Source organism: Mixophyes fleayi, chromosome 3 (assembly GCF_038048845.1).
Source record: "Mixophyes fleayi isolate aMixFle1 chromosome 3, aMixFle1.hap1, whole genome shotgun sequence".
NCBI classification, from domain to species: Eukaryota; Metazoa; Chordata; class Amphibia; order Anura; family Limnodynastidae; genus Mixophyes; species Mixophyes fleayi.
This window is the reverse complement of record NC_134404.1, coordinates 149661260-149733348: the sequence shown is the minus strand read 5'-3', so window position 1 is coordinate 149733348 and position 72089 is coordinate 149661260. Positions and strand designations below refer to the sequence as shown.

The following is a 72089-nucleotide window of genomic DNA, read 5'->3' as shown; positions in this document are numbered from 1 at the left end:
CTAAAATTAGAATGGATCCAAAGGTGGAGGGGACCATTATTGAAGGACAAAAAACAGCGCTGGAAATATATATAGGTATAGCCAATAGAGGAGATACAAGGACCAAGGCAGGATTAAATAGTCAACAATTTAATACAACCATATAATCACATTCAATGTAAAACAAGGAGATATGACTCCTAAAACCAAATAAAAATAGTAATACTGTTGATAGATAACATATTCAGATAGAAGGCATAACTTGTCACATTGACTCTTAGCAATAAATGTCCATAGTCACAAATGTCACTGGGAGTGAGTATGGAGGTGATAAAAATGATGGTATCCGGGTATACAAGCCTGTTGTACAATCCAGCATAAGGTATAAGAAGTTTAGACCGGCATTACTCACGGTCCTCTTCTATGCGGTGTTTGATACGGCTCTCCGGGACAGAATCTCCTACAGCTCACAGCTGCTGATAATGGAAATATCCTGCACGTAAGTCCTCCTAGCGGTGTTTCACCGCCGTTCTCCCGTGATTTGATAGTTGCCAACATGTGACATAGAACTGTGTATGCAGATAGCCTGCCCGGGCAGGAATAAAGAGCAGTGAGAAGTAATTCCTCGCCAATAGATCTGTACTATCTGATCGGTATATAGTCAGATCATATGGTTTAAAAACAGATGAATAAGTAACCAGGCGACGCGTTTCGTCTCAGACATGAGACTTTTTCAAGCCAAAGGTAGGTATGGATGTTATATCTCGATTCCTTCTTATATGGACAATTATTGAGTCTTATCAGCATAAAATTTGTTTGTTTGCTGATGACGTTCTCTTGTTTGTCTCTAATCCTGAGTCTACTTTACCTGAGATATTTCGCATATTGCAAGAATACTCAGAGGTATCATATTAAAAGCTCAATTCTACCAAGTCAGAAGCTCTGGGAGTGGTCCTCACACATGACACTGTGGAACTCCTTAAGTCTCTATATCAATTCCAATGGTGTTCCCTCTATATGACATATATGACGTATATGCAAACCCTCAGACCCTAACCTGATTATCCAGCATAACTATCAACCACTGATAGGTCAATTTGATAAGCTCACAAAAGCCTGGACAAACTTTGAGATTTCTTGGATGGGAAGAGTTGCAGCTATAAAGATGATGCTCCTTCCGAAGATCCTGTATCTGTTTCGATGTATCCCCTATTTAGTGCCCATGTCTCTACTCAAAAAGTTTTATACTATAGTGTTTAAATTCATTTGGAACAATAGGCAACCTAAACTATCAAGAGAAAAGATGTTTAGATCTAAAATGAAAGGTGGAATAGCTACTCCAAAATTAGAAACATACCAACATGCGGCTATTTTACATCAACTCAGAGATTGGCATGCCCCTCTCCCGTTAAGAAAGCCCTGGGTGGACATTGAGCAGTTTAGTCTCTTATTTCCATTAACAGACCTCTTATGGTTGTACAAACCCAGCAGACCGCAGCCTGCCCTGACACTTAGAAATGTTAGAGATTCTCTCTTTACCTGGGACAAAATGTTACCATCTTTACCGGATTATCACCTTCCCTCCTCTAGCCTCTCCATTATTGCACTAGCACAATTGCTCCCGGATCTCCGTCTTGATTTTTGGAATGCCCAGGAAACTGGGTGGATACAGGATCTTATGGTGGGAGGATCACTCTCCTCTTTATCCCAGAATCAGGACAAGTATGATATTCCAGCACGTGATTTTTATAAGTATCTCCAAATCAGACACTGGATACAATCCTGGCCCGCATACCCACCGGTTCTGAGACTGGCTCCACCCGGTATTATGCTATATCTTTCCCCTACTTCTCATGCAGGAGGTATCTTCACCTGGTATAAGCTCTTGTTAACCCCTGTTGATAATTGGGACCTCCCGATCCAGGCTGTCTGGGAAAAGGACCTTGACATTACTATTTCAATTGAGATGTGGGAGAAAGTTTATCGAAATATATACAGGATGTCAAAATGTATTAACAATTCAGAAATGTTGATTAAAATGGTCCATAGGGTGTATCTTACTCCAGAAAAGCTTCATAAAATCTGGCCCTCAGAGACCAAATATTCCTGGAGGAATTGTGGGGAGATTGGAACACTTACACATATCTTTTGGAACTGTCCTAAACTTCAGCCATTATGGACTGAAATATTTCAGTTAATTACTCAGGTTACCAAGGTTAACTTACCTCCATCCTCGGCTATTGCACAGTTACATCTCTACCCTCCTCAACTTCAGAGTCACAAGCACTATGTTACTGGGAACATACTCATCGCAGCTAGAGCTGCAATAGCTCAGAATTAGGAATTCCCTATGATCCCGCCCCTTACTAAAATTCTTAACAAAATTCAACACAGTTACAAGCTGGAAACTATTGGTTTTAATTATGATACAGCGGCCTCTTCACCATTGATTAAATGGTTCATATGGTACAAGTACTTTACAGAATATAGTTCTGGGTCTTGTAGGGCGTTAGCTTGTTGTTCATAAAATCATCTTACTGGTACTTTTGTTTATTGACTGGTTTCTCTCCGACACTTCCCCCCTTGTTTGTCTCCCCCCGGATGTCTACATCTTAAATATATTCCAATGTTAAGTATGTTTTTTTTTATCTTTTTTGATTGTTTGTTTGTTTGCAGTATTGAGAGAGCATTCAATTCTACACTATGCACTGTATTTGGTAATTACTGCTTTGTCTGTTACGTGTTTTCCTATTAAAACTCAATAGAAACTTTTAAGTTAAAAAAAAAAAAGAAAAAACGCCACCAGCCCATCAAGTTCAACCTATTTTGGATCTCCTGCGATCCCTCGCTTATATTTGAATTTAATCCAAATTAAGTAACCGCCAATCTGTTTCTATCAGGAAAAATCCCTCCAGACCTAACATTGCAGTCCTATTTTTCCCTGTATCCACTACTATCCTTAATTTTAATTAATAGTCGTATCCCTGGATTTACTTTTCCGCTAAAAGTCCTTGTTCTGATACCCATGCACCAGAACATCCTCCAGGCGGCCTGGACTGGACCATACATAGTATCAAAACGCCTGAGTGACATCACTTACGTGGTGTTATTTAATAGCGACGGTAGGTGACAGTGGACCTACCACGTAAATATGTTGAAGGCATTCCATGAGAGTGGAGGTAGTAGCAACAGTTTGCTGCTTACTGGCTGAAGAACCAGGAAGTGACCCACTACCTGACCTCACGGATGCCAGAGGTGAATTTGGTGTAGAGGAAGAGGGCTGGGATGAGTAGTTACATAGTTGATGAGGTTGAAAAAAGACACCAGTCCATCAAGTTCAACCTATTTTGGATCTCCTGCGATCCTGCACTTATATTTGAAATTAATCCAGAGTAAGCAACCGCCAATCTGTTTCAATTGTAAAAATCCCCCCAGACTCAATATTGCAGTCCTATTTTTACCCTATATCCACTACTAGCCTTCATTTTAAATTAACGGTCGTATCCCTGGATACACCTTTCCGCTAAAACTTTGTCTAACCTTTTTCTTAAACATATCTATTGAATCTGCCATCACATCCTTCCCTGGCAGTGAATTCCATATCTTGACTACCCTTACTGTAAAGAACACCATCCTATGCTGGTTGTAAAACTTACTCTCCTCTAACCTTAGGGGCTGACCGCATGTCCTGTGTATAATACTTGGGGTAAAAAGTTCCGATAAAAGTTCTCTGTATTGACCCTTAATATATTTGTACATAGCACTCATATCTCCTCTTAGACACCACTTTTCTAAAGTAAACATGCCTAAACTGGCTAACCTTTTCTCATAGCTTAAGGACTCTATACGCTTTATCTATTTTGTCACCCTTCTCTGAATCCTTTCTAGTTCCAAATATATTTTTTATTGTGTGGTGCCCAGAACTGTTCTCCATATTCAAGATGAGGTCTTACCAACAGTTTATACAGTGGCAAAATTACACTGTCTTCCCTTGCATCTATGCCCCTTTTTATGCATGCCAATACTTTATTTGCCCTTGTAGCTGCTGCTTGACATTGAGAACTATTGCTAAGTCTACTGTCTACGAGCACTCCCAAATCCTTTTCCTTTATAGATTCCCCTAAATTAATCCCGTTTAATATATAGATAGCGTGCTTGTTTTTGATCCCTAAATGTATAACCTTACATTTATCTATGTTAAACCTCATATTCCATTTGGCCACCCAGTCCTCCAGTTTATTTAAGTCCCTCTGTAGAGAAGCTACATCCTGCTCTGACTTTATTACCTTACAGAGTTTAGTGTAATCTGCATAAATAGAAACTTTACTCTCTAAACCATTGCCAAGGTTATTAATATACTCAAAAGGAGTGGCCCCAGCACGGAACCTTGAGGTACTCAAGGTACTTAAAACTTTTGACCAATTAGAACATGTTCCATTTATCACAACTCTCTCTTCTATTCTCTAACCAGTTTTTGATCCAAGTACAAATGTTGTTTCCTAGACCCAGTTCCCTTATTTTGTAAGCCAACATCTTGTGTGGCACTGTATTAAAGGCCTTTGCAAAATCTAAGTAGACCTCATCTACTGTGCAGCCCTCGTCTAAGTTCCCACTAACTTCCTCATAAAAACTAATTAGATTAGTTTGACATGACCTATCCCTCACAAATCCATGTTGATTTCCACTAATAAGTTTATTGCGCACCAAGTAATCCTGAATATTATCCCTTAAAATACCTTCCAGTAGTTTCCCCAATATTGATGTCAGACTTACCGGTCTATAAGTCCCTGGATGTGATCTCGTCCCCTTTTTAAACAACAGCATTAGATCTGCTATTCGCCAATCCCTTGGTACTGAGCCTGATGAGATTGAATCTCTGATTTATTTATCTTAATATTCAGTCACCTTTGGACTTCTTCCTTTGTGAACCAAGTATTAATGGTATGGTTTCATTTGTTTTAATGTATTATTCCTACCATTTGTTCCTCTCGAGTAAATACTGAGGAAAAGAAAGTGTTTAATACCTCTGCTTAGTATCATTTATCAACTCACCCATCTTACTTCTTAGGGGTCCTATATTATCTATTTTAATCATTTTGCCATTCATATACTTAAAAAACTTTTGGGGGTTTGCCTTGCTTTCTTTTGTAACTTGTTTTTCTTTTTCTAATTTAGCCAGTCTAATTTCCTTTTTGCATGTTTTATTACATTCCTTGTACCTATGGAAAGACTCCTCAGACCCTTCAGACTTAAACAATTTAAATGCACACTTCTTCCTTTGCATTTCTTCCCTTAACGTTTTATTTAGCCACATTGGTTTAGACTTAATTCTTTTACATTTATTTCCCATAGGAATTAACTTATACGTGCATGTTTCCAACAACATTTTAAAGACAACCCACTTTCTTCCGTATTTTTCCTTCACCAATTTTGTCCCAGTCTATGCACTTTATAGACTCCTTTAGCATATTAAAATTTGCCTTTCTAAAGTTTGAAGTCCTAGTTGATTCCCTATACCGTTGCTTCTGGAAACGATTTTCAAATGAGACCATATTATGATCAGTTTCCCAAGTGCTCCCTTACTTGAATATTTGATATTATGTCTACCTTATTTGTTATTACTAGGTCCAGTATAGTCCGGTTCCTAGTTGGTTTCTCTACTAATTAGGACATGTAATGTCTTTTAGCGTGTTCAGAAACCTGTTTCCCCTAGCTGTACTGCAAGTCTCAGTACTCCAATTAATGTCCAGATAATGAAAATCCCCCATAATTAAGACTTGACCAAGTTGCTGTAGAAGGTGTACTAATATCTGGTGCTTTATAGTTTATCCCTATCAGAAAATTCTCTGAACTTTTATCTCCACTGGATATCTCCCCCCACAATGCCTCTATATCACCACCAATATTCTTGTAAATAACTTCCTGAATACTAGGGTTTAAACTCTGGTTTAATATAAAGACATACTCCTCCTCCCCTTTTATTTACCATATCCCTCCTGAAGAATATAGCCTTCCACGTTGACTGCCCAGTCATGTGTATCATCCCACCAGGTCTCCGTAATACCTATATCATCATACTGCTCATCCACTGCTACTAGTTTCTAACTCCTCCAATGACTTAAACTCGAACAGGCCAAATGGGATGATGAATAACAACTGTTCCTGAGCCTCAGAGGTCAGCGGTATCTGCCAATAGCCCTTGCTTAAGTAAAGGAAGGAAATATACTTTGCCCCATCTAACTCGTCTAACAGGAGCGTCATTTTGGGGTAGGGCATTAGACACAGTCATCTTGTTCAACCGGCGGCAGTCTACGCAAAACCGCGTTGTCTTGTCCTTCTTTGAAACCAATAAAATGGATGCCCATGGACAATGTGATGGCTGGAAATGTTGTTTATTTAAGGCTTGCAACCTAACATAACCAACACACGATGTTGCACCCAAAATTAAAATAACAAATATTATGGGAAATGTCCTATAAAGTCCAGCATAAGTCCATAATAAATAACAGGATAAAATCATAACATAAAATCAGAAGGCTGCTCACACCAAATAAACCAAAACAGAACAAATACATTATTTCACACCACGTCAAAAACCACCCAAAGAAACACTTCAAACCACCCCCAACCACCGAAAATCACAACAAACCATCAAAATATTCTTAAGCAAAGAAGAAATAAACTTTAACGTTTAGATGTATGTAGCCATATATAAAAATACCGGTAATTATAAGAGAAAGATTCCACCTCCTCCAGCTCTCCACTTTCTGAGAAGCTTCATCCAGTTTTATCTACCAGTTTTGTTTGGCATAATCATCAGGTCCAAATTGATTTCCTAAAATTTTGATGTTACTACTGGCCCAGGGAAGGCTGTCCGGAAGGTCGAACTGACCACCTTCCTTCCCCATCCAGAAAACTTCACTCTCTTCCAGGTTTACTTTTGAGCCACTGACCTCGGCGTACCTGCAGACCATAGTTATTAATTCCATTGCTTCCGCAGGACTCGACAAGACGGCAGTGACATCGTCGGCGTAGGCCACCACCTTCAAAGGACACTCCGGACCCAACAGCACCCCTCCTATCGGGCCGCTTTCAATCCTTCGAATGAAAGGATCTATTGCAAACACATACAAGAGGGGGATCAGGGGGCAACCCTGCCTTACTCCAGAGTTGACTACAAAGGATGGACCTACCCAACCATTCACAAGGGGAAGCTCTCACCTGTTTGTAAATACTACAAAGCCAATTCACCACCCACACTGGAAGCCCATACCTGAGAAGTAGAGCCCACAGGTACTCGTGATTCACCCTGGTGAAGGCATTCGACTGATCCAGAGCTAAAAGACACTTTCAGCCCGACACCGCTCAATAGCCTCCCGGACCCCCAGGACATCACTTCAGCCTTTCACAGTGCAATGCTGTGAGGGGGAAAGCATTTGACCGGAGATCTGCATCAGTCTATTAAAAAGTACCTTTGCCAAAATCTTTCTGTTGGTATTGAGAAGGGCTATTGGGTGTCAGTTCTCAATACGTGACTGATCCTTCCTTTTGAACAGCAAAATAAGTGCGAAAAACCTTCATGGAGGGAGGCAATAAGCCTCTCTGCAGGCTCTCGTTAAAAAACCTCCTTCGAGACGTGGAGCAGAATGTCCACAAAGCTCTTAAAGAACTCAGAGGTTAAGCCATCCAGGCCTGGAGATTTCTTTTTAGACAACTCATCTATGGCCATTCTGACTTCATTCACAGTTATCTCGCTGCCCAAAGACTCAAGCAAACTGCTCAGATCCTCCAGACCAGGTGTCTCCCTCAGAAAATGGTCCATCTTTTCTGTCTAGTGATTTCGCAGACAAGAGGTCAGAGTAGAAAAACTGCACAACACCAAGGATTCCCTCCTTATACTCCCTGAGAACACCCACCACATCGTACAGGCCCCTCACCTCTTTCATATCTACCGATCTCCTGCAGTTAAGGTAAGGGTCAGGCGAGTGGTACTTCCCGTAATCCCTCTCCAGAACAAAGGAGGCAAACCGGTCATATTGCAACTCTCTCATCTGAGCCTTCACTCGGGAGATTTCCCCACCATCTCCCTGTTCTGATCAGTAATCCAAGTTTCCATCTCAATGCTGAATAGGTATTTTCTCTTAGCAAGTTGTTTCTAGCTACCAGGTCACGGAACAAACCCCGGGTCCTCTTTTTAAATACCTCCCACCACTCTGACCTACTCCAACCTGCCTCCAAAAGTGTCTGTTGGGATTCAAAGAAGTCCCTAAAGGACTGTCTTATCACCTCTTCCTCTAGGAGCTTAAAAAAAGGCCCCTACCTTTCTGAAGAGTCCCTGAAGCATTCAAGGATACACTAAGGTAAACGTGATCATGAGAACTCTACCAGCTTTAGCTCTGGAGCCAAAGTTTTCGAGCTCTCCTTAACGAAAAACCTATCTATCCTAGACCTCCAGCTACCTCTATAAGAAGTGAAACCCGTGAGGTCTGGGGAATGGCGAACATGCACATTCAACAGACCCGCCTGCCTCGTCATCCTAACTAGAAAAATGGAATCATAGCCCAGAGAAGCGCTTGAACCTTCCCTGTCTTTGGTCCTAATAAGTGTTAAAGTCACCACGAAAGACTGTCGGGCCGAAAAAAAGATATGGCTTTATCTTTCTGAAAAGACACTTCCTTTCCCATTTGGTTTGAGGACCTTAGATGTTGATCAACCTCGGGTCATGTCCTCTCAGGTTGACATCCAAAATCATACATCTACCTACTTGGAGCTCTAACTCGTTGGACAGTTATGTCAGTAAAAAAGGACCGCCACCCCACCGTACGGCTCGGCCGCAAGAGACCAGTATGAAGGCCCCACGCCCCCACTCTCTCTGACCTTTATGTAGGTCAGCAAACTAACCTATTCTGGTCTCTTGCAAAAAAAAATAAAAAAATCAGCATCAACCATGCTGAAAAAAAAAATCAAAGTAACAAGCTCGTTCGGACAGAATGGATGCCACATTAATGGTGGCAAACATTATGGGCTGGGAAGCCATCCTTCTGAGTTACACAAGTAGGACCCAGATTGCTTCTTCTTTGCCCGTTTGGTGGTGTCCTCTTCTGATGAACACCATCTCTTTACACTTACACCTGAAGGGACATTCTCACTGTCAGAGAGGGAAATTTGTACATCCTCTCCAGCAAACCCAAAAACATAAGACAACTTACCCCTTGTTATTTTACATATTACCGACTCAGACTTAGATGCCTTTTCCACATCCACAGAAGATATTGCCCTGTTTACCCCTAAATCACCTAAGGGGATAGGGACTAGAGGATCCGAAGGACCTGGATCTATACAGACAGAAGGGGGGTTGGCCAACGGGAAAGGAGTTAGGGCCGGGAATTCAATTTTCTCAGGGAGAGAGGTAGTAACTGGGGCCACCAAAGAAGGAAATACCTGAGAAAGGGGGGGGGGGGGGGGAGGGAGAGAGAAGATTGAGGAGCTAACTCACCAGAAAATCCACTTTTTTATTTTTACTTTTGTTCTTTGTTTTTTTTATATACGATATTTGGTTCACATTGGGTTGCTAACTTGGACTTGCTTTTCCTTCTCATTACCTTAGGTCTAAGTACCATACTCCCATCCACCTGCCTCACCACATGCCCTTCCGCTTCATCACTTGAAAGAACAAGGAATTTATTTTCTACAATTATTCCCCTTTTTCTAAGCTCCCTCCACCCCCTTTCTTACCCTTCTTCTTTGGGACTATAAATGGCTCTTCTACTGCTTTCTCCACCAGTCACGGATCATACCCTCCTCGGTGCAGGAACAAGTTTCATCGCAGCAGAATCAGGTGCCAATTGAACAGAAGTTGCCTCTGCCTTCACTAATTCTGCAACCCGAGCCAGTTCATCGCCCGGAATTTCACCCTCATTGCCTCGTCTCATACCCCAGGCCTGCACAATGCCTACACTTAGTCACCGGACAGTTCATGCTAAGGTGGTGGAAGTCACCACAGCGGTGGCACATCCTCGGCTGGCCAGGATAGAATACTTGTATACGATCACGGCCGATAAAAGCAGCCAATGGAACATGGACAAGGCCAGCCTCCGTGTATCAAAGTCTAACTGTGATAGACTCCACCCCAAACATGCTGGCTCGGGTCCGGAACTTTCACCAAAGGAGGTATAAGGTCTACATACCTTTTTAGCCAAAAAGTTGTCAGCTGCTGGCAGGGACTCATTACGTACCAAAACTAAGTTTAACTCTCCTGCCTTATGATGGCATATGCCCTGAAATTCACCCATCTGAACAAAAAGGCCTGGAGGCCATGGTAAGTCATAAAACTGATGTCAAAGTCAGGAGACCCCGTGGGATGAATACAGGCAAAGAGGTCTGGAGCAGAGAAACCAAAAGCTGAAAATAATGCACTCAAAAATTCCAGCCTACTAGGTTGAGGTACCTCCTTATTAATAGATTTTAATTGAACTACATTACAGCCTTTAAGAGGCTGTCCAACACCAGCATCCTGCCTGAAGGGATCCGTACTACTCCTACTGACCAGACAATATGGCAGCGTACGATGTCCTGCCTAATGTTTGGCCTGAGGCTTTTGGTGCCCCCTCTCTTACCCCTAATGCAGCAGATGACAGACTGATCAGACTACACCAGCATGTGATATGACAGGTGTTTTATCAGTGGCTGCTGACGTTCCCTTTTCTACCCGATGCAGTAGATGACACAGACTAGCCAGCCACTCTATCAGTATATGATGCTGCACTGGGACTAATTGCTGCTGCCACCTCCCCTGATCCCAGTGTTGCAGGGGACATACCTATATCTTGCACATTCATTTTGGGCACACTAGAAGTACTTTTGTTCATTCCCTGCCATACTCACAACTACTGGGGTTAATATGCCAGGATTTTTAACCACTGTTTCAATGACAATCAGCACTGCCCTAGAACCCTCAGGAACAGCAAGTTAACAGCCCATAAATAGATTCCACAATTTGCATTTGGACAAAAGTATCCCTATTCAGCAATTTAACTTTTCCACGCTCACCAGACAGTTTCGGCAAAGAATCACACACACTGTTGTCCCTAGCAACCGGAAGTGGTTGCCTGGCAATCGGTCGCAACTTCCCGGTCCACTGAATTATTGCACAATACCAGAGTACTCTGACCTCCTACAGTGTCCACTACTGCCGGATTATTACTTGGCCTTGCCCCATCCGCCTGAGCCATGACCCCTGCCATCAGGGTGCTACAGTCCAGATAGCCCAAAATATTAAGGGCTGGGGAAGAGGGCGCCGATCCGACAGCATCACCTGCCATTGAACCCGCACCCCTGACTTCTTACCAGACTCTAGAGGCTCCTTCGTCAGCTGGTCATTTTCCAAGGGCTGAATACAGTCAAATAGGGGATCTGTTGCAGTGTCCCTAAAGGCATCAGCAGGCAGTTTTGCTGGTAGTTGCACAAACAATTCTTCTTTATCACTTGAAGTCAGCTTTCTGCAACTTCTCCTGTAACGCAGTCAGGCAATCAAGTTTCATTTTTAACTATCTCCAACGTTTTTATTTCTTTTATGAAAGGTAAACAAACAGTCTACTGTATGCACTGTTCCCTTTTGCTATAACCAGTTTTTTCAACTTTGCAATTTCACAGTCGAGACATTGAACTTGTTCACTGATATTTCCACCTTCTATTTCACGCTCCTCTGATTCGGACGAAGCATTAACCCTTTGCTGTATAGGATAACTTTCTCCTACACAATGAGGAGTTGCTTTTTCTTGTCCCAGAGGGAATTATGCGATTTCCAAACCACTGTCTATATCATACTGCTTCCGGGGATCACAAACCCCAACATCCTCAATCAATTTGTCCTTTCCACGATTTTCTTGCCTTCTGCTGTCACCATCCAGCAATTCACCTCATATTATCCTCAGGGAAACCGGTTCCAAATCCTCAGAATGCACTAGATCTTGGCCTTTGTTAACTTTGTAACTGGCTGGAGAGGCCTTTTGTTTTTTCAGACTGGGTAACATCCATCTGCTTAATTCCCAATGCCAATATTGTAACGCAGGCAGGCTGATCTAGAACTGGGCCAGGAATAGGCCCCAGAGGACTCCCCTCCTCTTCTTCCCCAGGATCCTGCATCTTTCGCTGGGCGTGATCTGAGGTCACTGGAGCACAGAGCTTGCTCTGACAAACTGTCAGAATGAGGCTGGATCACCCCTAGCTCAAGCATTTCCTGTACTTCCTTGTATATAGTTTGAATGGCCTCTATGGAGACCCAATAAGCGGGTTGCCTAACTGGCCTATGCTCACCAGTGTCCACATGGTGCACCACCAAAGAAGTCCGACCGGGCTTCCTACTGAATGCAAAGGGCCACAGCACTGCTTCAAGCTGCTCCCTTTTGCGGGCACTCAACGAGGAAGTTAATGGGAACTTAGACCAGGACAGTAGATGTGGTCTACTTAGATTTTGCAAAGGCCTTTGATACAGTACCACACAAGAGGTTGGTTTACAAAATAAGGGAACTGGGTCTAGGAATCAAAATGTGTACTTGGATCGAAAACTGGTTAGAGAATAGGGAACAGAGAGTTGTGATAAATGGAACATTCTAATTGGTCAAAAGTCTTAAGTGGAGTACCTCAAGGTTCCGTGCTGGGACCACTTTTTTTAATATATTTATTAATGACCTTGGTGATGGTTTAGAGAGTAAAGTTTCTATTTTTGCAGATGACACTAAACTCTGTAAAGTAATAAAATCAGAGCAAGATCTAGCTTCTCTACAGAGGGACTTAAATAAACTGGAGGATTGGGCGGCCAAATGGAATACGAGGTTTAACACAGATAAATGTAAGGTTATGCATTCAGGGATCAAAAACAAGAATGCAATCTATAAATTAAATGGAATTAATTTAGGAGAATCTATATTGGAAAAGGATTTGGGAGTGCTCGTAGACAGTAGACTTCGCAATAGTTCTCAATGTCAAGCAGCAGCTACAAGGGCAAATAAAGTATTGGTATGCATAAAAAGGGGCATAGATGCAAGGGAAGACAGTGTAATTTTGCCACTGTATAAACTGTTGGTAAGACCTCATCTTGAATATGCAGTACAGTTCTGGGCACCACTCTACAAAAAAGATAATTTGGAACTAGAAAGGGTTCAGAGAAGGGCGACAAAATTGATAAAGGGTATGGAGTCATTAAGTTATGAGGAAAGGTTAGCCAGTTTAGGCATGTTTACTTTAGAAAAGAGGCGTCTAAGGGGAGATATGATTACTATGTACAAATACATTAGGGGTAAATACAGAGAGCTTTCATGGGAACTTTTTACCCCAAGGACCATACACAGGACACATGGTCATCCCCTAAGGTTAGAGGAGAGGAAATTTCACAACCAGCAAAGGAAGGGGTTCTTTACAGTAAGGGCAGTAAAGATATGGAATTCATTGCCAGGGAAGGTTGTGATGGCAGATTCAATAGATATGTTTAAGAAAGGGTTAGACAAAGTTTTAGCGGAAAGGTGTATCCAGGGATACGACAGTTAATTTAAAATGAAGGCTAGTAGTGGATATAGGGTACAAATAGGACTGCAATATTGAGTCTGGGGGGATTTTTACAATTGAAACAGATTGGCGGTTGCTTACTCTGGATTAATTTCAAATATAAGTGCAGGATCGCAGGAGATCCAAAATAGGTTGAACTTGATGGACTGGTGTCTTTTTTCAACCTCATCAACTATGTAACTACTCATCCCAGCCCTCTTCCTCTACACCAAATTCACCTCTGGCATCCGTGAGGTCAGGTAGTGGGTCACTTCCTGGTTCTTCAGCCAGTAAGCAGCAAACTGTTGCTACTACCTCCACTCTCATGGAATGCCTTCAACATATTTACGTGGTAGGTCCACTGTCACCTACCGTCGCTATTAAATAACACCACGTAAGTGATGTCACTCAGGCGTTTTGATACTATGTATGGTCCAGTCCAGGCCGCCTGGAGGATGTTCTGGTGCATGGGTATCAGAACAAGGACTTTCTGCCCTACCTCAAACACTCTTGCACATGCCCCCCGAACATAAGTTTCCCGTTTCTTCTGTGCTTTCACTAGGTTAGCCTGTGCGAGCCCCTTGAGATTCTCTAACCAATCTCTGAGCTTCAACACATACTCTACTACGGAGACATCTTGGGTGGGTTACTCCCCTTCACAAGACTCCTGGAACGGATCATGAGGTCCATGTACCCTGGCCATATGGTAGTTCAAAGGGGGAGAAACCGATAGGAGGTGCAACAGGTAGTATTTCCAAAACTGTTGCATCTCAATCTCCTTTCTATACAATCCAATCTTGCACACCTCATCACGATTTTTATAAACAGTTAAGTCAAGGTAATTAACAGTAGTTGTACTAAAAGTCAAAGTAAAACATTTGTGCTTTAAACCAATATTTCTCAAATCCAGGATCCCCCAACAGTGCATGTTTTCCAGGTGACAAGGGAAATTATACCTGTGGATCTGTGTCAGTCAGTAATGACTACACCTGTGCTAAAGTAAGCAGATCTGCAAAATCTGTGCTGTTGGGGATGGGGGGGGGGGGGGGGGGGGGGTCAAGGGGGTCCCGACGACTGGGCTTAAGGAACACGGCTTAAAAAAAATTACTGTAATTTAACCTTAGGTACATGTGGAACACGTTAATAGTTCTCATGCAAAAGGTTTATAATGAGCATGATACTCAAACTGTGAACTATGGCAATCAGAGTTGTTAATAGAATTTCTCTCAGCCTCCATTCTCTGTTCATGTAGAATACTAGTATACAAGCTCCAACCATCTAGAATAGCAAAAATACAATCTGGTAATGGACAGACTGTAGTCTGTGTTAAAACTATCCAAACGACAGACCAAAGGCTGCAGATGAAAAATCAATGAACTGGGATAAATATTGACTAAGAACACTGTTATGGTCATGTATGTACACACATTTACATTGTTTCTATAAAGAGAGGAGGAAATAAATGGTAGCTAGAAGGACCCAAGCCACATTCACATTTGATTTCTGACAATTATGCCATGCATATTAATGTTTTCTGTGAAAATAGTCTTCGGTTACAGCCATCTAGAAGCATGCTAGTTATGTGGCAATTTTAAGATTTTTTTTTTTTTAACACATTTAAGTTACAATTAAAGCACTCTACACAATGACAGACCATTTAATTTCTTTTATTTAGAGGTTTATGCTTTCATACTACATTTTACAAGCTGGTGAACACTGGTAACTTATTCTCCCACAGTACTAACACCACACATTCCCAAGACAGTATAAATATATGGTTGAGCCAACATTAATACAGATCACTTTTTTTTATCAATTACATAAAACAAGTTGTCAAGTATCCAAATATTAAGTTACACAGCTCAAAAGGCATACAAAAAAGGATAGAGCTCTGCCTTTGCAAAAGCAGAATCTCATGAAGGGAATTAAAGTAAATCACAAAGCAATTATTGGAAAAATGTCCAAATGAACAGTAAGGACCATTCAGAAACTTTAAGAATCCAGCTACATTAAAGCATTGACAGTTTAAAAATTATGGAAGAAAATGACATATTCTACACTTCCTGCACAAGACAAAAGGCAACATTTTACTAGAAATAAAATTAAAAAAAAGGTACACTATAAGGTCCTCCATATCAAGGTGCACCACATGGTGCAGACACAAGTTCAAACAGTAAGGCTTTGTCTGAAGACTTTTACAATGTGGTGTGCTTCTATAGAACAAAGGTTGATAATGTGTTACCAAGATTTATGGCATGAAGTCTACATAATGTCTGCGTTATTGGCAATGTATGAAAGAATATAAAAAAACAAAAACAAAAAAAACACCCCTTACACAAATATGTGCAAGACCTGATTTTACAGAAATTGTGGGAGAAGATGTAAACATACAGTGAGCAGCCAGCATATATTCAGCCAACATTCATTTGTTGAACCATTTCTAAAAGTCAGTTTATACTGCTGACTGGAATTGCACTGCAAAATAAAGAGTGCAGTGCATTTTGGCATTGTGTACTGTGCACTGATACAGGTCTTCGGAAATTGAGGTGACAAATTTCATTACTGTGTGATTAGACTGAATCAGGGGCATGGAGGGACAAAAAAAAAAAAAAAAAAACAAATACGCAAATAATTCAAGCTCCATTACATGATTGTTAATCTACAGTGACAGCAAATTCATAGCTGACAGGGGGTGACCTACACATGTTCCAAAGCATCACTTGACCTATAACACATTAACTAGGTTCTGAAACTGGATCCTGCTCAGGTTTTAATTTCTCATCTTGCTTTTACTGTATGCAACAGTTGTTCCGATGACCATTGGAATCTTTAAAACGTAACCGCATCTTCGGACGATACTTCTCCAGGTAGAGCAGCTGCTTGCTATTAAAAGCTCCACGACGTTTCCTGTTAAACAGCACATCAAAAAAAGCACAAAGTAGCAATATTATGCATTGTCTTTATATTTTATAGTTCATAGTCATGCTCAGATAAGCAGAGTGCTGAAAATTTGAAGGAAGGGAGCATAAGGGATCAATGATATTTTGTACAAACTAAGCAAAATAAAGTGTGTGGGGATGGGGAGTCATTAATACTTTAAATTGAGACAAGTTAGTTTCAGATGCAGTGACTAATTCTGTCCATGAAACATTTTAGCCAAGCAGCATACTTACTGTCTTATAAACTGAACTGCATCTTCATATTTCATCCCACATTCAATGAGAGCAAGAGCAACAAGTACTGGAGCTCTGAAAGGGAACAGACATTAGAATAGTAGTAAAAAAAAAAAATGGATCTGCAATTAGGATTTGAAAATGTATAATTCTGAAGCTGTTAAGTGCTTCCCTAATACTATCAGTATGTTTTCTTGTCATTCAAAATAAAAAAATCTGCTCTCAAAATTATATAGTGATATACATAAGAAAACAGGGTGATCAAAAAAGCACCAATGGTGTTGCTACACCTGCTTGTGTTTAATGCCTTGTTTATTACTACAATTTTGCATCAATTTTAGTTATTTAATTCATTGTTAAAGAATCTACACAAAAAATGTTTACAGAAAAAGCAATCTATACATGCAAAATCAATACAGACACTAATAGAATGCCTCATGGGTTAAGTATGTTTATGGATGTTACGAGTCTCATGAATAGAGAGAAATTTGTATAAATAGATATTGGTAGTAGGTTTAGTGTCTAAAAACCATAAAGTTATACCTCAATGTGATTTCAGTGGTGTGAAAAACATGACTTACCTCCCAAGCCCAGCAACGCAATGAACAGCAATACAGCAGCCAGGTTCTTCACGGAATTTAGATTTCAGAAGGTTTAACCAATCATCTACAATCTGGCTAGATGGTGGGGCACCATCATCAAAAGGCCAGTCCTTTACAGGAAAAGAAAAAGCTGATTACTATATCTACACAGTAAATAATGACTATATTGAGCAAGTTCAGTACAAGATTTTTATTTTAAAATTGTAAATTTATACTTACCAAAACCTGAATGCCTTCTTTTTCCACTAGAGCAGTGTCATAAGTGGCTTCACACACCCGCACAACAGTAGTAACGCCATACTTTTTAAGCTCCTGTAGGAGAAATGATATTGACAAAGGTATAAAAAAAAAAAAAAAAAAAAAAAAATTAAACTAACCCCAAAACTAACAGTAAAAGAGGCCATTGTAAGGCTATTTCCTAACTCCACCTTCCACACTATTCTATAAACATATCATACAATCTAACATTTTGAACAATTGCACATTAACCATTTCTGTATTCCAATTACAAAGTTAGGTTTTAAATAATACATGCAAACCATTGTTGCTACTGTCACTGTACTCCTATCCATTTTTTACTTGTGCACTGGCATTTGTAGAGATTCATGTCCTACATCTTTTGCACTTGGAGCATATATACATTGGTGAGCTTCAGACATATGTGAAAAGCCACAAACTCTCCCCAACAGTGAGTGGGTATAGTATCATTGGCACCATATTCATTTACATAAGTCACACTTTAACACAGGCTAGAAAAGCATGATTCTGGATGACAGTGCCTAAAGAGACTTATGATTTCACCAAGTCACATTCTGAATTCATAACCTTAGGGACCCATCGCCGGCTATTTCGGTAAACAACTATTTTTTCTACACATTTTTATGGGATGCGAAGAAAAACAAAGTTTCCATAAAAATCTCTGAAGTGATGCATCTCCAGAATAGTCTGGAGGCACCTCATGCCAAACTGATTCTGCGCCCCCTAGAATCTGCTATTGTTATGCCAGTGTATTTAAACTTCTTATAGCCATGAGAAATAATGGGAAAACTAAAAAGGTGACTTGTATTGTGATGAATTTTGATTTGTAGGACCACAAACATGTAAGTGTAATTTCATTAGTTGAACATTGAGTGCAGCCCATTTAGGAACCCCAAGAACATGCATGGCCGAAAGTAATCCTTAAAGTAATCCTGAAAAGATCTTAAATTGGTTATACAAAAGCAACTGAACTAAACACTAGATTGTGGAGTCTTGTTTTTTAAATGAGCACCAAATCCACTCAAATGGAAAGGAGCTTATCTAAAGTGAAATAAAACATGAAGTCCACCTGGATAAATCATTGCTACTTACCTCTATGAATTTATTTAAGGTGGCATTGGTTGGATTGTGGGTGATAAGAAATCTCATGTTCTTGTATTTTATCTCCACTGGAGCAGGGCGGTTCATTCGGGCCATTTTTAATTAAAAAAAACAAAAACGTGCAAGATTTGAAAAACAAAACGTAGCAAATAAAAATTAAAAAAAAAAAGTTAATCAGAAAGGAAAAATGTGTTTATAAAACTGAAGTTGGCTTCACTCTACTCCACAAATTTCTCAGTGCTCGTTTGGATGGAAGCAATGAATGTAAAACGAGCCTCCTTACAAGTAGGAAATCTTCGATCCAGTAATACGGAGGCAAAACACATGCAGTGCACTGAGGTTTACCCCATTCAGATTTCAGCGCCTAACACAAAGTGTGCTGCCAAATTTAATCCAACACTTCTTGTCCAGGTTGACTGCTCTTAGGGGGGTTTCTTGGTGGAGTAGTAATGAATTTCTTCTACAGTTCACTTGTCTGCATAGAGGTCATGCTGTGCCTGGCAATAGTCTCCACTACCTTTCAGAAACTCCATAAATGTGTGACCAAGAACACCACAGAACTGCTGTTGAAAAAAAAAAAAGACAGACATGCACACATTAAAGCGCTGCAATCTCACATGTAAATTATAGCCAGTGTTCTCCCCAGCACCTATTTCCTGGGTGCTCCATCCGACTGTCACCCAGCTCTTGGAGCACTAGAGTCCTATTATAATAGAATAAACGATTGTTTCTCCTATTAGAACAGGCTCTATGTGAGCAGTACAGTCAGCAGTGTGAGACCACCAGCCTGACCAGTCCTGGCAGGTGTGGGTAAAAACCAATATTTTTCATTATTGCAGAGTTTTACACTGCCATCACCAGGCTGCTTATTGATGCCACCCAGCTGGCAAGATTTTCTGGGGAGAACAAATAGCTACAAACGTTTTAAAAACAGATAACTTCTCAGTTAGAAGTGGCTGACCCCGAGGTATCTACAAGATGAAATCAATGTTTAGAATACAGTTTAAGCATAGCACAAGAATACAATAAGAATTTGTTAAGAATGGAGAGTACATGTGGGTAGGCCTTTCAATTTATCCAGGGTCTGTTCTTTCTTTTCCCTGGTCACTTAATTTTGTGAAAAAGAACACCCTTTTTCAAATAGGTTTCACGATCAGGACATAATATAGACCAGTGCTGGAAATCAGACAGCCTTAGGGCCACATGCTGTCTACATACACAGCTTTAAAAAAGCTGACCGAAAATCCAGCCACCCAGAAGTCCCATTGAATTGTCAGGTTTATTACACCTTGTAACTTTTAAATTTCACATTAAAATACTGGTTGATTACAGATGTCTTATTAAATGTATTGTTTTAACTTAATATTGAGATTAAGGGTAATGCGCTGTTCTTTTGAAGGTTAGGGAGCCACAAATGTAGTCCTTGAAATGTATCCTATTACCCATCTGTCATCCGATAATATACCAAGTGCTAAAACTCAGTCTAAAGTGACCAATAACCTATATTACGTAGTCATTTTTACAATATAAAAAAAAGCTAACATCCATTCCACTTCAACTACAAGATAATGCACTTAATTGGATCAGGACATGGTACCAGTTACATATGAAAGCAGTTCGGACATATTTAGATTTGTGTTAACTCCAAGGAGAAAAGCCATCTGCACTGACCTCGGAAGCAACAGCTCTACTCCATTTAGAAAAGGCTATAAAGACCATTTCAAAAAAGTTTGAAGTCCATCATTGTATAGTGAGAAAGACTTGCAAACGGAAACCCTAAGGCAGTTAGTCGCAGGAGTGGTTGTCCAAGTAAAGTTGCAGACAGACCATATGTTGACCAGAGGAAAAAAAACAAAAAAACAAAAAGAACCCAAGTGCTACATTCAGTGACCTACATGCTTCTATCAATATGGTGTTCTGACAAAAAAACAAAAAAAACACACCAAGCCATGAATCTACCAAAAGAAGAGACTTAAGTATGGCATTCATGGAAGGGTAACCAGGAGAAAGACAAAGACACCATTGCAGTACAGCTTAGGTTTTAACAGTGGCATCTGAAACGGTGTTCACTCAAGGAGTTATTTGATCTTCATGCGCTGGTACCAGACACTACACACCACAATAACCTTATCTAAACTGTCAAGCACATAGTTTGTATGAAGGGTGATGAGGGCTGTCTGCAGCCACAGCACACCTTGTAGTTCAACCATGAATTTCCCTTTTATACTATGGTATTCTAGGAGAAAATGTGAGACCATCTGTCTGACACTTGAAGCGTGTCTGACACTGGATTATGCAAGACAATGATATAAAGCATACTAGCAAGTCTACAGATGACTACATGAAGATGAAAGGAATCAAATTTGCCAAGTCCAGACATCTCACCATTGAAATACTGGTGGGATCTTAAGAGTTGTGCATGTATGAATTCCCTAGAATATCAATGAATTAAAGAAATGTTGTAAATAGTAGGCCAAGAGTACTTACGTGCGATTTGCGACAAACTCAAATCGCAGCAAAGTGGCCTAGTGGTTAGCACTTCTGCCTCACAGCACTGGGGTCATGAGTTCAATTCCCGACCATGGCCTTAGCTGTGTGGAGTTTGTATGTTCTCCCTGTGTTGCGTGGGTTTCCTCCGGGTGCTCTGCTTTCCTCCCACACTCCAAAAACATATTGGTAGGTTAATTGGCTGATGTCAAATTGCCCTTAGTCTCCCTCTTTCTGTGTCTATGTTAGAAAATTTAGACTAAGCTCCAATGGGACAGGGACTGATGTGAATTAGTCATCTGTACAGCACTGTGGAATTAGTGGCGCTATATAAATAACTGATGAAACTCTTACAGAAAACCATTTACTGCTGCTAAAGGTGGTTCTAATAGCTACAGAGGTAGTGTATACTTTTCACACATTGCTTTAGGTTAGTATTTATTCAACAAAATGAGTAAACATGTTATGGGATATTTGTCACACAAGCTCACATTTAGCAAAGATTTAGGAATTATGCCCCAATAAATAAAAATAAATTTCAAAGTGTAATTTCTTTATCACATAACTGAGAATCAGATATGGTTGTATATTGCAAATATAAGCCAGTCTGCAGAATTAACATTTATTGTTTTGTAGGTTCTCACCTACAGGAAAGTGTTGTAGGAGATTTGTAATATAAGGGTACATTTGATAAAGCCAGCCACACCTTGCATTCTCTTGCAGTAATTGGAGACAGACCTACATTTAACCATTATCCAAGCAATAATATAGCAAACACAACATACAAATAAAAACATCCGACAGATTAGTTTCTATAGTCAACACCAACTGTTTTAAAGCGTTACATTTCTAAGATGTCTTACTAAAATTGCCTTCCAATGTGTTGGTCTTGTTAGATCTGATAAATTTTGTGATCTGTCCACTTTTAGACAGTAATTTTTTACCTGCCACTATTCGATTACAAGCAAGTGACAACTGGTGATCCCAGTAAGTGGGACATGTGGGAAAGTCTTAAGGGAAAATTTTGAAGCAAGTGAAAGCATTCCCAGATGAGTTATGTGGAGGTGTGACCATCATTGAGACTTTATATTATAGAGATTAAGGATTACTTGTGGGGACCTTTTTACGTGGCACAGTGAAAACAGCATTAAGAGTACTGAAATGCTAAAAAATAAAAAGCTCAGAAACAGTCAAATGATTTTTTTTTTCTTTTTAAGAAACACCTTGACAATTTGGCTATAAGTTACCCTAAATATTTTTTCAATTTATTAAACCATTACTAATTGCAGTTTATTCCAGTTTTGAAGTATCACGTTTGTTTGAAGGAATTGAGATTTGGACCCCGTTAGGGTACTTTTCCTCCCAAATCTTAAATATTAAGTAAAATGAGTCAAATCACATTTTGCCCTTGTTTGGAACCTGTTGTAACAGTAATTTTCCTTAACCTCAAAACCGTATACCGCCTTCCAGCACGTCCTTGGATAGTAAGCACTCCCGGAACAGAGGATATGAATAAAACAAAAAAAACTGATCGAGGCCAGGACAACACATTTATTGATGGTTTCATTTTATGAATTGTACCAGCATACCTTGTACCTCCTTGTTACATTAAATATATAAGAGGCTATTGCACACTGCTGACATGTTCCAGGGTGTAGATGACTTCTCTACATTTTTTACTGACTGGTCGCAGTAACAAATTCTGGTTCCTGATGTCTTGCTGTTGTCTATACGTTTTCTATAGTGGTATATGTGTAGCACATCATAACCAATAGGGCAAAATCTGTGATGAGTGCGTGTTCCTGCCACAGTCTTTGCAGTTTCTAGACAGCTATGTAGCTTGGTTTTGCAGTCTTGTATTTTAACACCATGGCTTCTGTTTCTGGTCAAAATGTTTCCTTCCACTGGTGTAGGTATTAAGTCTGGGACTGTTGGGCTGCTGCATCATCAACAGCACTACAAAACGACTTCATGGAATTGTTCCACAGTACTAGTAATTGTAACCCAACACTTGGTCAGTGTGAACCCACTGTTTAGAAACAATTGTGTAGTAATCATCCATGTCAATATTATGAAAATGTTTTTCGATTTACTGAAGTGCTTCCAGAACTGAGCATTTGTCACATCGATGACACATTAAAGTTTGAGACAGAGAAAACAAGGGATTCAGTTAGGTCTTGTAGTGCATCTTTAGCGGTAGAACAACCAATGACTAAGTTTTGTCAAGTTTCACAAACACACAGAATGCATACCTCTTGCAGCAACAACCATGGAGGTCGTAAGGAACAAGACAAGAGTTTTCCAGACATCAAAGAGTTTTATCATGCTTTCAAAGACAGAGAATCCAACTTTAAAGTTTATTAGGAGTAGCCTTTTCTGTTTCAATTCTTTTTCCTTGCGAAACTTCTACCCAAAAAACTTTCCATGGCACATCTGAGAATTTATCTTTATAAATTTGCTGTACCTAATAATTTGTACAAGGGCTTGTCCCTCTAGCTTTGTTAGATTCTGCCATTGGTAACTTCTTGTTTACCATATATTCTGTGACATTAAATTCTTCTGCGGTCTGCCCTTATTATCCAGCAGTTTGGTGTCAGTTAATATTTTTATTACTTTTTACCGTGGCACCTACTCACACTTGCTTAAAATACAGAGATCAGACTATGTAAATGATCACAACCTGAACATTTGGGCCGATTCTAGTGATGTGCTCGGAAGAGAATATTTGAGCAAGTTTGTCTTGAATAGCTGTACTTTCCAGCTCTTTGTTTCTTTTAGCATATGCCTCTGGTGTCTTTACCCCATGCAGTTTCACGGAGGCACAACCAAGCTTTTTAATACTTTGATTCAGCTCTTCACCAGGGATTCAACTACTGTTGGCATATCTACTTGATCTTTATAGTGTGACAGTTGAATTCTACATTTTGGCCAAAGTTTGTCCTGGCTTAATAACAGCATGAGGTTGACACTCAACATGTTCTTTGGCCCACTTCAGGGACACAACACTTATGCTGTGATCATTTGTCTCACAGAAAGGAGCCAGAGAAAGCTTGTTTTCTGAATTTATTCATAGTTTAAAAGCAATACCCTTTCATGATGGTAGACAGCTTCCAGAATCTCTGGTTGCATTTGAAACTTCAGTTCTCAGAATCAGAAGTTTTTCTTCTTCATTTGTAAAGTGGTCCCAGTTATGTAATCCAGTGTATTTTGAGTAGATTGTAATATGGCAGTCAATATTTAAAAGACTACTAAATGTGCACGTTGGATGAGCAGCTGCCGTGATTGAGTCTTCCTCTCTGGAGAGCTTTAGTTTTGAAAGGGAATCCCATTCCCATTAGTTTCTGTATAGGAGGGTTATCCTATTGCCTCAGTTTGGTTCACTTCTTGGGTATGTTTTTAACCTAGCATGGTTTCTTGTGTAAACTATGTAGGCAGTACAACAGTAGTAGAATGTATACATTTTTCTCTTCGCTATGAAACAGTACCAGGCTGTTTTTCTGTGGTAGTAATGTACAGTTATGGCCAAAAGTTTTAAGAACACCACAAGTACTGGTTTCACACAAACTTTGCTGTTTTTAGACCTTATTGTCAGATGTTGCTATGGTACACTGAAGTAAAATTACAAACATTTCATAAGCGTCAAAGGCTTTTATTGACAATTACATTAAGTTTACACAGAGTCAATTTGAAATGTTAACCCTTCTTTTTAAAAACCTCTGCAATTCACCCTGGCATGCTGTCAATCAACTTCTGGGCCACATACTGACCGATAGCTGTCCATTCTTGCCTAATCAATGCTTGGAGTTTATCAGAATTTGTGGGTGTTTGTTCACCTGCCTCTTGAGGATTGACAAGTTCTCAATGGGATTAGGGGCTGGGGAGTTTCCCAACCATTGATCCTAAATTTCAATGTTTTAATTCCTGAGCCACCTAGTCATCACTTTTGCTGGAAAGGGCATGTTGCTCTTGGAGGATGTTTTGGTACCTTTCTTTATTCATGGCTGTGTTCTTGGGCAAAATTGTGAGTGAGGCCACTTCCTTGGTTGAGAAGCAACACCACACATGAATGGTCTCAGGATGCTTTACTGTTGGCATGACGCAGGAGTGATGGTAGCGCTCACCTTTTCTTTTCCGGACAAGCATTTTTTTTCCAGATGCCCCAAACGATCTGAAAGGGAATTCAGAGAAAATTACTTTACCCCAGTCCTCAGCAGTCCAATCCCTGTACCTTTTGTAGAATATCAGTCTGTCCCTGTTTTTCCTGGAGAGAAGAGGCTTCTTTGCTGGCCTTCTTGACAACAGGCCATCCTCCAAAAGTCTTCGTCTCACTCTACATGTAGATGCACTCATACTTGCCTTCTGCCATTCCTGAGCAAGCCGGATCCTGTAGCTGAATCAACTTTAGCAGACTGTGCTTGTACTTGCTGGATGTTCTTGGGCACCCTGAAGCCTTCTTTCACAACTATTAAACCCCTCTCCTTGAAGTTCTTGATGATCCAATAAATGATTGATTTATGCGAAATCTTACTAGCAGCAATATCCTTGCCTGTGAAGCCCTTTTGTGCAAAGCAATGATGACTGCATGCGTTTCCTTGCAGATAACCATGGTTAACAGAGGAACAACAATGGTTTCAAGCACCATCCACCTTTTAAAGCTTCCAGTCTGTTATTCCAACTCAAACAGCATGACAGTTATCTCCTGCCTTGCCCTCGTCAACACTCACTTGTGTTAAGAGTCACTGACCTGATATCAGATGGTCCTTTTGCGGCAGGGATGAAATGCTGTGGAAATGTTCATGGGATAAAATTCATTGTCATGGCAAAAAGGGACTTTAATTTCAATTCATCTGATCACTCTTCATGACATTCTGGAGTAAATGCAAATTGCCATCATAAAAACTGCGGAAGCAGACTTTCTGAAAAATACGTGTCATTCTCAAAACTTTTGGCTATGACTGTATACCTTTGGTAAGCACCAAATTTATTTTGGGGATATCCAATGTTGAGTTAACCTAGCTGATTCTGTTGCAAGAGCTAGCATTTTTTCTGCAACTCAAAACGCAAGGAAGATAAAGTAATTTGGTTTGGATTCAGGTCGAAAAGTTACCTTAGGGGTCCAAATTTAGTGACGATTCCTTAACACCTGTGATACTTCAAATAAACTGGAATAAATAAGCTGTGATTAATAAGCAGTTAATACTTTGAAAGATAGTTGGAAGAAATATTTTTTCAGGGAAGGGTGGTGGACACCTGGCTGAACTGACATGGAATGACCAATAAGCAATGTCTACTCATTCATTACACAGACATGAACAAGTGTTTTCTTCTACAATTACTATGATAGCATGAGAGAGATTATACAAATTTGATAAAGGAGGGTACAAGTGAAAAAAATAAACATTGATCTGAAAATTAAAGAAACCTTAATCAGGAAATCATCATCAACATATATTTATATAGCGTTAGCAAATTCGGTAGCGCTTTAAATCTTCATATCTAAAGCATGCTGGATAATACATATACACAACCAAATGTACTAAAGAGCTTGAAAATTAAGCTATGAGAAAGTTGGAAATAAGGGGTGGTCTCTTATGCACGCTAGACAGAGTAATCCAATTAAAGGGAAACCAGTGTGGAGTGAATAGCAACAATTTAAAATCAATCTACCTTCAGGATGCAGACTAGGCACAAATTTAGTCGTTTTGGCATAGTTATCTAAATCTGTTCCTTACCAAGTGGTGTTAAATTGTTACAAGTAACATCACTGGACTACTGTATTAGCTTTAAACATTTTTCCACCCGAGCACACCAACAACAATTTCATGCCATTAGTGAACAATTCAATCCCAAATACAATGAACCTTTGTTCTGGTCATTATGATTCTGGTAGTCTTTGCAGTGCATTCATGGAGGGATCAATGCAACATTTTTTTTTTTTTTAGAGATGATTCATACGGGCAAACCTTAACGCTGTTATTCAATTTGTGAACAACTTTGACAGGGAGTGTAAGGTTTCATAACGTGGTTGTGCCAAACATAAAATTAACAAAAAAGAGACAAGTTTACTGTAGCATGCATTGCTCTATATTAGAAGTCCTTTGATCTGTTGAACCAAGAATGTGTCAGCTGTTCATATTTAAATGGGATACAATATAATTTATTTTCCAAACTGAGAATGAATACACCCATCTGCAAAACTTAAAGCTGTGACAGATTTCTAATTCAGATTTTAAAGTCCATTGGAGCACAGGCAATTAGTCAAACATTAACTTTCCTACTTAAAATGAACTAAAAAAACTTATATGATGGCAAGATTAGACTTATCAACTTCCATTTAAAAAACACATTACTTTAAATTAAATCTTAACACACTAGTTAGGTGCATGCAACAGAGTACATGGACACAAACCAATGACATCAGACTAGTAGCTCATACATACTGGTGTTACATTTGCAGTTCTTGTTAGCAAAATGCATGTACCACCAGCTGCAGTTATGTGACCTAAAGCTAAAAGCCTGCAAGATCTACAACGACCAGATTTAAAAACAAGTCAATGCACTTGCAAAGGGCTGAACTATTCTCAAACTAAAAGCACACACGAAAACCCAAGAGATCCTAAAGACAAGCCCTGACATGTTCAAACGACATCATGCCTTCCAGGGTCTCAGATATTTACAAAGCAAGTTATACAGAAGACGAGTACACAATCAAACATACGCAGATATTTTGTTTTGGTACAATGGATTCAAAGATACTATTTAAAATGAAACGAATTGTGTAAGGAACAGCAGTAGAGACGATGCCAGCTAATAAAAATGGCACCGGGGAAGGGAAAAAAAACCACCCCACCAGATCAAGAAACAAAATGGCAGAGAATTGCACGCCTAGGCTGCGCTGAATCCCAGATATACAATCATCCATAGAATAGATAATATAGGTAGAGGGACACGATCGGACTGTATCCAGCAGGAACGAGCCGCCCACACAGCGATGTGTCACACATCAGGTACACGAAGACACTAGGTGGGGTGGCCAGGAGACCGTGAGCAGCAGGCAGCTCTTGCTACATGTAACACGTACTAATTCATATGGGGGAAGCGATAGGTTACAGGAGGCTATAGCCAGAGACCAGTACTTACAGGGCTATGCTTACTCATTGAAGATTGTATCTTAATCATACAGCCGGTCCCTAGGAAGAAGCGGAGGAGCAGCCAGGCGGCGGGCGGTAATGGAGCATACAGCAGACGGCTGTTCCCGTTGCTAGGGTGCGGTGTGGTGGACTCCTGTGACGGGCTGGATGCGGCCCCAACCTCCTTTCTCTGTCTTCTCCTCCGTGACCAGTAAACAGCATGGGACGCAGCTCACGCACAGTGACGCCGGCCGCCTGCGTCACAAAGCCTGTATTATATACCACCCGTGACGTGGCACGCAGTCTGGCCAATCACTGTGCACCTCACTATCAGGAAAGGGGTGTTACGGCGGGAGACGTGTTTCGCTGACGTCAATCCGCTAGAAGCTGGTGAGAACCAGTTGAAGAATCAAAGAGCCCACGTCGTGTGTAAGGGGGGAGGGGCGCTGCGGAGGTGGGAGACTGCTCCGAAGTCTAAACCTTACCTTTAAGTTATCATTTGGATGGTAGCACGACCGTGTTTATAAATATGTTCTCCCCTTGTTCTCTCTGTGTCCTGTTTTAAAACGACAGGCAATGGCTAGATAACAAAATTATAACCCGGATTAGGTTATAACTGCAAACCGTCCCGAATATTCGATGCAGACTTAGGTTTAAAGAAACACTTTTCCTAGGATTTTAGAATTGATTATCTGTATGGTATAATTGTCATTAATTGTATACTGGATAAGACTCCCAACTATCTGTTTTTATTTGAACGGATTTATTTAAAATGCAAACTGCATACTAAGTTATAATAGCTTACCATGTTTGTGGGTTGTAGTCCACAAATGTCTACCTAAATCATACCATACATATCATACTGAGGTAAATTTGCTCAGTTCCAGTGTTGCTGGAAAATATTTTAATATACTGGCAACTATACTACTTCTGAGTTACACATCTTTTTCCAGATCACCCACATATGGGTAAGCACACTAGTGTTGATGTCAGTAACTGCATTTTTTTTTGTGAATACATTTTATTGTACTCGCGTGGTAACAAATCACATTATACATACATAATAGTTTGTATAAACTATAGTGCAATATTAATACATTCACAGTCCTTATTCTCTATCCTATAACAGGAAGGAAGACATATATTTTTAGACCACACAGGACGCGCAGCGCAATGTCTCATCTATCTCAAATCCAGCACCATAATTATTGCCTTATGTCAAAACTATAGGAGGAAAGTATCAGTCAACAATAGGTGGATCTGCGACAACCAAGTTGTGTGTCTCAGACATTCCTGTATTTTATATTTAAAGGAGACAGGAAGTGCATTATTGTAGCTTTTCCACATATCAAAGAACTTCTCAGTCTGGCGTTCCTTATCAATCAACGTTTCTACCCAGTCCATTCTGAATATAAAATTTAGTTTTTCTTTGAATAAAGATATAAGAGGGGTATCTTTACCCAACTTATTAGCCGTATCAGCCAAATTCACTATTTTTCAAATGAGATACTACTTGTATTTTTCTAATTACAATGATTATTTTCCCCCAGTTACTTGCCCTTAGAGCTTCGTGCCAAACCGATGATACATTTACCCCCTAGTGTGACCAACTCAGACGTAAATGGAAAATAGTTTAACAAAGAACTTTCTGCATAGCTTTTTATCTGAAGCCAAAACTTGCAAACTAGGGAGCAGCCCCACAGACATTGAAACAGGTCTGCATCAGCAGAATGACATCGAAGGCAGTTGCTGGACTTTAAGAGACACATTCTAAAGCGCTTCTGGGGGGTCAAGTATGTACCATGATAGATATTCAAAAACATCTCAGTATACATATTAGCTGATATCAATTTGCATGATTTGGATAATGTATTAAGTAATATCTCTGCGGTAAAGTCAGATAAATATACCAGCCATTGCGTTATTCCTGTTTGGGCAGTAGAATAACCAACCAAATCCCTCAACATCCCGTAATGAATAGTGATAGCCTGGCACTTAGGAGTAGGTGAGAAAAGTATATGGTCTAAAGGATTGTCTCAACCTACTTCTGAAAACGTTTGAACGACCCCTCTAATGTAATGTTGGGCATGCAGAAACGCCGTCGGTTAGGGCCACACAGCTTCATACTTACTAGATGCCTCTAGAAATGTCATGGGTCTGTTTTCTCGTTTATTAGCCAAGTGGAAAATAGTGGAAACACCTGCCGCCCCCCAATATTATAAATGGATAATGTGCCATTCCCCCATGAAAGTCTGGATTATGATGTAAAGGCAAATGTAATGAGTTGTGTGTGTTGATACCATGTTTTCGACATAAGATGTACCATAGTTTTTGAGTAGTCCATAAAAACAGATTGCTTCTAACTTCAAACGGGATCTTTTGGTCAGAAAGGTGTAGTAGGGCCTTCAAGTCAATAATTGGAATAAATTGATTTTCTAAGTGCGTATTAGTGTATATATTTTGAACGCACAGCCAGTCTTGTAGATTTCGGAGGATAGCTGCCTGATTATACAAAGCTACATTTGGGAAGTAAATGCCTCCGTTAGTTCCATATTGTAATTTCTGTAAACTAATTCTAGGTCTCTTGCCCTTCCAAATAAATTTGCGGTACAAGAAATGTAAGTGTGTCAGGTCTCGCTATGTTAACAATAATGGCAAGCTTTGGATAAGGTAAAATAGTTAGGGGAAAGAAACCATTTTGATCAAGTTCACCCTCCCTATATAAGATAGAGGGAGACTACTTCAGCCCTCCAATATCTAATTGCTTTTGAGAAATTAACCTGATAAAGACACGATGGGAGCTTGGAAATTTGTATACCCAAATATGTAAATTGATGTGCTGCCCATCGTAGTCACATGGAGCGACCCCAAGAAGGGCAACTCACTCCTGCTTTAAGATATGGATTTATCCATGGATGTGGATTTATCCATGTTTATCTGAAGCCTGATACTCGACCGAATTCCTCAACTCCAGGATTGCAGTAAGTGTATGTTGTGGGTTCGAAATATAGAGGAGTAAATTGTTGGCAAATGCCGTCATTTTGATAGATTTGGTACCTATATGTATGCTCTGAAAAGTGTTCCAGTTTTGTAACGTTCGAAGAAGTGGATCCAAGGCAAGGTTGAAAAGCAGCGGCAAGAGAGGGCAACGCTAATGGGTGCTTGTGACAGGATGGACCGCCTATGACACTTTGTCTGTCGTTGCTGGGAACTAGCTGGGCTTACTCTGCCACTGTTCTCTTTTGTTATATCAAATGCACCCTCTAACCGCAGTAGGAGGGACTTGCAAATGCTGCCATCACTGGACTCCTTACCAGCATCCAGTACCGGGTTCCTTCTGGGTAACTGTCACTGCTAGGGTACCCCCTTGCTGGTACACTTGGGCTGGTACCCCTGACTGCTTACTATGGATCAGGGTTGCTGTGGATGGATTCCCCCCTGGCCTGTCACACTGGCCAGAGCTGCTGGGTAGCGGGCAGAGTGGTGGTGCTGGGAAGATGGGTCCAAACCTCAGACAGCCAGAAACAAATTCGATTTTGAGTCTAATCTGTAGATCAAAGGATTTTCAGCATGGAAGACGTTTTCAAGCAGGTCTTTGAAGCAGCTGATGTTTATTTGCAGTCACACTGATTGAAGGTACCAGTGATCAGGTCAGATGGAACAAGAATTATGATACATTTCAGTGTACAAGGTCTCTCTTTTTATACAGTTGGGACACAGCCTCAAAGGGTAAGCTAGTCCCTTGAGGTCTGAGTTATTTTTAGTATCAGGATACGATATATGTTTACCAAACATGGATTTACATGCAATGCAAAGCTAACAATATTTACACTACTCTCCTATGTGCTAAAACTTGATGCTTGCATTATCTGAAATGCAGCCACGCCAGACAGTGGTCCCCTGCTGGGTATACAGGCTAAAGAGTCACTTCACATAAAGACTTACTTAGCATTTCCTGCTATCAGCAAACAGACTTTCTCTAGCAAAATTACAAACCCAAACAATGACACTTCCATACAAAACATCCCAATGTAACTTGATAATTGCATTTCAAATTATACATTGGTGCCTGCACCTCTGATTAAAATACATTTCTACAATAAATTATTTCTACATGATCCAGCCACAAATACGTTATTTATAAGTGATCCAGTCACACTCCTTCCCCCTTTGTCCATGCGGGTAACCAGTGTGCCATGTCCCAATGATTTCGCTCCTGGTACACAGTCTCCTAGGGTTACCGCAGATGACCTGGGGGATCCGGCTCTTTCTGCCGACAGTCCATTTGCATTGCTGTGAGCCTTTCCTTGCTTGTGAATTATGTGAAAGTCATAAACTTGAAGTGCAAGGCTCCAGCGCAACAATTTGCCATTTTCCCCTGAGGTGTGTTGTAGCCACTTTAAAGGATTGTGATCAGTCTCCAAAGTATAATGTCGTCCATACAAATAAGGTTTAAGTTTTTTCACTGCCCAAACAATGGCCAAACATTCCTTTTCAATTGCTGCATACCCCACCTCCCAGTTTAGCAGTTTTCTGCTCAAATAGGCCACAGGGTTCTGCTGCCCATCTGGCCCCACTTGGCTAAGTACTGCTCCCAGTCCATACTGTGACACGTCAGTTTGAACGATAAAGTTCTTGTCATAATTGGGCGCCAATAGTACTGGAGTATGATCCAGCCTTCCTTTAACGACTGAAATGCCAGCTCACAAGCAGGTGTCCAGTCAACTACTTTGGGGAGTTTCTTCTAAGTGAGATCTGTCAGGAGCTTCGCTACATTGCTAAAGTCTGAGACGAAATGTCTGTAGTAGCCTGAGGTCCCTAAGAAGGCCAGTACTTGTCTTTGGGTTGTGGGCCAGGGCTAGTCTTGGATTGCTCTACCTTAGCTGGTTCTGGCTTAGCCCTACCTCCCCCACACGATGACCCAGGTACTGCACCTCTGACATCCCATTTGACACTTGTCTGCTCTGATGGTCAGACCTGCCCACTGAATTTTCTCTGACACTTGCCCTACATATTTCAGATGTTGTGACTGGATCACTGATAAATAACTTCTGGTATAAATTTATTTAAAGGAAATAGCAGAGGGCGCTTATTTATATAATTGCACAAGCACTTATTTTTGATATTGTGTATATTTTGGTAAGGGAAATCTTTAATTTCTGAGATCAGGGGAAGAAATTTGTTTCTTGTTTAACCTTGCTAGAGGAGATGCATTATTTCCTAAGGTATATATCTGATACAATAAGCCTTTGTGGATGGAAGTCTTTTGTGTGTTGTGAGGTGTGGAAGTGGCTTGTTTAGGGTTTGTACTTTTCTTTGGGAATGTGTATTCTTTGGGAATGTGTATCCCCATGCTAATTAGATCTTTTGATGTGTGAAGGTCCAACAGTGAAGGCAGGAACTTTTAATTAAGACTGGCTCCTAGATTCTCTGCACCTGAAAACCAGATTCAGAACATCACAGCATCTCTAGGATTTCATAGATAAGTGTAAATATTATTGGCTTTGCAATGCATGTAATTCCATGTTTGTGTAAACACATTGCATCCTGATTCTAATAATAGCCTGTGTCCAAATCAGTATAAAAAGCACTGAAATGTTCTTGTTTCATCTGACCTGATCATTGGTAGCTTCAACCAGTGTGAGGTCAAATAAACGTCACTTGCTTCAAAGACCTGCTTGCAAACATAAATCTAATCCGTTCTCCGGCTGTTTCTGAGGTTGGACCCAGCTTTTCCAGTACCACCGCTCTGCCTGCTACCCTGCAGCTCTGATCAGTGTGATAGGCTAGAGGGAATCCATCCACAGCCCTCCTGATCCATAGTAAGAGATCAGGAGTACCAGCCCAGGAACGCCAGTAACAGGCTACACTCGCAGCGTCATCTACCCAGAAGAAACCCGGTACTGGATGCCGGTAAGGAGTCCAGTGGTGGCAGCATTTGTAAGCCCCTCCTACTGCGGCAAGAGGGCGTATTTGGGATAACGAAAGGGAATGGTGGCAAAGTAAGCCCAGCCGGTTCCCAGCAACAACAGACGGTGGCTTAGGCGGTCCATTTTGTCACAGATGGTTCTCCCAGAATTTACTGAAAATGGCAATGTCATCCAAGTAAGCTTGAGCAAAGCCTTTACACCCTTCCAGCAGGAATGTGGCTGGCCCATTCTTCATCCCAAATGGCATGGACTTAAATTCAAACAGGCCAAATGAGGTGATGAATGCTGACCGTTCCTGAGCCTCGGGGGTCAGCAGTATCTGCCAATACCCCTTGCTCAAGTCAAAGGTGGAAATATACTTTGCCCCAGCTTACTCGTCTAACAGAGCGTCAATTTGGGGGCAGGGGATAGGCATTAGACATGGTAACCTCGCTCAACCGGCGGTAGTCTACGCAAAATCGTGTTGTCTTGTCCTTCTTGGGAACCAGTGCAATGGAGGACGCCAATGAACTATGCTGTGGCTGGATCACCCCTAGCTCAAGCATTTCCTGTACCTCCTTGTATATACTTTCCTTGGCCTCTTGTGAGACCCGATAAGCGGGTTGCCTAACTGGCCTATGCTCACCAGTGTCCACATGGTGCATCACCAAGGAAGTCTGACCAAGCTTTCTACTGAACTGAGTCACAAAGGGCCACAGCACTGCCTCAAGCTGCTCCCTCTTGCGGGCACTCAACTGCTCAACCCAGCCCACTTCTTCTACACCACCTTCACCTTTGGCATCCGCGAGGAGGTCAGCTAGCGGGTCACTTCCTGGTTCCTCAATCATTTTTTTTTTCATTTTTTTTCATAGGGCACTGATGCCCGAGCTGAGGGAAGTTATATCTTGTTCAGCACAAAAAAGCATTTTACAAATATTCTCCATTTTGATTTCTAGGATAACTGTCCTAGTACCCATTTCGGAAAGTTCAGAACGGAACTCTTGCACCACTTGCTAAATCTCAGTTTTGGAAAGTGGCTTTAATGTCTTGGACCAAGTTGGTTATGAGGTTCTGCACCCCCGGAGTGACTTCTTCCTATTCAGTGAGTACTGGACTTCCTAGGACTCGGTGCAATTGAAGATTTGCCTCCAGGCTGCTTTTCACATTTTTTTTGAGAGAAGCTGGTCATATCAAGAGTACTCTGCCTCTTACCCTTGGCAGTCAGTGAAAATCGAAAGGTCTCAATAATGTCAGACAGATCACACAGAGGAATGTCTGGAAACCGTTCATGTGTAAAACATTAAAAAGACATGTTCAAAGAACAATATACATAAAGTTAAAAAATTTCAGGAAACTATTCTTTGTTTCACATCTGCTGCAGTGAATTACCTTCACCCACTAATGTTGTGAAAAGAAGGAAGATGGGTGGGTTTATATGGAGGCAGTCCTGTGCTGACAGCAGTAAAGACTTATGCCGTTATAGTTGGCCCCGGTATTGAGGTTTTGTAAGGAGGCAGGTTATCTGGACCCTAGAGGGGCAAGGGGGAGGTGGGGCCAGCCGCTTCAGTGGAAGACTGACAGGATTCCACAGAGCCAGTAGCTTTGAATATCTGCGGGAGACGTTTAGCACAAGAACAGTTACGTACCAACTGAGGTTGATGATGGATAATGAGGTGTTTGATGCGTAATGAGGAGCTCCTTTAATTATCTAGATGATTATAAATCTCAGAGAATCAGTCCCAAAAGTAGCTGGCAGTTAATGTATTATGAAAATCTCAGCAATATAATACAATTCTCTGTAATGTGGCTGAAGTAACAGAAGGTGGCAGTAAAGTATAAATACTGAACAAGTGAGATGTATAGGGAAAGGTCAGCAATGCCTCTAAGTTTAGCAGTGTAACAGGTGATATATTGCAATGATGTGTTATAGGAAAAGTTGGGCAGATATAATTGAACTGTGAGAGAACCATTGACTTGTCATGAAATGCACAGATCCTGTACTAAGTATACAGAGCTGTGGATGACTTGGGATCCTCTTGTCAGTTTTGATTGAGTTTGTCCCCAAAGTTATATAAAGTGTTCTTTACAGGCAGTAATAGTGAAAAGCAGGGGGAGACACACAAATTCCTATTGTTGCTTTACAGGGATAGGGAGATGGACAGGGACAGGGTAAGAGTTAGGGATAATACTTTCTACATTTCAATTGTCAACCTAATAAATACTGTCTACATTTCAATTGTCCTAATAATACAGTCGATGTCACTATATTGCCAACTTTATAACCTTGTCTAGTCTGCTGCCCTTCAATCATATGTCAATCCGACATAAGGGTCGGTAGGAGGGCTCAAGGACAATTCCTTCTTGAACCACTTTTCTTTTCTGCCACTGCTGTGTGCCAATGTTTCTTACATTTGATATATACTGCCGTGTGTTTGTGCTGTTGCTCTGTCGCTTAGTAACGGCAGCTGCTCGCTGCAGTCTTAGAGTTGATTGACAGTACTGTTAGCTTAGCTGCTTTAAGCCTATTGGTAGCTTGTTTTGTAGGGGCTCAAAGAAACCAAGCACTTCAACCACAAAAGTGTCAGTCCTTGTTGCTGAAATTCTTGGTTTGTTAAGCTGTACCACCAAGATGAGTCGTAGTCCACAGTACTCGGAGAAACAGAGGTTCTGTTGGATCAAGTAAGCTACCTGGAAGAATGTAATGCGAACTTGGAGTTCTCGGTAGCTGGACCTTAATTGATTCCTTGTATATACGTGGCAGTGCCTATGGAAGGTGATGCCTGTTCCGGATGGAGACTGACGAGGGTTTCAAGAAGTGGGTGATGGTAGTGCATCAACATAGTACTGCGGCAAGTAGAGGAGCAAACCAAGGAGTCCACAGTCCAGGAGAAACCGTGTCTCCGGAAGAAATAGTGGAGAGCTTGACTGTATAGTACAAACACGAGTGGCCAGAAACTGGAGTTTGCATTATTGTAAAGTGAATGCTACCTCTTTATTAAACTAATTGATAACAGGGTGTCACACGCCGGTCCCATAGTTAGGTGCCGGCGCTGTGACTTTCCCTTTAAGAACCATGATTCTGCTTTCTTCTGCCTCAGAGACATTACTTTCACAGGTGTTCCTGGCTACTGTGATCTGGACCTCCTCCTGTACCTCATTGGTCCTGCAGCACTATATTAACCTCCCAAGGTTATGGGCCCATTGCCTGTTCTTCGTGTTACTCTGATTGCATTTGGATCTGCTGTTCATCTGCAAGCTGCAAACTCCTCACTGCTGTTCAGCTACAAGCTGCAAACTCCTCACTGCTGTTCACCTGCAAGCTGCAAACTCCTCACTGCTGTTCAGCTACAAGCTGCAAACTCCTCACTGCTGTTCACCTGCAAGCTGCAAACTCCTCACTGCTGTTGTTGCTAAACCTGTGCCTTATCTATTGGTTCAACTTTACTGCTGGCTGGCTAAGATCGCTGCATCTCACTGTTAGAGCTACTATCAAGTTACCTGTCACCTATAGTTCCACGTCTGACACGGGTTATCCTTACTCTGCTGTTACCTGGTTACTGGACTGTTATTGTGAACTACTTGTTGTGCCGATGGCTAGTACTTGGGCTCAAGTTGCGTGTCTCTGTTCAGTTGCTCCGTACTACAGCGAACTTACTATTGCAGTTACAACGAATTCTGCTACCTGTAGTTCCATGCATGATTCAGATACTACTCATGTCTCTGCTACTTCCAGGCAACATTCTACTGCATGTGTCAGTGTTCATCAAAACCTCAGAGCCGTGACACAGGGCTATGTTTGGGAAGCCACGGAATTCCCCAAATGACAGGGAACATATACTCTGTTTACACAACATCTGATAACAACCTTGGAACTCTCTTGGCTTATTAATGTCTAGGAGCTCAGGGGAACCTCATTAATGTTTAGTTGTGGGTCTCACGTCCGAGCACCCTCTCCCTCAGTCTTATAAATTATTTTTGAGATAATCTTAGACAGTGTTGGGGGGAGAGGTTGTTTCCATGCTTGGGCAATAACAGCCCTAGTTGCTATGAGAACCTGGCCCAACACAAATCTGTCCGATTTTGGGATTGAGGTTGGATAGTGATGCAAAAGGGCCACCTCTGGAGAGGGGTGAGCTGGTTGTTGTAAGATAACCCCAAGCAAATTAAATACTTCATTCTACAGAGGCTATGATACTGGGCATACCAAAAAAATGTGTAAGATATCTCCTCTCTCTGAACAATTACACCAGCATGTCGGGGATGTAGAGGGCCACATCTTATGTAACTTTTCTGGGGTGACATATATTTTATTTCTAAGCTTTACCAGCATTTCAGTGTGGTTAATACATTTAGACATTTTAAAAGACTTCCTGAAGATATGTTTCCAGTCCCTTCCTGTCAGATCCAAATGAAGATCAGCTTCCCATTGAAATTGTATTTTGGATTTGGGTGGATCTGTTTGGGTTGTCAGAGTATTATACCATGAGGTTATACTAGCTCTGTTGTTTCCCTTCGTCAATTAAGTGTAATATAATGCTGGAGGGGGTCTTATTGACAGGTTTTTAAGCAATGGTGTAGCTAGCCAATGTCTAAGCTGCAGATATTTATAAAAGTCTCCTCTGGGCAGGGCCGGATTAACCATAGGGCTAACTGGGCTACAGCCCAGGGGCCTATGGCATCCAGGGGGCCCTTGAAAGTGCTCAGCAGCAGTATTGATCGGTCGGGGCGGGGGCGCCCCCAGCGCGATCAGTGCTGCTGAGCACTTTCACTGCGGTCCTTCTCTGGCGCTCTGTAGTCTCCGATCACGGGGGGGGGCACAGGCAGCTCGGATCACGGGGGGAGGGGCGCGGGCAGCTCGGATCACGAGGGGGGGGCCCTCACGGGGGAATGGAGGCCCCCTTAGCCCAGGGGCAAAAGAGAGAGAGGAGTCGAGGGTGACACCCAGGCAGCAGAGTTGGGTGACAGAGGAGATGGTGTGGTGTTGTTGACGACAATAGAGAGGTCATGGTGGGATGGGAGTCTGGGCGGTGGAAAGACAATGAGTTCTGTTTTAGAGATATTGATTTTGAGAAAACGCTCGGACATCCAGGAGGAGATGGCGGAGAGGCAGTCTGATACCCGAGAGAGGAGGGTGGAAGAAAGATCAGGAGAAGAGATGTAATGCCAGATGTAGTTGCTGCTTGTTGTATTTTACATAATATATGTGAAATACAAAAAGAGAAGTTTCTTCCAGAGTGGAATATAAAGGAACCTGAATTGCCTAACAGTCAGGTAGATGCAGTCACCTATGAGGGAGAGTGAACTAACCATGCTGAACTCACCCAGAGCATCATTACTGACAACATAAAAGAAATGCTAAACACATAGACGGCATTAGGAATGATTGTATTAAAGACACATTGTTTAGAATTTGCTTTTTTTAAAAAATTTCAATCAACACACATTGGTGCTGACCATTTAGATTAACAAATGTTACTTGAAAAAACTCCAAAATGCAGGGGACAGCTGTTAAGACTGACAAGTAACACTTACTATATAACATGGATATTTTCATTATGATTGAAAATATCCAGTGCAAAACATATTACAAATAAGCGCAGCAGTGGAGCAATTATTAAAACGTAGGCCCCAAACATCGTTAACTTACTGCTTGAACACGAAGGTTGTGTATTAGTCTGGCCTGCTGCTTCTTCTATACTACTCCCTAGGTATCACATTAATAGATGAATCATATTCGCTATTTTCTGCCATCTCTTCAGCCACCATCTGTGATGAAGGCAAGCCAGCGTGGCTGCTTTCACGGGTGGCATTACTGTTAACACAGCTTGAAGAAGAAAAGTGAATGAGATTGGATTGGGCTGAGTTGCTAAATACAACGTTGCACAAATCATAACATGGCCACTTCATATGGCCATTGCCACTTTTCTTTTTGTTGTGATCATGCACTTTGCTATATTGCTTCCTAAGGGACTTGAGTTTGTTGACAACTTGCTGCTGTGAGTGCTTGATCCCCCCGGTCGGTCAGTATTTTTGCAATGTTCTCATAAACAGTTGTATCTTTCACTGTACCAGTAATCTATTTTTTGACCTCCCCTTTCCCTCTGACATCCAGTAGCTCTCTCACTTCGGCATCCTGCCAATTCGCCATCCCTGCCGTTCTGCAGCATGCAGACAACGTCATCAAAGAGCGATTCCAATCCGCCAATGAGCTGCTTTTAACGTAACCCAGGAAGAATAACCTGTGAATAACCCGGAAACACCTTTCATACAGAAGCATATCGGGCTGCAACATAGGAATAACCCTGGTCGCGGACCCAGGTCACATGACCCGGTGTGACCCATTCACAACCTGGGTTATTCCTGGGTCCCTGTGAAAAGAGTAGTAAGTTACACCAGGCATTCAAGCAGCAATACAGACTATTGTTGTTTATCCTTATCATTACAATCAGTGTCTCTCCAGAGATGTATCAGATGTATTTTTTTTGTATGAAAATTTCCCTTTCCCTTTAAATACACCACTTTAAAAGTCAGGTGTTTGAACACAGGCAGCAGACCCAGTTTCCAGAATGGGGCTACATTATAAAAAGTCTTTTGGAAATGTACATTGACTAGTCAGCCTTTTAGTGCGTTTTGTTACCTTTGTTTATTACCTACTGACAGTTAACATATTGTATCATTTGACCACTACATCATTCCAGTTGCTCATGTGTTAGGCAGTGTTTCTTTGTACAGAATTTTACATTCATGACATCTAAAAACATAAAGCAATACTAGAAAATACATTCGTTTAAACATTCTAGATCCCCAGTATTGTACATTTACCTATAAATATTGTATACAAATTTTCACTTTGTGGCTTATGAATTTGGTTTCAGATGGTGACCTGAACTGTATTGCAATTGGAATGGACAATGAAATTAACACTGCAGAGGTAAGACATAACTATCAATTATTTTATTTGTATTGATAACAATTTGTATAGTGCATATTAATTTTCCAAACAAGGGGCCTGATTCATTAAGGAACTTAAATGAAGAGGATCCTTATTTCAGTCTCCTGGACAAAACCATGTTACAATGGAAGGGGTGCATATGTGTGTTCTGTTTTGCACAAGGGTTAAACACTAACTGTTTTTTCATGTAGCACAGAAAAACTTGATAGCTTATTTGTACACTGAAATTTAAAACTGATATGTGTGTGTTACATGAAAAAACAGTCAGTATTTAACTTATGTGCAAAACAGAACACTCATTTGCACCCCTTCCATTGTAACATGGTTTTGTCCAGGAGACTGAAATAAGGATCCTCTTCATTTAAGATCCTTAATGAATCAGGCCCCAGGTTCATAATTTGTTATTAGTTTTATGACATATTTTTATGATAAACATTTTACAGAATTGTAATAGTTTATCAATAAAATGGATTAAATACATTCTCTTGAATAAAAAGGGTAGCTAAAATGTAAGTCATTTTATATTGAAATAGCATTTCTTTTACTCCTTTATGTGTTAGCAACATGTGTACTGTAAAACTATTGCTTCTGATATTATTTAATAAAAAGTACAAACTGCTAGCTCTGAAATAATGTTCATTCATTTTTTATAACAAAAAAATAATTAATATGCTACCTTTAAGTCAAACAATGTGCAAGACTACAATTTACGACTTGGCTTATTTATGAAAGGGTGCACAATGCTAGTTGTTATTTATGTTATAATGAATGTGTTTGACATTGTAATATGTTTATAGAATAATTTGCTGTAATATTTATTACAAAAAATGTAAGTTCATGTTTCCCCCTCTGTTTTATTGATTTGAAATGACTGAAGGTTCAGACTCACTCTGTCTTTACAAAGAACCATGCACAGCAGTTAGAACTCAATTGGCGATATCTTGTTCCATTAATTTGGTTAGTTTTACCTAATGTGTATTAGACCTTAACTTAGATGCAAACAGATATGGAAATTGTACTCATCTTTATTATACAGTGTTGTGTGCATATATGGAAATGAGTGTGAAGATAGCAGTTACAACAAATCTTTTGCCATACTACATGTAAGCAAATGTGGAAAAAAGTACTAAAAATATTCCTCTTCTTGTACGGTAGCAGATAAGAAACTTATAGCAGCAAGAGAGTAGAAGGGATGATAAATATGGTGTAGAGTGAAGTGAGGCTAAGAGGGAACAAATAAAAGAGGAAATAAGTGGATGAGTAAGAAAGAAAGGACAAAAGACAACCCAAGATGAAAAAAGATAACCCAAGATGACAAAAAAAGAAAGCAGACAAAAAAAATTGGGTAAAAAATCCAGAAAAGTGTAAAATGAAGGAAAAGTCTAAAGGCACTTCAAAAAGTCAAATAATGAAAAAAATGCACAAGACAGTTTACAGTAGAAGATAGTGGTTCACCGTGTAAAATAGTTACTCTAGCATGTTGATTGTCTACGCATGGTGGACTTTCCATGAAGAAGCACATCCTTTCAAGTAAAATAAAATTTTATCTGAAGGGATTAAAATCTAATTTAGTCCTGTATACGGAATGTATAGTATTTTTAACTTTTGTATTTGTACAGGGCTTCAGCAGTCTCATGGAAATAAAAATTGTATATTTGTAACTAAATCAATAGAAGATTTTTTTTATAAGTATTCGCATCATATAGTTATGGACGCTCCTGCTTATTCAGACACTCCTGATATTCTTTTGCTAATCTACTTAAATTCATTCCATTAAGGGATAAACTGGTATATACAAAAACAACTTCTAGAACAGCTGAATAGCATTTACTTTTGTGACTTCAGGATCAAGGCAACACTGAAAATGATGAAGTAGATGGCAGTGTGATATCAAGACTTAGAAGAAAGAGAGGAGTAAAAGTTACTGGGAAATACATTCCACCATTACAGTGGGAGAAGATACATGCATCACATTCTGTAAGCTCGTTGAGAAATTCTTATCTTGAAAATATATATGATGATATGGGAAAAAATTTTCAAGCATCTTCTATGTCTACTAAACTACTTCTCAAGGATGAAAGACAAGGTACTGCACAAACCGACCATGGAGGAGGAGATACATCTAAGACAGAACAGACGAAACAAAGAAAGGAGCCGGTGGTGCCTTTACAGGTTTCTAGCACCAAAGATGCTGAGGATGTGCCCCAAGAAAAAATAAAATTTAAACAAGCAAGTACTAAAAATAATTATGAAAAATCCAATGAAGATCTGTTATCGCTGGGATCAGCAATACCCAAAGAGACATTAGAAGAGCTAAAAACTATTCTAAAGGAGAGTCCATTAATTCATCGTGAAGAGAAATGGAACCCCAAAACCAACACTAGCATAACTCAGATACAACTTCCAAAATGTGCTGAGAATATAAGTGGAAATCCAGGCTTAACTTTTGAAACTTTCCATCCACATTTGGAGAAAGAAAATCAGAAGCCAATGCCCACAATAACACCTGAGACAAAACAATCACATATGATTACAATTGAGCAGACTTTACCGGGACCTATAGAGAGAGCTGAACAACCTATACAGCCTGTTCAGCAATTTGATGGAACCCAGATATTAATACCTCATAAATTAAGCTTTGTTTCTGGAACCAAGGTTGATCCTCCCTCAACTGAGTTTAATGGTAAGAATATTAATTTCAGAGTATACAAGTATATATAGTAATACCTGATGTGTTTTCTGTGTGTGAATTTCCATTATGATACATCTTACAGCAAGTATTTAAACAAATAATGGTTACAGCTAATGTGGAGAGATGAACAGCATGGGGTTACCCCGTGAAAGCCATAAAACACACCAGGCTATGACAGGTTGGGCTAGTCACTCTATAACAAAGAAACTAGCAGTGTGTGGCCCTCCTGTTATAGTGAGACTTGTCCCCAGGGGGGAGGTGCGCAAAAAATGTATACCTTAAGAAAAAAAATCCTTGCTGATAGCACTGGGGCTCAGTCAATCACTCCCAGGCAGCTGGTGTTGTGGTAATTATTGTACACTGTAAATAGTTTTTAACATGTGGCATTACTAGTCCTAGCAAGCCCTGGCAGCCATACACTGATTGGGTATGCTGGTGCTTCTAATATAAACAAAACAATAAACAAACACCCATACACTGTATTAAATGACCTTTAATTTAAATAAACACTTTTCTTCCTCTTCCTCTTATAGATGCCACAGATCTTTTTTCTAGCACAGCCACAAGGATCAGACATTGGTTATCAATGAATTTAATTGTTTTAGTGAGATTAATTGATTCATTTTATACAATAATTTGAAGAACGAGGGATTAGTATAGTGTTTATTGATTATAAACACTATACTAATATGGTGTGTTTTGTAAGCTCTGGCAGCCATTGGTATGCTGGTGCATGTAGTTTTACTTAAGCAGTTTTCTGGCTATCCACCTTCCTCTCCAAAGACTTGAGAAAACATACAGGAGAATGCAATGACTACATAGAACTGAACAAGATAATGGTGACAAATTTATATCCCATTCTCTTTATCACAAATTATTTGATGATATCAAGGGGGTCAATGTCTTCACCAACTTGGATCTAGGGTGTCTACACTTTGATCTGTTTCTGCCAGGGAGACAACCACAGGGATGGACATTATTAATATCTGATTATGCTAGTGCAATGCCTCCACTTGTTACCAAAAACTATGCAAATTAAATCTTCTGAGATATCCTGGGTTGCTACACGATGGTTTACCTCAATGACATTTCAATCTTCTCTTCTTCCATTATTTCTGACAGACAAAGACAGTTTTCTTCTTAATAAGCACTCTTGCTCTCTACCCTAGGGGTCCAGTTATGTTTCTAAACAGCTTATCAATCCCAGAATACTGGCCCGATGGAGAAAATCATTCCAAAACTGGAAAGATATTTAGCTTCCTTTGACCATCTGCTGGACATCATTACTCCCTGGTATTTTATTATAATAGCCATGTCACTCTTCAGAAACCTTCCCTTTCTCTGCTGTCTATGGAATACATCCTAAGCCCTTTCCTGGCATAACACTACCTCCACTGACTTCCCAGCTGTCAATACCACCAGTTGGGATATTGCTCAGCTTTGGCAACAAAATAACACTTCATTACACTGCTCAGACAGCAAGAAACATGTAGATATTTGTTGATGGCATGCCTCCATTTACAACATTTGGAATCATATTTGATTATTAACTTAGATCCGGGCTCCAAAGGTGCAATCTTACAAAGACCATTACAGTCTTTTCTGAGTTTTCAGTCCAATTAATGTGACCCACTTCTTTTTCCCATTGTGGCCTGTTATCTGCCCAATTATAGGTCCTGATTGAACAGCTTGTGGATGCTTTACTCTTCAGTGTATGATTACCTGTTCTGACACTCACAACCAGCTCCCTAGCAGGATGAAGTACGCGTACAATACTAGTTGTATTGGAAAGTGGTTCATAACAATTCAAAACAAGTAGTTGCGCCTTTCGTTTAATTCTCTACATATCCAAATCCTGTCCTGATTTTATGTATGTCCCCTTTATGATAAGTGTCTTGTACATGGCAATCTTGTAACAGCGAAAATGGTAATCCACTACAGTTCACTAAAGTTTAACTGTCGCTGCGTAAACTTAAAAGTTAAAATTTACATCTTCATCTACTTTACAGATCATCATTATCATCTAATTATATAGTGCCACTAATTCTGCAGCGCTGACAGAAAACTCACATCAGTCCCTGCCTAATTAGAGCTTACAGTCTAAATTCCTTAACATACACACACACACAGACCAAGAGAGACTAAGGTCAATTTAATTGCAGTCAATTAACCTATCAGTATTTTTTGTGTGCGGGAGGGTACCGGAGTATCCAGGGGAAACCCAGGGTAGGCCATGGTCGGGAATTGAACTCATAAACTCATAACACCAGTGATGTGAGGCAGAAGTGCATCCTCCTTGTGTTGTAGTTGTTATTTCAGCAATGTATGTCTGGATGTCTATGTCTTCACTGGCAAGAATGCCATTTTATGAGACTACAAAGAAGGTCCTGGAGTAGAAGTATAGGTTAAATAAGTGGAAGTGGTAATTTTTAAGTCATTATTAACTATTGTCTCTTACCCATAGCAGATTGGAGGCATAAAATATATAATTAGTGGAGCTCACATCTATGTTGGTCCTGAAAAGCAGTCTATGCCATTGTTTGCTTTTCTAAGCTAACATAATAGTAAGCACAAATACTGATATTTGTAAGCATCTCTCTGACATCATCATAGCCTTGTTTTAGATTGCTAAAATATTATTTCTTGAATTTTTATAAACATCATAACACAACACAATACATTTCTCGTGGCAAAACCAGGAACAGTTCTGGAAAAAGTTCATGCTGGTGATTTGTTAAGGAGTATTAATATAATGGTAAGATGTGACAAATAGCAAAAAGTTTGAATGTTTTGACCAGATCCTAGGTACATGTTTAGTTCTGTTATCTTTATTACTGTGTGTGGAAATACTGTCCTCAATTCTTCTTACTTTATTAATATTATCACTATATTATTGACCACTTAACATTTAATAAATACAGTAAACAAAATCTGATTGAGACATTGTTGAGATTTTACAAGAGATGCTAAGTAGCACAATAAATTACAAAAATATTACTTATTTAATTTTATACAATTATTAAAAAGTGGTACATAAAGATTTGTGATAAGAAATCTGGAAGAATTGGAGAATTACCCTTAAATTACTTACTTTTACACTTCTTTAATGTGTTGCTTTATGAATGACATTGATTAAAACAACATTATGCAGAATGGTTGTTCTAGTGAAGTGCTATAAATGACGATTCCCTTCATCCTTACTGACACTAAAGGCAATCCCAGCATTTAAATAAAGTTAAACTCAATGTAAATCCAAGGTAATATAACTTTTTAATCTACTTCATAAATAGTTATTTCACATGTATGTCTACACAGATTTATTTAGTTATATAAAAACTCATTGAGGTATATTTACTAACCGTCGATTCTTGGTGCTTTTATCATTTTTTAAAAAGGCAATTTTAAAAAATGATGGCAAAGAGCAGGAAATTGGCGGTTCGTTGGAACCGCCGATTAGTAAATGTACCCCATAAGTTGAACTTTACCATACCCTTTGGTAGTAAATGTCGACCTAATTTAATTCTGAGTCTTCTATATGTATTCAGTTTACTACTTTTTATGTCCCACATCCGAAAGAATACTGTAGAAATGTTATTCTCTAAACTCTTTATTGTCACAACTATATAGCGTACTTGTTATTGTTGGCGCAACTCAGAGGAAGGAGCGGAATCTAACGCAAGGAAGTATGGACTCCGCTGCAGGGACACGCAGGTCACGGTCCTTCCAAGAAACAACAGCGAGATACAAGGAGGTGTCAGACAGGCCGGGTCGGTAACGTTCTGGTAGCAGAGGTACAAAGGGATATCCAGAAGAATGGTGAGGCAAGCCGGGTCGGTAACTTTCAGGTAGCGTAGTACAAAGGCAGAATCCAAATAGAGGTGGTCAAACGGTCCGGGTCAAAAGGTTACAGGCAGCACAAGGATAATTAGGAACAAATACAGCAACTGGTACACACAAACGCTGGAGGCAGGAAGACCTGATACTCTGGCACTGGTAGGAGGGCCAGAGGAAGTTTAAATACCACAGTGAACCAATCAGCATTGCGCTGCAGCGCTGTCATTCGCAGCGCCGGAATCCACTATAGCGTCCCGTTGCCTAGCAATGGGGCGCGATGTCTTGCAGAGGCCGGACAGCGGGGAATCCGGAAGTGATGCGTCTGGTTGGTAGGCAACCAGACGCGCTAGTCGGAGGAACAGGCGGCCGAGCGGGAAGGCTCCTGACAGTATACCCTCCTCCTCCTGTTTGAAAGAATCTCTCAAGAACTCTAGGAGCGTGAAGGTCCTGCTTGTCCACCCATGATCTCTCCTCTGGACCATATCCTTTCCAATGGACAAGATATTGCTGTTTGCCATGAAGAATGCGGGAGGCCAAGATCCGATTGACCTCAAATTCTGTTCCAGAAGAGGTTTGTATTGGTGGAGGACGACAGGAAGGTCGAAAGAATTTGTTGAGTACCAATGGTCGAAGTAATGAGACATGAAAGGTATTATGACATCTCAGGAAAGGAGGAAGTTTCAATTTGAAGCATACAGGATTGATTACTTGCAGGATGGTGTACGGGCCAATAAATCGGGGAGCCCTCTTCATAGAAGGAACTTTTAGTTTTAGGTCCCGGGTGGATAGCCATACTTGGTCTCCCACTTTTAGGAGGGGAGTGGCCCTGCGATGACGGTCTGCAAAGATCTTGTGATGCTGAGTAGCCTTGAGTAAAGCCGTCATAGTCTTGGCCCAAATGAGAGCAAACTCCCGATAAAGGGTATCTACGGCTGGAACCGGAGAGGAAGAAACTGGAAAAGGATCCGGAAAAACAGGATGACTTCCATATACAACAAAAAATGAGGAGAATCCCGTGGACTCATGAATGTGTTGGTTATGGGAAAACTCCGCCCAAGGAAGGAATTGAGACCATTTATTCTGATTGTCAGAAGTAAAACAGCGAAGAAACGTTTCAAGATCCTGATTGATTCGCTCCGACTGTCCATTGGTTTGGGGGTGATACCCCGAAGAGAATTTCAATTCTATGTTCAATTTACCGCAAAAGGTTCTCCAGAACCGGGATGTGAATTGGACTCCACGGTCCGAAACCATCTCCTTCGGGCAGCCATGTAACCTGAATATCTCCTTGATAAAGATATCTGCAAGACGATTGGCCGTGGGCAATCCAGTTAGAGAAATAAAGTGTGCCATCTTCGAAAAGCGATCAATGACCACCCAGATAGTGGTAAACCCTGCACTGAGGGGTAGATCTGTGATAAAATCCATGGCCACACTTTCCCAAGGAGCATCGGGAATAGGGAGTGGACGGAGGAGCCCTGCCGGAGCTCTTCTACAAGTCTTGTGTTGAGCACAAGTAGTACAGGAGGCAATGAATTTGCAAATATCGGCACGATCAGTAGGCCACCAAAAGCGACGGCAAAGCAGTGCTGTGGTCTTCTTTATTCCAGCATGGCCGGCAATGATGGATGAATGAGCCCACTGTAGGGTCTTGAGCCTGAGATGGGGTTCCACAAATGACCGGCCTGGAGGTGGAGAGGACGGCTTGGTCCTAGTGAGAGCTACAATATTAGAAGGATCAATAATATGCTGAGGAACCAACGGTCTTAGGCTATCAAAATCGTCAAATGAGCGAGATAATGCAACTGCACGTCCGTTCTTGGCACCAGGGCAGAATTTGAGCTTCATGTTAAATCGAGCAAAGAAGGATGCCCAGCGGGCTTGCCGAGGATTAAGGCAATGAGCCTCCTGAATAAACACTAGGTTCTGATGATCGGTAAAAACAGTAACAGGAAATATAGCCCCCTCCAACAAATGTCGCCATTTCTCCAGGGCAGCCTTGATGGCCAGTAACTCCTTGTCCCCAATTCCATAATTGCATTCACTCGGAAGAAATTGTCTGGAGAAGAAACTACACGGATTGTGTGAGCCCGAAGGAGATTCTTGAAAAAGCACCACCCCAATGCCTACAGAGGATGCATCTACCTCTAAGAAGAAGGGTTGTTCCTGGTCAGGCTGGAACAACCTGGGACAGAACTGGAGCTGAAGAGAATGCTTTCTTTAATGTTGTGAAGGATTTGCAGTTTTCCTGGTTAAAGCTGTAATGGGAGCTATGATGGAGGAGAACCCCCGAATAAATTGGCGATAATAGTTTGCGAAGCCAATGAACCTTTGAATCGCTTTAAGGCCTTGTGGCTGAGGCCAATCCAGGATGGCTGATACCTTGGTGGGATCCATACATAGACCTTGACCTGACACAATGAAACCGAGAAAAGGTACCTGAGTGACTTCAAACACACATTTCTCCAACTTGCAGTAGAGGTGGTGTTTCCGGAGTCTTTATTGAACCTCCTTTACTTGTTCCCGATGAGATTTCAGATTTTTAGAAAATATTAATATATTGTCTAAATACACTACCACAGAAGTGTATAACAGGTCATGAAAGATATCGTTAACAAAGGTTTGGAAGATAGCTGGGGCGTTACAGAGGCCGAAGGGCATTACCAGGTACTCGAAATGCCCATCTCTGGTGTTAAAGGCCGTCTTCCATTCGTCCCCTTTCTTGATGCAAATCAAATTATAGGCCCCACGGAGGTCTAATTTAGAAAAAAATTGAGATCCACTGAGCTTGTCAAAGAGGTCAGAGATGAGAGGCAGGGGATATCGATTTTTGACAGTGATGCGATTGAGAGGACGATAATCAATACAAGGCCGAAGAGACCTATCCTTCTTCTTAACAAAAAAGAAACCTGCACCAGCTGGGGAAGTGGACCTACGAATAAATCCCCGTTTCAGGTTTTCTGTGATGTATAATGACATGGCTGACGTTTCTGGACGAGATAAAGGATAGGTCCACCCTTTGGGGATCGGTTGGTCAGGAGACAGCACGATAGCGCAATCCCAGGGACGATGAGGAGGCAGGGTCTCTGCTTCCATCTTGCTGAACACATCTTGGAATTCCATATAGGCCGCGGGAAGATGGGTTAACTCGGAATGGGCCATCACTTGAAATCTTGGAGGCAAGACTTTGGACAAACATTTGTGGCGACATCCTGAACCCCACAAAATAACTTGAGTGCGATCCCAATCCATCTGGGGAGAATGCCTCCTCAACCACGGTAGCCCCAAGATGAGGGGATTAATGGACCTCGGCAAAACCAAAAGTTGGATCATCTCGCTATGAAGTGCTCCTACCATCAACCGAACAGGAAAAGTCACGGAGGAGATGGAGCCGTGCGCAACACGACTACCGTCGGAGCCGTGCGCAACACGACTACCGTCGACTGCCGTCAGGGATAACGGTTGAGGCATTGGTTTTAAGGGTATTTGGAGCTGCGAAGCCAGATCCGCCGAAATGAAGTTCCCGGAGGAGCCAGAGTCCACAAAGGCTGTGGTGGAGAAAGTACCTTTAGGGGTGCTCAGGATGACAGCCATCAGAAATTCTGGGGAATTTTTGGAATAGGGAGCAACAGTGGACTCTCCTAAAGCGGCCTCCCCACCACCGTTTAGGAGGAAGAGTTTCCCGGCCTTTTGGGGGCAAACTCTCAGCAGATGTCCCGGATCTCCACAATACAGACACAGACGTTGTTTGAAGCGTCTCTCTCCTCTGGGGATAATTTAGAACGTCCTACTTGCATTGGTTCGTCCACTGGCAAGTTGGGATTTTGAAACTGAGGCGCTAGCCGTGATACTGTTTGCCAGGAGAGCGTTCTTGCGTGCGCTCTTGGTAGCGCAAATCCACCTTTATGCACATTGAGATTAGGGAATCAAGATCAGCCGGGAGTTCTCTGGAAATTAACTCATCCTTAATCTGGTCAACCAGACCCTGCCAAAAGGTTGCCACCAGTGCTTCGTTGTTCCATTTTAACTCGGAAGCCAGGGTCCGAAATTGCACTGCGTATTGTCCCACGGACAGGTCACCTTGACGGAGGTTCAACAAACTAGTAGCTGCGGAAGCAACTCTCCCGGGATTGTCAAAGACTCTTCTAAAGGCTTCAATGAAAGAGTTTGAGCTGCTGAGAAGGGGATCCCCTCGTTCCCATAAAGGTGAGGCCCAGGCAAGAGCTTGACCACTGAGGAGGGAGAAGAGAAAGGCCACTTTGGTGCGTTCTGAAGGAAAGGCCCCTGGGTTACACTCAAATTGAATGGCACATTGGTTCAAAAAGCCCCTGCACGTTTTGGGATCTCCGCCAAATTTTTCGGGTGTCGGGATGCGTAGACAGGAGGCCGCTGTAGAGACCGTAACCACACTGGATGCTGCAGACGCAGAAGAGGTTATGGCTGGTGTAGCGGGTAAGGCACCCTGTAATGTATCGAAACGGGTTGCAATCCCTTGAACACATTGTAGGAGATGCGCCTGGGCTGCTTCCTGTTGTTCCACTCGCTGAGCCAGGTGCAGATATAGATCTCGAGCCGACGGTTCACCAGGCCCCTCCGTAGTCATGGCCAGATTATACTGTCACAATTATATAGCGTACCTGCTATTGTTGGCGCAACTCAGAGGAAGGTGCGGAATCTAACGTGCCCCTGGTATTCACCAGGAACCCCCGCAAGGAAGTATGGACTCCGCTGCAGGGACACGCAGGTCGCAGTCCTTCCAAGAGTCAACAGCGAGATACAAGGAGGTGTCAGACAGGTCGGGTCAGTAACGTTCTGGTAGCAGAGGTACAAAGGGATATCCAGAAGAATGGTGAGGCAAGCCGGGTCGGTAACTTTCAGGTAGCGTAGTACAAAGGAGAACAGGCGGCCGAGCGGGACGGCGCCTGACATTTATGACTTAAGTAAATAAAGGAATAACAATATCTTATTAATACAAATTAACCTGTAATGACAATAATATATCTAAATTTTTCCGAGGGCTTCCATGGTGCAGTATTACTTTCTGGTGGGGGTCATTATGTGCAGAGATGGTCTGTAATGGAAAAAGAAAAATGTAAGTATGGTGTGCAGGTGCCAGCTTTTAAAACACAAAAGAGGGGGAAAGTGGGGAGAAAGAAGAAGAGAAAGGGGCAATAGAAACATTATTGGAAATGGGGGCACAGAGATCCGGATTGAGAGGATATGCAAAAGTAAGAAATTGTAATGTACAAGAATAAGTGGAGTGGTTGTAATTACACTCTGAGGGCCTGAGTCATTAAGGTAAGTAAGGCAAAAAAAGGAGTAAATGTTCTCCGGGGCAAACCATGTTACAATGCAAGGGGTGCAAATTAGATTATTATTTTGCACATAAGTTAAATACTGGCTGTTTTTTCATGTAGTACACAAATACTTGATAGCTTTATTTTACACTAAAATTTAAAGTTGATCTAGGACCCCTACCCCAACTATAAGTCTGTCCCCTCATTTTAAGTTTACCTCCCCTTTCAATGCAACATGGTTTTCCCCAGGTGCAAAGTTACTATTTTTTTATGTTTGCTTTCCTTAATGACTCAGGTCCTGAAGGTAATATAATATAGAGGAAGATAGGTTTGCAGAGTGGTTGCAAAAATACTCAGGGGGTGTTGTATCTAACACTGCAAGTAGGATACTAGTGAGAGGTAAAGTCAAACTCTAAAATACAATAAAATTAAAAATGCTGAAATAAATAAAAATAATACAGATCTAAAGAGGTTGGGAAATCGATGAAGGAAAGTTTGTCTGGTCACTTCCAGATGGAATATGGAGTTATTGTAAAATATAGTTAAAGGTGAGGAAACAAAATAAGTTACAGAACTATTAGATATGGACTTGTGGTATGTTGACAGGGTTTATGTGGTGTGGCTACAGATAGAGGTCTCTAGGTAACAGTGTGTTCACTGAGAATGGTGAGAACTTGTGTTGTAAATAGGTGAAAATCGGTGCCTGCACACCATACTTACAGACTTGCATTTTTTCCTTTTTTCCCTTTTCCATTGCAGACCATCTCCACACACAACGACTCACACGAAAAGCTGCGCAATGGAACCCTCCAATAAGAAGGTCAGACAGGACCTGGTTCTCATGTTTTTTTTACCTAGGCAGTAGGCCACACAACCAGCCCAACCACAGCACTGACAATCCAAATCATTAAAAATACTAATATCTAAATGATTCAATTATATTAAGCAGCTAGGTCAGAAAATTAGAGGATTACTTAACACTTCATTAAGAAGTTATACTAAGAATTAAGTAAATAAATAACTATAAATCAATGAATTTAAAAACGAAACTCATACATTAATAATTTAAAATTTAGTGTATACAAAAGGCTTATTTCTCATTATTTATTGAATCATTCATGAATCTAATTTCAAACACAATTAATAAAATATATGGGAATGTCAGAAAACTGTTCAGAACAGTTGTGCTTTACATTGCTGAATATTAATTAAGTATTACATTGAAATCTCTGATTTTATTTGTAATTTCTTATCTGACTAGTTCACAGTAACATCATTGGTATTTTCTATATATGCTTTTTATTCTATATTTTGATACTTATAATAAATAAAGGTCATTTTCATATTTTTGATGTATAATAAAGAAACCAATACATCTGAATTACGAACTAATTGCACATGCCTCATATGAACTTCATTGTATCAATGAGGTTTATTTATAAATTATATCAATAAACCTCATTATTATAATGTAATTTATTAATATCCCATGTGGACTCTGTACACAAATAGCCAATCAAGGTAGCTTTCTTATGCTCTACCCCAGCGGTTCCCAAAGTGTGTGCCGCGTGTCTCCGTCACATGGGTGCGGCGGATAGGACAAAAAAATAAAAAATACTTACCAATCTGGTGGTGCACGGGACCCAGCATTCTCCTCACCCCTCCCTGTTTCCCTCTCACTAAATGTCGGGCGTGACGTCATCACATCTGACATATTCAGTGAGGAGCCAAGCAAAAAGGAGCTGGGAGAAAGAAGACAGAAGAAAAAAAAAGAAAGATTGCCAAGTAAGGTAAGTAAAGGAATAGAGGGGAAATAGTGATAGGAAACAGCTATATAGGGGAAAATAAATAAGGAGGGCGCAGTGTAATGGTGAAGAGGCAGTGTGAACATGAAGGGGCACAGTATAATGGTGAAGGGGCACAGTGTGAGCATGAAGGGGCACAGTGTAATGGTGAAGGGGCACAGTGTAATGGTGAAGGGGGGACAGTGTGAGCATGAAGGGGCACAGTGTAATGGTGAAGGGGGGACACAGTGTGATCATGAAGCGGCACAGTATAATAGTGAAAGGACACAGTGTGATGAATTTTGTACATATTGTTTTATTTTGTTTGATCTTATTTCTCTTAAAGATAGCTGTAAATTGTTCTTTGACAGAAATATAATTGTAAAAAATATAGAAAAATATTCTTTTCCCTTGGATTTATGTGTATTAATTTTGCAAACAACTTAATAAGCATTTCTGGCCTGACCTAAATACGTATTACGCTACTTTGACCCAACTACTAATAAAACGGAACTGCTCAGTAATTTTGTTTTAGAGGGGTGCCTTGAAAAAAATATGGAGACCCTAAGCCTGCCGCAAAGTGAAAAGTTTGGAAACCACTGCTCTACCCTGTCTGAGTGCAGCTACAGTACTATTGTTTGGTTTTGCATAGAGCCTCTCAACCTGTGATACATATCACAGCTCTGCTGGCAGCAAGCCATGTGTCATCTATGAGGATTTTTTTCAATTTTTGGACTGCTGGAGCAGAAAATAAAAGAAGACAGAAAAGAATAAGAAAAAAAAAAGATAGAAGATCCCTACGGATTTAGGTGCACAGTAAAGTGAAAACGATGTATTTATTTCAAAGACTATTAATAATGTGTGGTCTTTTTTTTATAAGTACTTTATTATTGTAGTTCTACAAACACCAATATTCTCTGGCAGTCATGGATATCCTGGCACCTGCAGGTCTACACGTGCCAGCAAACACAAGCAGATTATGGCTACCAGAGCTTGCTTGGACCAGTAGTACCATGTATACAAATGCTTTTTTTAAACACGTTAACATTACCACCCCAATAGCCACCACCCAGGGGTGTTGGGATGAGCTCCAGTGCTATCAGCAAAGGGCTGTTTTTTTCTAGAGGGATGTTCCGCATTTTTTTTTGCAGGCATGATTACCCTAGGGAATTCAGCCCCATTTTTATCTTGCTTAGGCCGAGGCCCACTCTGACAGATGGATCCCACTATGCAGTTTTCCCTGTTAAAGTGGGACCAGCCCAGCCTGTCTTAGCTTGGAGTGGGAGGTGGCTTTTGCATGGATCTTGGCACATGGGTTGAGCACCCATAAGATATACACCTGGAAACAAGTGTATCTAAAGATGGGGCCTACTTAGCATAGGTCACATCTCCAGAGGGCATGTCACACTTACATGTGCACGCCCTTACTGTACTTCAGATGCACTTGTATATCGGGGACTGGGGTAAGGTGGTGCAAGTGCCACTTCCATGAGATGATACAATCCAACTCTACATGAATCTCATAGTGTACACAGGTACAGCAATAGTTCATGCTCTATATAGTGTGATTATTGCTCATCTTACGGTAGGGAAATGATGACTCTTGAGGTTTCAATTGTGTAGATCCAACATATACAGTAATTCTAGTTAATTTTCATTCCAGATAAGGTACGCTCAGAAAATAAGAAAAAACATATACAGTGCACACTGTGCTGAAAGAAACCTATGTGGTAGGGTAAAGGATATGTTTTCACCTACAAAATTGGTGGGATGCTATTTTTATAGCCAAGTCAATACTTAAAAAAAGTCAGATAAATACTTACGGGACACAGTGAATGTGAAAAGTCCTTCAGGATCAGGAAAAAGAACCTTTTATTCAGGAGCCAATAAAATCATCATATTATAATATCTTTAAAAACAATGATTGTAAAGAATAATATACACTCACACACTATGCGAGGCTTTTACAAATTTCTGAATCTTCATTTGGCAGAATTCTGGGATCTCCAACAACTACAAGCTGCAAATTATGAATTTGCACTTTTGCACCTTATCAGGCTTCTTTTGGTGCTTGTCTCAACTTCAACATATTACTAGCTAATGGCTATATTGATCGATTAATATATTATTATAATCATATACCTTCTTCTAGAACACGTCCTATGGGCTTATCATATCATCTTTCCTTCCCTTTTTAACTTTTCATCTCTGTTTAATTTTTTTCACTGTCCTATGGTGATGTTATTGTTATTGAAAATAATTTGATAAAGTCAATCAAACTGTATAAAGCCTGGGCTCGGCTAAGACTTTTAACAAGGGTATAGTGGTTCAAGGTAAAATGGATTATTCTAATTGGTATGTTGCATTGAAATAAATATGGGAAGAGTAAGTAAGACTAATTTGTGTGCTGCCAAGAGTTATTTGTTTACAGTGAAATAAAAACATTTGAATTAAAAAATACAAGCTCTTTATAAATGAAAGAGCAATGTTGAACATTTTAGTTTGGGGTAAAACTATATATTGCCTACTATCAATAGAAGTAATGGTCTGGGTTGTATTTTATAGCACTCTTATTAAAGAGTTCTAGCAACTGCTAGTACATCTTAACAGGCCTAAATTATGAAACAATAGGTGCCAAGTGATGAACGCCAACAAGCAACCAGCAACCTTCCTAAATATTTTTGTTTACAATGGTTGTAATTAATAAAATGTGAAATACTATCTGGCATCTGGATCATCATCATCATCGTTTATTTATAAGGTGCCAGACTCCTCAGTACCAGACAGTCAGCATTACAAGTAATACAAAATGCAGAGAAACATGAAACATAAAAAGTGCATACCAGATCAACAAAGGGTATGCATGTCATATAAATAAATATAAACAAATAAACATAAAAAGTACATGTAAAGTAGACATGGATTGTGGAGAGGGCCCTGATCTAGAGCAGTTATATAGTAACTTGTGGAAAAAATATTGCATATTTGCCCTCTGCATATTGGCCAGCTGAAACTTTCAACTAATAAGAGCTGAATAGGGTCTATATGAGAAGCCATGCCCTGAGTCCCTGACATTGGACCGAGTGGTACTGAAGAAAGGAGAACAAAAAAGCAGAAGAAAGTACATAGAAGGAAAATCATTCAAAATCATGCTGCTTAGCCCAGTGTGGTCAAGGCAGGGGCTGATATAACAATTGTAGAAAACTAGCATCACACAGTAATTTAAAACAACCAATCAGCAATTAGCTATGGTCAGTCTAGCACAAGGTAGACAAATAAAAACAGTTGTTATTAGTACACTGTAAGAGTTTATCCCATAACTACAGCTGTGTGTAAATTAAATTATTTAAATTGTGTATAAATAAGGTTTATGAAATAGATATTGAGCGTCAGATAACTTAAAAGTCATATAAAAGGTTATATTATTCACATTTTTGGAAAATAAAAATGTTTCAAATTTCAAGGCATAGACGTTCAGATTAATCATCACTGTTCTGAGGAAAAAAGTTGAAATTATAATACTTTTTAAAAAGAGTCTCATTTAGTTAGTGCTCCCATCTCGAGACAATTATTAAAGGCAATCTATAATACACTAATTAAGCTAGCTTTTTGAAATTGTTCCATGGGGGAATGAATAACAGTCAATCAGAGTAAAACACATTTGTATGTAAAAATCATTACAGACTAGCAACTTGCTCCATTAGTATCAGAAATGATAAACCCTTGTAATGTAAAAAGCTATGTAACTTTTATAATAGCAATTGGCCTGTGGACATGTCTTTTTTTTTATTATCTTCTGTGGTCTCATATATCTTTGTATTTTACATTAGGTGATATATAATTCCCATTGTAGTACAGTTTTACATGCAGTCTTTTACTTTTATATGGTCATTATTAGTGGAACTAATTTTTTTTTTTTTTTTTTTTTAAAGAAGTACATTATTCAATTTTTTTAAAGAAAGCAGTTTGCTTATATGAAATGATCCTCATATCTGGGGGTATATTTACTAAACTGCAGGTTTGAGAAAGTGGAGATGTTGCTTATAGCAGCCTATCAGATTCTAGATGTAATTTTGTAGAATGTACTAAATAAATGATAGCTAGAATCTGATTGGTTGTATCTCCACTTTTTCAAACCCGCAGTTTAGTAAATATACTCCCTGGTGTGTTATCCCCCTGTGAGAGCTATGCATTCCATCATGGAATACTTCCAAAATGGGTCAGGTGGCACTTCTAAACAAATATGAGGATATATTTTACAGGAGTGACATCACTACTCAAATAAAAACTAATTGATGATTGGTTTCCATGGTTTAGTGTAGATTTTTACCTTTTTGCATGGTTTGTAAATCACCCTATGTCTGTCAACAGGAAATTATTTTGAGTCATCATTTTCAGGATGAAAAATTTGATTTAAACTTTAAAAGTTTAATTGAACTTTATTGTGGAAAGTTTACTCGTTTGTATGTAAAATAAACATGATGTTCTCCTTTTGTTTCAGATAGCATACAAGCTAAAGATGTTTATCCAAGTGCCAGTGGAATTCAGAATTCTCTTCACTTAATTTCATGTGTTGAACATATTAAACAGCAGATTGCTAGAGAAGATATACGGTTTGTCCGGTTTGAAGCCGCTGATCTGCATGGAGTATCAAGGTCAAAAATTATTCCTGCACGATTTTTCCAAGTAAGCTTAATATAATTATTTATTTAACATTTATCTAATGATTAATCTATAATTGGAAATGGGGTTTTATAACATGATATGCATGTATGCAGTGGTCGAAGTGTGCTGGTATACGGTGGTATGCCATACCGCCACTTCTCCTACTACCTATTTTGTGAAACTATCATTTAATTACATTTTTCATACCGCCACTTCTAAATTTCCACTTTGACCACTGCAAGTATGCTTAGAAATGAATAAATCTGAAAATACCTCTATACCTCTCAAAAGATGTGCAAAATAGGACTGCATTCTATATTGCAGGTCTAAAGAATAACTGTTTAAGTTAGTGGTAAAGTACTAAATATACTATTTATAAAGGACTATATGACTTGAAATCAACTTGCTGTAACTCATATTCAACAATTAGTATTAGTGCAAGCAAACTACTTGCACCATTTTATTCAACAGGCTAACGCTTCACTGCAAGGAGATTACTCATTACGATAATACATCTGTAAATCGAAAGGATAGGGGTGCATAACATTTGCTTCTTAGCCTTTGTTTAACAGGTAGAATGTAAGTTCAGTAGAATATGTGGGTGCACAGGTGGAAGAAATAAAAGTCATGCAAGGATTCCATATACAAAGGTAAGGTAGAAAAAACAGAAGCCATCCACATCATAGACAAAAATAAGGTTTGTTTTTTAATACAAATTCATACAGATAAAGGAGAGTTTATTGTGCTGCAGTGAATGATGCACTATGGGATAGAGTGTATTTTTTCAATTTAATCAAACTTTGTGAATTATTAGATTTGTAAGACGCCACAGTGCTCCCCAGCGCCGTGCAGTGGGGAAAACAGTACATACATAAAACAGAGACATACAAGGTAGACAAAATAAATGCAGATATAAAAACAAAGGGTATGAAGGACCCTGCTCATGAGAGTTTACATTCTAAGTGGAAGAGGGTAGAGCTGAAACAACAGGAGCAAATGTGGTTCAGAGTGGAGATTGGGACACTTGTGAGGGTACATTAGTGTGAATAGTGTTATCTGGGATAAGATCACCTCTAAAAAAAGAAATGGGTTTTCAAAGAAAGTCTAAAGAATTGAAGTTCTGTTGAAAAATCTGATTGAGTGTTGTAGAGAATTCCATAAGTGGGGAGCAGCACGGGAGAAGTCTTGTGGGCGGGAGTGAGAGGTGGTTACCAGAGCCGAGAGAAGGTGCAGGTCAGAGGTAGATCTAAGAGGGCGGGATGGAGAGTATTTTGATATGAGATTTGAGATCTATTCAGGGGTAGTATTGTTGAGGGATTTGTAGGTAAGGGTGAGGACACAGGGAGCCAGTGTAGGGATTTGCAAGTCTTGCAGCAGATGTGGAGAGGAAGATCAGTCTTGCAGCAGCATTTAGAATGAATTGAAGTGTGGCTATATGGGTGTCAGTAATGCCAGATAGCAGGAGGTTGCAGTAGTCAAGATGGAAGATGATGAGAGAATGGATAAGAGTTTTGGTAGCATGAATTATACTGGGTTATGAGAGAGTTCTAAACTTGGTCACTTCAAAGCTGCTTACACAAGAACTTCTCTGAGGAAACATAATAGGAGCACCTAAAAACAGATAAGACTTTCACACTGTTACTAACCTGTCCAACATACAGAATAAGAAAAGTTGAAGTCAGAGGGTCTGATTCATTAAGGAAAGTAAAGAAAAAAAAAGAGTAACTTTAAACCTTGTCAAAACCATGTTGCATTGGAGGGGGAGTTAAATTTAAAATGTAGAGGCAGATTTATAGTTGGGATAGAACATGTCCTAGATCAACTTTAAATTTCAGTGTAAAAATAAAGCTATCATGTATTTGTGTGCTACATGAAAAAAAACAGCCAGTATTTATCTTATGTGCAAAATTATAAACTGACTTGCACCCCTTGCATTATAACATGATTTATCCAGGAGAAAACTTACTCTTTTCTTGCCTTACTTTCCTTAATGAATCAGGCCCAGAGTATTTTCAGCACAAAACAATTTACCGTATATACTCGAGTATAAGCCGAGTTTTTCAGCACATTTTTTGTGCTGAAAAAGCCCCCCCTCGGCTTATACTCGTGACAGTTATAGCCCACAATGCACGGCCGTAAGGAGGGTGGTGCCTGCCTCCATAGCTTCAGCCCACTTAAGGGCTGAAGAGAAAGAGAAGGAAAACATTAACTGAAGAGTTTGGTGGACAAAAAAAATCAACTCACAAGAGTTTGGTGCTTGCCGTTAGTTCCGCAGTGGAACGCATGTGCGTTCTGGCACAGACAGTCTTACAGACATTCAGGGAGAGAGGGGGGCAGCCTGGCTCCAGTCAATACCACGCTTCCTGAAAAATACATTATTGCACACACAAAGGTAATGTTTTATGCTCAGCTACCTCACCATAATATAAATACACATGCAAAGATATATACCCACGGTCCCATTGCCTTATCCTCAGAGATATTAATGTCTATAGCAGTGCAGTCCTAGTCAAAAGTTTATATAAATCACTTATAAGAAGATGAACAGGGAGAGATAAATGTGTATTTCTGTGTAATATAGTCTTTCAAAAGATTTGTTGTATTCTTTCTTTTGGGGGGGGGGGGTATTTTTGTAAACTGACAGATATCATCATCATCATCACCATTTACGGTATTTATATAGCGCCATTTCCCACCCTAGGCTTATATTCGAGTCAATAAGTTTTCCCAGTTATTTGTGGTCAAATTAGGTCCCTCGGCTTATATTCGGGTCGACTTTTACTCGAGTATATACGGTAATGTGAAAATCAAAAGGAACAATAATAAAGAAGAAATGACAATAAAGCAAAAGTGGAGGATATGACAAAAAACATTTACATTTGAGCTAACAAGAGAACATATTGAAAAAGATATCCAGCCTATGACATAGGACTTGAATTAGAAAAGGACAATATAATGTTTTTACATTTCAAACACATTGTCAGATATTTGCGCGTCAGAGTATTTTGAGCTCTGTTATGGGAGCAATGGGGTCATTGCTACCTGTAGATCTTTTATGAAAGGAAAACCAGCATGTGAAAATTCTATTGTTATGTTGGAAGTATTTAAGGCTTTATGCTGTTAGTAGCACAATTACTTCTATAAGAGAAGGTATACAAATGTATTTGATAAACAAATAATAGCAATACTATAATAACATACGTTAAATATGTTTTGTAGGAAAAGGCGGTTAATGGCATTTACATGCCAAGGAGTTACCTTGAACTAACATTGAACTCAAAGGACAATGGAGTAGACCGCACCAATCCATCACATTTTAACAGTGACATAATCTTGAAACCAGATTTAAAAACATTCCAAGTTCTACCTTGGACTGAAAAAACTGCCAGAGTGATTTGTGACTCATTTACATTTTTAGGAGATCCACTTCTTACCTCCCCACGATATCTAGCCAAACGGTTGCTTAGTCAACTCCAGGAAAGTGGATTCTTGCTTCATGCCACTTTCACTTATGATTTTTTTATATTTGGTGTTCCTGAAATGATAAATACAAAGACAATATCATTGCCTGCTGCAACGTTGTTGACCGACCATGATCAGTTATTTATGCAAGAGCTGTTTGATGGCATGTATTACATAGGTGGGAACATTGAGAGCTTTTCGTCTTCCAGTGGACCTGGACAGATGGAGATTTCCTTTCAACCTGAATATGGATTGACTGCTGCAGATAATGCATTCACTTTTAAAACTGCCATCAAAGAAGTAGCTAAGAAACATAACTACATGGCAAGTTTTCATACAGATATGGGTTTCTATAATTCTGGACTTTTATCACACAGCTTGTGGGATGTTAATGGAATCAACAATTTATTTTATAGTGGCTCTCATGTGCATGAACTTACAGACATTGGCAAGAATTGGTTATCAGGTCTTCTTCTCCATTCTGCTGCAATCAGTTGCCTAGTTGCACCAGGAGCATCTTGCCGCAAACATTTGTCTAAAGATATTAAAGACTCAAAAGACAGCATCTGTGCCACCTGGGGATTTAATAATAACAGCTGTACATACAATCTAAAATCTCATGGTTGCAATGGAATTTATATAGCAAACAAGTTATGTTCAGCAACAGCAAACCCTTACCTAGTTTTAGCAGCCACAATTGCTGCTGGACTGGATGGGATAAGGAACGGTCTTGACTTTTTTGATGGCTCAAACAGTAGCACAGACCTTTTAGAGCTGAAAGAATCTTCAGTACCACTGAAACTAGAAGATGCCTTGTCTGCACTGGAAGAAGACAAATGTTTCAGAGCATCTTTGGGTGAACCATTTATTCAATATTTTGTTGCAATGAAACAATGTGAAATAGAGACAGAAGAGGTGGATCCTGCGAGAGATACATTTCTTGATTATTTCATATAAATGATTCAAGGTATTTTCTAAATGTAGCATTGATATATAGAAGAGTAGAATAAATAATTTTAAGCTAAATGTGTAAATAAAAATTTGAAATTTTACATTTTGCACAGCCATTTGATATTCAAATTCTCTGAAACATATTTAGATACATTGTATACTTTGTTTACTTAAATCCTATTTGACTTAATTGTTATTTTACAGTCTATTGTCCTGTTTGTTGTCATTTTAAAGAATGTGAAATGAAATAAATGGAATGGTATAATGAAATGTAAGGCATGTAAAGTTGCATAAATAACACAGCAGATGTACTTTTTTTTAGCACATAACACAAATAAAGATGATTTGTGGTAATATATAAGTAAACTCAAAATGGTTGGGTTTGGGACAAAGGTTCTGTTTTGATGTATAGGTTGGCTGGCTGAGGAAAAACAAATGTAATTTTGAATGGATTATGTCAGTAATTTTCTCTTTTATGCTATGTACTCTGTGAAATTTGCATGTGTCAGGAAGGGAAGAATACCTGCTGTGCCAGTTTATTTGAATGAATGAAACAGGTGCTCCTCTGGCCAGGGGTAGCCCCGGTAATCACACATCGGTGGGTAGGAGGATTATATTGAAATAAAGAGGTTGCTGAAATAGAAAATCCACATAGCTTAAGTCATGCTAATGCTTTATTAATGATAGATAAGAAATGCACTTACAAGCAGTGTAGATATATGAGCATGTGCCAGATAATAAGTTATCATGGTCTTAGTTTTCTCCTAGCAATGTTTTTCATGGGGTTCTCCATCTATGGGCATCTGGGGAACAACACAAGGCTACTGTGCAGCTGAAGGGCTCAATGCCAGACTGGCATTTCTGGCAGGAGTTTCTGACCATAATGTACAGCAGACCAGAAAGATGGTGTTGGTTGATACATGGGCGTAACAAAATGATATTTTACCATGAAGGAAAAAATCTATTTGGCATTAAGTTGTATAACAGAAACAAAATGTGAATACAGTGGTACAAATGCTTTTAGGTGCTCAATAAAAAAATCTCAAAACACTGTGGGGTTGATGCAGAATGTAAAATATGCAAATTTACACAGCCTACAAAAAGAATACATGCATAGTGCTATAAAAATAAATAAAATTGTCGCTCATAACCTAAAAATTGTTCCCTGCACCAGTGCTTATAGCTTAGGCTGGTAGCGGCAAATTCAGGGGACAAACAGCGTGATCCTCTTGTTGCTACCAACATTAGGCTATGATATGCTGGGATAGTGACAAGCGGGGGAAGGTTGTACACTGAGAGGTGTCCAGTTCCATCACTGATTTAAGTGTCCATTGAAAAGTTCTCTGTACCTGTGGTTAGAGATGAGCAAAATTTCAAAGCTGTCCTGCATAATATTTGAATAATTCAGCACGTGGGTGCAGAGTTGCATGTTTCCCCTGTTTCGCATGAATTGAGCCCTAAAGCGTTTATAGTGCAGAATTCCACCTAACATTTTAGTTCCAATTGACATACAAGCCACACCACAAAGCAAACTGAATTGATACTATCATCGTCCCAGCTCTATTTATAGATGATAAATTCAGCGAAAATGTGTTATTCACAAATACATTGTGGAATTGCTGTATCGCTGGAACACAAAGTCATGAGAAATGGCCGACAAAACAAAAATCCTGTCTGTGGCAAAAGAAAATCTATGAGGAAAATAATTATCTGGGATACTAATCCTTCATGTATATATTGTCACTGGCAATTTACTTAAATCACAGAATTAAAATTGACATTTTTAAGGATTTCTCCACCAAAACAATATCTTCTATGTGCTGCTGAAAGGCAATAGCAGGGTCACCAAGAGGAATTTGGGGGTGCTGGAAGAGCAACTTCTTTGGGACCCTCCATTGGTTATTAGGATAGAATAAGTGATCCACTGTCGAAGAGGCATGGCCACACCATGTTTGTGGCATGTCCATGCTGGGTGATGGTGTTGACTAGGTAAGATAGAATGTAGAAATACAGCAGGGGGATGCACAGGACATTGAGGAAGGTGAGGGATAAAGAACATCAAAGGAGAGGGGAGGAAAAGATGAACATATAGATAGAGAGAGCAAGAGAGATTGTGAAACACAATTAGGAGGCTAAGGGTTGAGGCTGTTGGGGAACTGTGTTACTCTCTCCTACCTGTTATTGCAACTTTTAAAACCTGCTGCTGGATTCATGCTTGGTTCATGGAATGTCGGAGACTGTTTGTAAAATCTATAGGTACATGAATTATGGAAAGCCGAGCAATAAGTGAACACAGTACATAACACAAATCATGCAATATATAATATTGCATAATATAATATATATAATATATACATTACAATGTAACATACATTTATTAGACATAGGCTGTATAAACTCACATGAAAGGTCTGTGGTTGCTGGATGACAAGCAGGGAGGGGCTGATAGGTTTTGGCCTGGTGGCAAACACAAGAAAGAGGCCCAGGCTTTTCTACAAATGCTTGGAGATGCAATTAGTGCTATACACAATAAACTGAGTTCATGGAAAAAATGCAATATAATAGAATACTTACACTAACATTACAATTCACACCAACTCATTGTTTGATTCAAATCAATAAGTTTTGTTATATATTTTTAAAGGAGCACACAGTCTTGTAAACAGCTGCATGAGGCAATTAGGAGCAATCAAGGGTTATGTCTGGGTTACCCAGTTCCTGGGGACAATTTGGTATTTTATTGTTCTTCTACCAATGCTTTAACAACAGAAAAATGGGCCTTGACAAAACCTGCGAATATGGTTTGCCTAATGTGGTTATATATAGCCAATAAAATATATAGAAAATTGTCATGTGATATAACTATAATAAAATACAACATCTACTCCTCGTCTGAGTATTCTGAATTCTCATGACTAATACACAATACGGAGAGCATCCTTGTGAACATTACACAATACAGTGAGCATCCTTGTGATTGTCTTACAATACAGAGAGTATACTTGTACCCCTACAATACAGAGATTATGCCCTCCCAGCCACATGATGACCCCCCCCCCACCAAATCATGCCACCACTATCATGCTGTCACTCTCATCTACATTTTACTGACACCCCCCGCCACATCATTACACCACCTCCAGTCAATCTGTACTTACCTGTGTCAGGCTGTGTGCTCCATGTTGAAGCTTTCTGCAGACTGTGCAGGAAATCTTTTACCTCTTGTATTATTGTTTTGCAGTTGTATTAGTAGTATTGAAGTGTGTGTGGCAACCAGTACTAGTTTTACTAGGTCAGCGGTGGGTAATAGGCGGCCCATCAAGCCTTCTCTTGTCCAGCGAAAAAAAGCTTGGCGTGCCGCCTTCTTTCGCTGGACTGGGCAGACGAGGTCACATGATGTGAAAGTCGGCTCCTCCTGTTCTAATAACTTGGAAGCAGCCCAGAGCTGGCTGTTCCAGAGTTAGAAGAACAGGGGGAGCCAACTTTCACATCATGTGACCTCGTCTGCACAGTGCAGAGAGATCACGCAGCACTCCCTCCTTCCTCTGTGTAGCCCCCGTGAAGTCCTTCCACAAAAACATATATTAATAAAAATATAATGCTAGAGTCCTTTAAATAATACATCAATTAATACATAAAACACATATCCCTCTGGCACTCTAACCTCTAAGATTTTAATTTATTTTTTATTTGTTGTTTTGTTTTTGATTCATTCTGCCCATGATAATGGAATACATATTCCAGACATATCCCATTTTTGGAATATTCAGATGTCTGGACCTAGTTCATTTATGTCATTCTGTACTACATTTCAAATAAGATTATCACATAAATAAGACTGAAGGGAGGGCTTTAGGAAAAGACAAGGAAGTTATGGGACAAAGGCTAAAGAATGGCTCTGTAGGCACATTCAGTTCTGCAAATAAACCTAGTAACACCATTACAGTAGCTAGGGAAATTCCAACTGCATAAAGTTTATTATACATCCATCTCTTAATATTTACATAAAAATAGAAGTGGAAAATTAAACAATACGGTTAATGTGCCTCTAAGTTGAATTCAAACAAAATACCTTATTATTTCTGGATTGTTTCAAAGCTCCCAAACTGGACACAATTTGGTGAATTATAGAAATGAAGATACTTGACCTCTATGTTAAATAAAATGATATTTCAGCCAAGGAAGTGTAGGCAATTGTGTATATTATAGTCTACTTGTATGATAAATGTGCTACATTTTAATTTAAGGGGGAAATAAAGCCACTATTTGACATTACTATAGATCATATTTTGTGTGTATTACAAAGCTAAATAACATACATAGAAACTGTAGTGTATAAAATTGCATAAACTTAAATATGTTAATCTTGATTAATATTACTTCCCTGCAGCGGGATGCCATGTTTGGGAGGTATATATTTGCCAAAACAAGCAGACAGTGACTGACAGCTATGCAAATTTCTTTGCAGAAATGTACAGTAGTTTCAAACACAAGGGGCCTGATTCATCAAGGAATGCAAAGCGAACGTACTGTGCATTTTTTTTTAAAACGCACGTATATCGGGCATAGGCACGTCAGTATTCAAGGAGTCTGTTGATGAATACGGATCTAGCTCGGCTCTGCTTTAACAGACAAGACACTGCAGGATATGTTCAATAGATATGTAGAATATAAAGTCACAAAAGAAAAACTATTCAATTAATGTCACCTGTTAATAATATTTATGAGAAATACTAATAAATTAATGAAAAAACATTTAAATACCCGTTATGACATATATCAATATGATATACCCTGCCTGTCTAACTATACAGACATTCCTTCTAATTTTTATATATTAATAATTAAATAAAGTGTTTAAAATATGTTTTATAATTTAGAAATAACATACATTATTCATGCAGCCATGTTTTCATAGTAACTTTATGTATAAAATGTTAGATAATCACATAGTGCCTTCTGCCTTCCATATTTATTGCGGCTGCCTTACCAAGGTGACGCGATACAGTGGGGGACATTATATATGTCACCATCATCAGAGATACCATGGTGTTGAAGCCCCTGACTGCAAGTTCCCATGCCAAACCCAAGTGCAGGGCTGTCTGAACAGCATTTTAGCCCCCTAGACAAAGCAGTGCACTGGGGCCCTAAGTACACAACCACTCACAGGAATAAAAATGTAAATTATCAATAAAATTAAGCTTATATTTATTGGTACCTCCAACAAAATCAGTGTTTAAACATTAAAAAAACATGCTGTACAGCAGAGATTAATCCACATAAACGTTTGGCCAAAATAAGATGAGCCTTGAATTTGAAAAACAAGAAATTCAACATAAAAATGTTACTTAGTTGGTAGATCATACAAACGGAGATGGAACAGTGCGAAATTACTATGAATTATTTATTATTAATCATGTGTTCAACACAAACATTTGCATAATTGCTTTGCATAAAATTGCTTTATAATTGGCTTGAAGTCAGTGGAATAATATACTGAAAAGTTTGCAAGCCTATGGGGTCCCTACTCTTGTGGGCCCCCCCGGGCAACTGCCCAGCATGCCCATGCACTAATATGACTCTGCCCAAGTGTGTTTTCTTAGCATTAGTGAGGTAATAGCCTCACAGAAAAGTATTCCAACTAATTACATGGATCTGGGTTCATCATTACTCTAAATCCTCGCTTATCCCCTAAAAAATTAAGAATTCAAAGTTAAAGTGGCATAAACAGGTCTATCCTAGAGCAAGTGGGTAATACAGTGTTATAACATATCTCTCAGCATTTAGAAACCTGAAAGCAGTACAAAATAAGCCTTGCCCCTGTTTCCCACAAACTCCGCCCACAAATGGGCAACATTGGGTAAATCTCCACCCACTTTCCTGTTAAGTCCCGACCCTTTTGTGGTCTGCGAATCGGGATATCTCTCCAAAATCTGGACCATTGGTATGTATGCTATAATGATGAGAGCATACAAAATGTGCAATAATGAAAATGTCCTGCTCTAGATATCACTTTGAAAAGTGTAATATTGATATGAGAAACTGGGTTAAAATAATTTACATTGCTCTAAACCGTAGGTTTGTTTATTCAGTGAAGTCAGTGGAGGTAATTGCTAACAAATTGCAAGGGAAATAAAATAATATTCAATTTGAGAAATGTTACATGTTTTAACTTACTGTATCTCCATCAAAGCTGACTGTTGATTGCTTACCTTGTTAAGCCCCATCTAGCCTCCAGTGGGACAGACGTTCAGAGAAATATAGCAGCATTTAGTGCGAGCAAGCAACTAAGCAATAATTTTCAGATTAATAGAAAGACTCAAGAAGTGAAATAGTACAATGTACTTATCTCTACAGTATATACAATTATTTTGGGTAGTTTGGTTTCACAAATGTAAACCTAATGCACATCAGTGAATAAAATTTAGCAAGTCTCTTAAATAGTAAGTAATTCAAATCTACTGTAATATTCAGGTCATGAGCTATATTCTTTTTTTTTTTTGTTTCCAAATATTGCCTAATATTGACTTGGCTGCCCATCCTGCTTATATAAGGCTTTCTGGGTGTTTACAAACCTGCCTTTGTTGCATGTCAGCTTCCATGCTTTAGATGTAAGTGCATTTTATTTTCACTGCAATTCAGTGTTATTTGAAGCATGATTTCAGTGTAGGACATGCAGGAATGAGGACCCTTAGTGTGGGTTGCAAGCTTAAATGTTTTGATCAAAATATGAACTATTGCCTCATACTTTTATTTTGCTATATATAAGCACTAAGGACAAGTTCTGACAACAACTGTCATTTTGTTTTGTATCCATATAGGGAATTTATATTGCTGGTACCCTGTAGATTGTGAAATTGGCCAAGCGGGAGCTTATTTCTTTTTTGTTTCTAAAATATATAAGGGATCTGGTAGGATGCAATTCTGAAATATATGTAAGCCTGGCGTCACACTGTTATTGAGTGCCTACTCAACACTGTCACTGTCAATGGCACTGTCGGTTGCCATCTGAACTACAGGCAACGGCATTCTCAAAATGAAGGAGGGAAGAGCTGAGCACAAGGAGAACAGCATGGAAAATTCATGGGGTGTGGACAACTTGTAGAGAGAGGAGAGAGACAGTTTGTCACGAACGCCCAACCTGTCTCAGATGCAGCAATCTGAACAGCTGGCCATGACTGGCATCACCTTAGTCACTTAGCAATGAATATACCTTTTCTGCCACCATGAAGGATTTACTGTGGTGTCCTTACATTCCCCAAAACCACTTATTAATGTTTCACACTTAAATCACCTACACATGTAGCATGAGCCTCCTTGGGCTTCGCAAGTTCACAAACAATCACGGAGGATACGCTCGATTAAATTTATTTTAATCCGAAAAATATTTCCAAGGCTTAGTTACAAAAAAGTTAACAACAAGACGTACAATAAGTTGCACAAATAAGTTTCAGAAATAAAATAAGAAATAAAACCAGAGTCACTACTTACTAGTTAAGACTTTGCGTGTGTGAGGGAACACAATTGAGAAATATGCAACATTTCAGTCTTGATAGACCCCCTCATGAAAATGCACAATGTAATGTCTAAAGCAGAAGATTTTAAACCCTTCTTACAGACTCTTCACCCCCACCTTAGGAATTAAATTTTCAAATAAGTCAGATTGATTCCCATATTGACAAAAAGCTTTGCAAAGTAAATTATCTATCACTTGGAAATATGTTTGCACCTCAGAGGATCTCTCACCTCTGCTCTGCTTGAGGGGCTAGATGGTGTACAACTTTGGGGCTTCAAACTACTTGAAATGCTTATCTATCCCGGGTCCTGGCTAACTTCAAAAGACTATTGGTCAATTGAACAGGTCACTTAGGTCAGTCAGCAAAGCATACTTTGAGAGGTTACATAAAATATTCACATTGTCATTCATGAATTCAACCATAAATAACAATCAGTCATTAGATATACTACATAATTGTCACACAGTTTATCACATAAAAAGAGGGAGACACGCTGTCTGAAATGGAGTGTGTGGAAGAATACCTCAGAGGATGTGCTCATGAGATTAATTCCTCAGAAAAGTGGGCTTCATGTGTACAGCCAAGAGAAATATAAATAGTATTGGATAAATACTGTATCAAGTGACACATAAATATAATTGAGACAGACTTATGTGTGCAACAGTACCACTTTAATTAAACCATATATGTGAGAGAGACTTTTGTTTGCAGCCACAACACTTCATTCAAACAAGATAAGTAGACATAAAGACTG

At 39.8% G+C, this 72089-nt stretch overlaps 3 protein-coding genes across 3 annotated transcripts; 1 reads left to right on the top strand and 2 right to left on the bottom strand.

The window, feature by feature from the left end:
- Nucleotides 1-15172: 15172 nt before the first annotated feature.
- Nucleotides 15173-19097, bottom strand: PTP4A1 (protein tyrosine phosphatase 4A1). The gene is made up of 5 exons (XM_075202573.1): nucleotides 18647-19097; nucleotides 17516-17608; nucleotides 17276-17406; nucleotides 16695-16769; nucleotides 15173-16428 (listed from the first exon to the last, which is right to left on the bottom strand). The coding sequence occupies exons 1-5, from the start codon at nucleotides 18749-18751 to the stop codon at nucleotides 16311-16313; spliced, it is 522 nt and encodes a 173-aa protein (XP_075058674.1). The 5' UTR covers nucleotides 18752-19097; the 3' UTR covers nucleotides 15173-16310.
- Nucleotides 19098-19122: 25 nt separating this feature from the next.
- Nucleotides 19123-28543, bottom strand: LOC142144113 (uncharacterized). Its single transcript, XM_075202574.1, is given in 3 exon segments — nucleotides 19123-19218; nucleotides 28283-28401; nucleotides 28404-28543. Coding segments are annotated over 3 exon segments (306 nt in total). The 5' UTR covers nucleotides 28495-28543.
- LGSN (lengsin, lens protein with glutamine synthetase domain) lies at nucleotides 28491-64571 on the top strand. The gene is made up of 7 exons (XM_075200403.1): nucleotides 28491-28726; nucleotides 41057-41112; nucleotides 42979-43816; nucleotides 53716-53776; nucleotides 55637-55755; nucleotides 59242-59426; nucleotides 62625-64571. Exons 2-7 carry the CDS (start codon nucleotides 41086-41088, stop codon nucleotides 63822-63824), a joined length of 2430 nt encoding a protein of 809 aa, XP_075056504.1. The 5' UTR covers nucleotides 28491-28726; nucleotides 41057-41085; the 3' UTR covers nucleotides 63825-64571.
- The last annotated feature ends 7518 nt before the right edge of the window (nucleotides 64572-72089 follow it).

Bases quoted from the DNA above. Each gene is read 5' to 3' on its own strand.
- PTP4A1 (XM_075202573.1), bottom strand. From the start codon at position 18,751: ATGGCCCGAATGAACCGCCCTGCTCCAGTGGAGATAAAATACAAGAAC. The intron at 17,407-17,515 runs GTAAGTATAAAT...TTTCCTGTAAAG, and splicing joins AAGAAGGCATTCAGGTTTTG to GACTGGCCTTTTGATGATGG. The intron at 16,429-16,694 runs GTAAGTATGCTG...GCTGTTTAACAG, and splicing joins GCAGTTCAGTTTATAAGACA to GAAACGTCGTGGAGCTTTTA.
- LGSN (XM_075200403.1), top strand. From the start codon at position 41,086: ATGGACAATGAAATTAACACTGCAGAG. The intron at 53,777-55,636 runs GTCAGACAGGAC...TTATTATTGTAG, and splicing joins TGGAACCCTCCAATAAGAAG to TTCTACAAACACCAATATTC. The intron at 59,427-62,624 runs GTAAGCTTAATA...TATGTTTTGTAG, and splicing joins TTCCTGCACGATTTTTCCAA to GAAAAGGCGGTTAATGGCAT.